Raw genomic sequence first — 63,526 nt, forward strand, 5'->3', positions numbered from 1 at the left:
TAATGCACTTTTGGAGTCGTGTATACATCAATATTTCATTACCATTTTTATTATCTGGTATAAGTTATTTCTGTGGTAAAAATACAGAAAGGTTAGTTTACTCTTGCCTGTGAGTTTTTTCGAGATATTTTCGGAAACACGAGTCAGTTAATTTTGTTCGTAATTGATAAATAAATGGTTTATTAATAACCGGACAATATGACATAACTAATTTTTCTTGAAAAGATCCGCAACGGGTAGTTTACTCTTGAGGGAGAATTTTTTTTTCAAATTTCTGAAAAACGCCTTAGGTGATAATTCATATTTCATAAATGAATGTTTAATTAATAGCCTGCAACGTGGAAACATCCACACGAAGCAGTCTTGAAGATGAGTTTCTAGTATGTTCAATATGTAATGTCTATGAAAAATATACACTATTAAGTAGCAGATTGCGTCAATTTTGTCAATTCTTTTAATAATGATGCATATACTACTTACACACATAGTAAAACGATTGAGTTGTTCGTGAAATAAATTATTTAAATGACAAGTATTGAGTGTTACGTAATATTTTATGGCAATATACCTTAAGTTGACATGTATCTAGGAAGGTTTGATAGTACTCCCAACACTGAGATTGAGAAATGCTTTAATAAGTTAATATAAATTTATGAGTGTATTTCCTGTAAATGGGTGTAATTTTCAATTCTGGTCTTAGTTATGATCTCTTTTGGGCTTACATCTATTGTACTTTTCAGGTAAGTGTTCGTAAACATATCCCCATCATAATGAGATATAATACAATGTTGAAAAATATTCAACATGGCCGGTACCTCGAATTGAACCAGAACTTTTACGGCTGGGAAGCAACCACACACACACACACAAAAAAAAAAGCTGTACAACGATTTGCTATTTGACTTAGTATGTAAGCATTAATGGTGAAATAGGATTATTATTAGATTTAAATATTTGGTACTGAGGTTTGGAATAATATACGAAGAAAGAAACATTATATCTTGTTCAAGGTCAGGATTACTACTATTTAAACTTACTTCGTAGGTAGCTATAGCTTTAATGCTGGTGATGCTTTCTTTGAATAATTTTTTCAGGGAAGCGTCGGATAAAAAAATATTTGCATTAGTTGGTGAAGGAGTGTCCTGCACAAAAGTGAAATGTAATTTATCTTTGTTATTGGGATCAGGTTTATTTGTGTTCGGCCGGAGGGAACCAAGTTCCCGCAAGTATGCCTGGAAGAAACATTGTTGCTGGTTGCGGCAACCTTATCTTTCATTTTCTTTTCTTTTCTTTTCTTTTCTTTTCTTTTCTTTCTTTTTCTTTTTTCGTTTTTGTAAATAGCGTGGCATCATTTATTTATTTATTTACTAGCAGCGTTCACCCCGCTTCGCTGGGGTCACCCCGGAACGCAATAAACTTTGTTACTTAGATAATTTTTACTTTTTCGCTTTCAAGTGATATGATAAAAACCATAGAAGATTGCAGTAAATGTTAACATTATATCGCCTGTCATTTATGTTAACCCGCCGAGTGACAAGGTCATGTGGGTTGCATATAAATACGGTTAGATTTAGCTATGATGAGCTAACAAAGGATTTCTACGTTATGGACACTTGAATGGTCAATTATCTCAAGACACTGGTAATTGAAAATTAAAGTGATATGATAAAAACCATCTAGGGTCCAAATCTTAATAACCCCCCAAAAATGAAAGAAATTGGTTCAGCCGTATTAGCGTGATGAGCTAACAAAGGATTTGTACGTTCTCTTTTATATATATAGATTTATTTATTTATTTATAACAGGTTTCAGATACAGCACTAGGCCATTTTACTCTGAAACATTTTAACAATTTGATAACAATTTAATAACAATTTGAGGTCAAGATGGTACAAGACAACAGCGACATTACAAAAAAACGTCTACAGTTTCTGGTAACTGATTATAGATACTGATAATTTTGTTTAGAAAGGACCTTTGGACAATATTAACTCTCACCGCTCGAGTGTAAAAGAGATCACTAGACCGTGTTGTTCTAGCGGGTACGCGAAAATTGATCTGACTTAACAACTGTTCATATGATATGTGGCCATTTGCAATTTTTTGCAAAAATATTAGGTCAGAAATTTTGTTTCTCACTAGGGGAGGTTTGATATTGAGGGATTTTAAAACGTTATTTTTTGGAAGTGTTGTAGGTGAGGTACTCGGTAGGATACAATGGCTAAAAAGAAATTAATTACGGAATTTAATTTTTAAATGAGTAGGGCAGGTCATAGACCAGATAGGAGAACAATACTCAAAAGTGGGAGCAACATATGATTTATAGATAATTTTCAATTCGGCAAGAATTGGTCAAATGCTATTGACAGTCATACTTTTTTTAAAAAAATATTACAACAGAGGGCCACAGCGGCTCAGTGCTAAAGCACTTATCTCTGGTGCGTGGGGTCCCTGGTTCAATCCCCGTGCAAATAAGTTTGTGTGGGCAACATCATGTCCATGGGTTTTCTCAAGATACTCTCGTTACCTTTCACATTTCATTCCACCAATTCTTTCATCATCATTCACTTGCCTTAATTATTGTATCTTTTAGTTTAAAGGGCATAATCGTGGGAAGTTAAACTCAAAGATTTCATTTCAGTATCACAACATGGGTAACTCTGAAGGTGTGACTTCATCTTTATATGCGTCTTTACCTGTGTGAAAAAAAAAACTAATGTCCAAATATTAAATTAAATCTTAAATTCCTAGTCGAAATGCATCAGGTTCGATAAGTTTAGCGAGCCTATATGAGAAGAAGAACACGAACCGCATGAGTTCCCGCCTAGAATCGAACAGGGCGCCCCGCACCGAGGACGTGTACGCTGACTATATAGCCATGAAGGAGCTCTCATAATTTGCAAATTCAGATTAGGAAGTATTAGATTTAAATACCTTTTTCTCTGTGCACTCAAAATTAATTATGGAAACAATAAGACCAGACCAGGGAGAAGGCCGTGGAAAGGGCAAGAAACCACCTACTGCTCGAAAACCCTTTCATCTGAGCCGTTTTTACGCGCCGTATTTACGCTCGAAGTTAAAAGCAACTAGACTTTTCCAGCGTATAAAAATTCGGTACGTAAACGTACGCCAGGTCCCATATACTAACGTATTGACAGCTGCTAACAAGACTAGCGCATGAAATTTTATGGCTACGTCGGAAAAATACGTCAATGTATGGCCGGTATTACACACAACAAAAACACCAACTTCACTGATGGCGCTGTCAAAAATAAAGTGTTAGTTATACGGAGTTGTAACTCGGACTGAGGAAGTAGAAGGGATATACAAACCGGTCTAGCACAGGCCGATAGCCGCAACGTTGCCAGATCGCCCGCAGTGTTGCCAGTCACATTACTTTTCTCGCACATCTTGTATAATGGCAGTTTTTTTTAGTAATGTAAAACGGAGTGACTGTGGTTGGTAACACTAGCACTAAAGTAATGGCTACATTTTTCCTCGCACGAGGTAAGAAGCTTTAGGGATTCATAAATCTATCTGATTGACTTTCTAAATTTGAGGCCTCTAATAAAATGATCGGATTGTATCAAAAGCAATTTGCAACAACATCATCACGCAAATCGTAACCAACCATAATTGTTTTTACGTATACAATAACGATGATTATCTATCAATACACTTTACGTATTGTTTCCTACTTGGAAAACAATCTAATAAATCTCGCGTCAATGTTGTATATATTATTTTAAAAGAGAAGAAAATAACTTGGCCCCGACGGGATTTGAACACGCAACCTTCTGATCTGGAGTCAGACGCGCTACTGTTGCGCCACGAGGTCCACTTGCCGAAATTCCTCTTAGTCGTTAGTACTGTACCTATATAAATAATATTTGTACATACTGTATGAACAGCAAAATTTACTTGGTAAAAGTTGTCACTTTTAAGGTGAGTACAGACATACACCATTGAACTTTCAATGGTTGTTTGAAACTGATCTTTGATGATCGGTTAACTGTACTACTGAACTCAAAGGAAAATTTAGTAGTGTAGACCTGACAGAATGTTACTCTAAATGTGTGAAAGTAATCTAATTCCCTGTTCTATAAATCATGCCCTATGCATTACATTATCATGCAGTACAATTTATGTGTGTATGCAGCTCTGTTCAATAATGAAGAATGTGAAATCAAAGTTAAAGAATCGACTGATCGACAGCGGCGCAAATCTGTCTTCAACACTGCGGGAGGGGAACAGAACGGGTAACACCGTTCCCATAATCTTTTCTTTTAAGCGATGTTCAAAACAATTATGAAGTTGAAAAACAATGTTGTGGAAGATCAGGAGAGCAGAGTTGTCTTCAACATTGGGAGACGGGCAGATTTGAGACACATTCTAGGGAGACATGAATTTCATCTCACTTTCCTTTGTGGCAATCGGAGACAGATCATCACATTTCTCCCCAAAATGACACATTTCAAATCGGATTATTGAAGAGAACAGTCCCTCCAGTTCCAAGATTGGAGGGGGCATGTCCCCCTCATTTTCCCGAGATTTGCGCCAGTGTTGCTAAGATGGAAGTATTTGTGGATGTTCACGATTTAGGTGCATGTAAGAGTGAGATAAATACATGCTAAAGCTACACCTCAAAATTGTGAGTTTAGACAGTGTTCGAAGTGGGAAAAAAAGCAGAGGCGGTATGCTTTTTTTATGATTTTGACTCAACATTCCGGCTATTTAAACATTGTCTTTATCACTCAAAAACCAGAGACGGTATGTCCTCATTACTGAAAAACCAGAGGCGGTATGGCATACCACCGCATAAAGTCTCACTTCGACCACTGAGTTTAGACCACTAACCCATTTAGGAAATCCGTCTACTGACACATGGCGGCGCGATGACCACATACCGATACGCTTTCGCAGAATTATTCCTATAAGGCCACCACGTCGCCGGGAAGAAGGACCCCATCCAGATGGTAGCACGCCTTTCTGGAACCGCCATTGCGGCTGAAAAGTAATTTTATTACGGCAACATGTCGGCAGGAAGGTGGACAGCCAAGTACATGGTGGTAGGTAGTAATGTGGCCCCGACATGGTGGTTCAAAGGGTGGTATCATTATAACTGACCAGCATGCCGACGGCGGGCGTTGCTGCTAGGCCCATTATTACAGCTAGGAGTCGGATGCTGAGACGACAACTAATCCCGTAAGGGGATAGCTCCCAACTTCAATATTGGTTCCTAGATAGTAATAATTGTAAGAGATAGCGGGAAACTTTCTCATATGCATCAGCCTTTAATTTCTGATGCAACAATAACTTCTAGATCTACTTCTTAAGGTTTCAACATTGAATTCAAACAGTTTAGAGATCTACAGTAGCTACACAATGTGAAACGAAAATCATTTGAATACAACTGAAAATCATTTTGTATAATTTAAAATTGTTATACAGCAATAACCTTTATTTAAATTGAAAATTTGTGTTAGAAAATTTTCATACCTCGAAATTTTTAACAATTTATTTTTTTATTCTTTTTTTTTATAAAAGGAGTTTATAAATTAAAATGACAATTCTTTTTTTTAAAAAAAACACCAACAATCAAATTATTGCTAAGAGTTAAGTTTTTCTTATCTGTGTGGCAAAAATCAGTTAAGTGTAGTATTTTATTCCCTTATTTCCCCATTTCTTTCTAATGGCGTTGAGGTTAAAAACATTTCTAGGAATAAGGGAACAGCATATATACAAGAACTAGCATGAATGTTAAATCAATATGTTAGTTTGTAACTTGACTGTTAAGTTTACTTAGGGGTAACAGAGGAAAGGGGAGTAGCGCCCTGGAAGAAAACCCTCTATGAAAAGGAAGCTTCGATGGTTGTTTACCTTAATGGTATCTTCCTCAGGTTCCTTTCCCCTTTGTAATTTGCAGGCCATGGGCGCTGAGGGCCTTTATACAATCAACTGGCACCTTTTCAGGCCCGGCAAATTCACGAAAGATGCCTGGGTGTTTATGTAAATGTAACAGTTATCTTCATATTTCGGAAACATTAGTATTTTAAAACATGTAGATAATATTTAAGAGCACTGAATTATTTATTTATTTTATTTATTTATTTTAGAAACCCAAAGTTGGAGCAAAGCAGCCATTTTTTTTTGTTTGTTTGTTTGTTTTAAGCAATTTATTCTTTCAGCAACTTCTGTTCATAGATTCATGCAATCCATAAGGTAGTAAAACGAAAGTATACATTTCTGAGTTTTAAAAGAAATTCTGTTTTGTTTGAAACTTTGTTTCCTTTTGTCACAGCCAGCGGCGCAAATCTGTCTTCAACAGGAAGGGGGGGGCGGTAAGATCGTTTCCATGTTTTTTTTTTTTTTTTTTTTTTAAGCGATGTTCGAAATATCTATGAAGTTGAAAAACAATGTTGTGAAGGATCAGGGGAGCAGAGTTGTCTTCAACATTGGAATGCTGGCAGATTTGAAGCTTATTCTGGGGGGACATCTATTTCATCTCACTTTCCTTTGTGGCAATCGAATACAAATCATCAGATTTCTCTCCAAAAAACATATTTCAAATCGGATTATTGGGGGGACAGTCCCCCAGTTCCAAGATTGGAGGGGACATGTCCCCCGGGATTTGTGTCAGTGCTGATCGACACACATTTTGAAAACTGTCTACAAGTAGTTTCATCCAATTTCAAAGCAAATATTGACTGCTACTGAAACATATTCAGTGTCCTCATTGATACTGCAAATGGAATTTGTGTGTACATATGTGTCTGTAAAGGTAATTTTTAATTTTAAGAGAGTAGAACATGGAAAAGTTTTATTATGCATTTTTCTTATGTTACATTTCTCACATACATGTTATAACAAAAATAACTAATTCAGATTTTGATATACAGTAGAGCGTCGATTATCCGAAGTAATTGGGGGACATGGGTGTTCGGAAAACTGGTTTGTTCGGATAATCGAACTGTACATGTTTATATGCCATGCGCGGAGCGGCACGCCTCAACTCTAAGCTGGCGCAGCTGTTGCTGTGAACAGCTTTGATACTGCCGCTACTTCTACAGCCAGTGCCAAACCGACAGAAGTGTGCTGATTGTTGAAACACAGCGACTGGCGGCTTGGCCGGTCAGCAGCGCCTTATGAAGGCCCCATTAGAAGCAATGTTCCGCCAGCGGTGGCTCAGTGCGGCGACTACTGTGGGAAACTTGGTTTGGGAATGAGGGGGATGATGGACGGTAGGGTGGGAGAGTAACAGGTGCGAGCCAGTACACAGTTCGGTTAAGCGGTCGTTCGGTTGACCGACGTTCGGATAATCGACGCTCTACTGTAGTTCTTTCCAATAGTTAGGAATATCTTTACGATGACCAAAGTATCCATTACTCTACAAAATATTATAATTTTCTTCTTAATATCTTTATTTGTGTTTAATTTGGATAGCGATCAATAAGTTTATGTGTACTGAATCCTATTGGATTTTAATATGCTATGCCGTACTGCAAATTTCTATACGCCACTGACCGGATCCGTGCGATTCCCCAGTCCCTTATTGAATGTGACAGTGACCCACTAAAGGAAAAAGGTTGAAGATCACTGCTTTAAGTTAAACAGCTTTAGATACATAAGTAGCTTTAAAAAAATTTAGAAAGACTGAACACTCGTAGTTTGGCCAATCGTAATTTTTTTTATTTGTTTCTTACTTGGCCCAACCTCCCTATAATTGACGAGTCCGCATCTGAATTCACTGACGTCAGTTAATAAGCAAAGCCAAGCAACAAATAAGTGCAAAAATGTAAATACTATAGACGAACTTGAAAGACCTATAGGAACAAGCACTAACAATAACGTTGATCATCTATCAATACATTTTAGGTATTGTTTCCTAGCTGGAAAACAATCTAATAAATCTCGCGTCAATGTTGTATACATTATTTTAAAATAGAAGAAAATGGCTTGACCCCGACGTGATTTGAACACGCAACCTTCTGATCTGGAGTCAGACGCGCTACCGTTGCGCCACGAGGTCAACTTGTTTAGGTTTCTCTTAGTACTGACCTATATACACAATCTAATTGTTTAGAAATGGGAGACCAGAATTAGTGAAAAACAGGATGATTTACAGGAGAAATGAGTTGGTAGTATTAAGAAAATATCATACACATTTTTAAAAGGCAGTAGCTAAAGGTAAGTGGAAGTGATTGCCCATTTTATGTCGAGAACAGAACCCAACGAACCCCTGCGGGGCTTCTAACCCGTTCCTACTACTACTGCTACTACATCTACTCCTTCTCCTCCTCCTCCTCCTCCTACTACTACTACTACTATTACTTATACTATGAATCCTAATTTAACGTATGAAACCATAAAACGATCGATCGGAATAGAATATCGCAAAGATGTAGGTGAAAAAGCTTCCCCCCCCCCGCCAAAAGCTAAAGAATAGCCAAACAATATTTGTATACTGTATGAACAGCAAAATTTACTTAATAAAAGTTGTCACTTTTAAGATGAGTACAGATATAATAAACATTTTATTGAACTTTCAATGATCGTTTGAAAGTGATCTTTGATCGGGTTATCGTAATTATTTTATTTATTTAAAAAAATGGAGCATTCATTTCATTTCTTATTATTTCCACTTCTTTTTCATTAACTCTATTATAACGTATTTAATGGAACTTTTCTCCCTTTTCTCTTAACATCGTAATTTCAAAACACCCTATTTCTTCAGTCATAATTTCCTAACGGAGACAAATAATTTCACTGGTGACGTTCCTATTAAGCTTTATCCAATCAAATCAAATGCAGTTATAATTTAATTAAAAGGATAATGGATAAATTATATGATGTATCATCCGATAGAAAAAAATACACAAGGCTTACAATACTCGTTTCATTTCTCCTAAGCAAATATTTGAAGAAAAATTGTACGTACTACTACACACGATCAAATTGAAGTGGGATTGAAATAAAACCACTATTACAATATATACAGAGACTCACTTTAATATTCGGCCACCACATTGTATTGGAGTTTTATCTTATATTATGAACTACAGTAAAGTAGAGTGATAATATTGTTTATGCTATGTTATACCTCTATATTTCTGCAACTTTTTACAAAAATTAAACCATAACATTATAACTCTAACGTACAAAAATCAGAATATTTCTTCTCAAACACAAAAATTATAATCACTTTAATATTCGGCCACCACATAATGTGGAACTTTCTTGTCGCCTTTTTCAATGCAAGAAAAATGTTTTAATACCTAGTTGGATACCCTTTATTGCGTATCACCCTCTTCATGTGATTTCGCATATTTCCAGTTATTTTTGCGGTATATTCAGGAGCAATATTGGCTCATTCTTCTGTTAACCTTCTCTGAAGTTCCTCCTTTGATGTTACCGCTACTTTCCGAACTCTAGCGTCGAGTTCATCCCACAAATTTTCAATGGGATTGAGGTCCGGACTTTGTGGTGGAGTTTCGATACCTTTAGGCCAGTTATACAGAAGCCATTCACGTACAACATACGCCTTATTTTTGGGTTGTTGTCGTGATAAAATTTAAAAGTCTCGCGGATTCCAAATTTGTCCTCACTCTTGTGTAAAATCTCTTTAAGAATGCTCAGGTATGGTTCTTTTGTCATTTTAGCATTTATAAACTTGAGTTCATCCACACCGACAGCAGATATGCACCCCGAAACCATTATGTTACCACGACCATATTTGACTGTTGCTAGTACATTCAGTTTCCTTAGTTCTTCATTAGCCTTTCGCCACACTAGAACCCTGCTATCTGACTTTAAAATGTTGAATTTGCTTTCCTCAGCAAAAATAACATCTTCCAATCATCCTGGTTCCTTTTGCACGTAGATTTTAGCGAACTGAAGCCGTTTCTTTTTGCTCACTTTGTTGACAATGGTTTCTTCCTAGCTATCTTTCCGTGGTATCCTTCGTTTCTCAGTACTTTCCGAACAATCTCTGGGTGTACATCCTTTCTACATCCCTGCAACAATTCCGCTACAATCTTCGGTGCATTTAATTTTGAGTTCTTCTTAACTTCTCACACTCACACGTTTTTCTCGTTCATTTAGCTTGCTAGGGCAACCCTTCTGCTTCACGGATTCTATCCTGTCTTCGTTCTTATAACGTCGCAAGATATCACCGACTGTACTTCGTGGTATATTCAAGATTACGAGCAATATACATATTGGAATCCCCTTTTATGATGAAAAATAACTAGCTGATGCTGCTCAAACGTTGCGTTACAACTTTTTCGCCCCATTGGAAGTGTTATTCTGGAAAGCCAATACCCACTCACACTTTCTAACACGAAGACGAGACATGAGTTATACATACGATCCCTTCCCCCAGTCATATTGTTCTGTAAACTGGAGATACAGCAGTAAGATCATCAAGCCACTTTAGTGGCCGAATATTAAAGTGGCATGATATAAAGGCAGTTTGTAGAAATATAGCAGTTAGTTAGGCATAGTTTGCATTTACAACTTCTACACATTACAAAATAGTACACGAGACATAATAGTTGTTCCCTGTCATCGCTTACAAATTCCTATGTATGCGTTCTTTGACATTAATGCGTTCTTTGACATAAATGACAACAATATGGGGTGGCCGAATATTAAAGTGAGTCTCTGTAGCTTATAATACGGGTAGACAGGAATTACCTCCTATTGAAAACTGTTTATAACTCTTTTAATAATTAAGCAATTTTCATGATATAGAAAGCTTTATGTCCCTTGCAATAATAGAAATGTTATGCATTGCTAATTCTGCATAACCACCATCATTATCCATCAGTTTTCGTAAGCGTTTGGGGATGCTTCCGACGTAATTCTGCAGATACTCCAGCGGTACGTTTGCAAGAATTTGGTGAATTCGCACCTCCAATGCATTAGAAATTTTGGTTTTGTGCGAAAACTTCCTCTTTTGCCTACCTCCAGGTTGAGAAGTAGTAGGATGTTAGAACTCCTTGCTGGCCATTCAAGTGGACCAGAATGTCCCAACCAGCGTCCTGGAAAATGGATGTCAAGCCACGCACAAACAGGAAAAGCGAAATTTCACGGAGCCCCATCTTGAATAAAGATTGGGTCATTGTGAGTGTCCGCGTAAATATAATATCGTGAACATAATTTTCAAGCATAATACAGTACCATTCTTCTGCATTTATTGTGTTCCGAATGACGTAGTGGCCTTTGGGTAATGTCAGCTTTTTCAATAACCATCCTCGTATTTCTCCTGCCCAATAATAACAATTATGTCGGTTAACAAACTCCTCAACATGAAACACCACTTCATCTGATCACAGGATATTATTGCAAAGATTAGATCAGTCTACATCAGGGCCGTGCTGGGATACTAATGAGGGCGGTGGACAAGTCTACTAAAAGGGCGCCCATACAAACGGGAATATATATATATATATATATATATATATATATATATATATATATAGAGAGAGAGAGAGAGAGAGAGAGAGAGAGAGAGAGCGAGAGAGACTTTGAAAGAAAGTATGGGTGCCATTTTAACCTCGAATCGAAATCCTCTTTACTACAGAAAAACATTTTAGTTCCTGTAATAACATTTCTGCCAAATAAAAAGAAGCTAAATGTATCAACAACTTAATATAGCACACCTATGGACGCAGGAGGCTCATTGCCGCGTTTACAAAAGCTCTCCATTGATTTATGTCCTTAGAAAACTGAACCCAGTTTCTACTTTGTATTTCAATCTCTTCGAGAACCATTTTAATATTGTCCTCTCATCTGCGCCTCGGTCTTCCTAACGGTCATTTTTCTATTTGGATTTCCAGTTACAACTTTGAAAGCGTTTCTACTTTCTTCCATTCTGGCTACATAAACTGACCATTTGAGCCTCCTAGACTTGATGACCCTAATAATGTTTGGTAAACGGTATAAAATTATGCAGTTCCTCGTTATGAAGTTTCCGCCTTTCCCCATTCCCGTTCCTTTTAGAGTTCGAATATTGGTTTAAGAATCTTGTTTTCAAATACTTTCAGTCTGCGATTTTCCCTCAGAGCCAGGGACCATGTTTCGCAACCATACAGCACAACAGGCATGATTATCGTTTTATATTTTGAGCTACAAATTCATCAACAGACTTAGTGACAACAAAAGATTTTTAACTGAATAATAGCACGAAATCCCTGCTTTCAGTTGACATCAAATTTTTTAGTGATTATGGTTTTGGTCTGTTAATAATGATCCTAGGTTTTTGAAAGTATCCACCTTGTCGAAAGAAAATATTATTTGGAATTTTAACGTATCCATAAAATGCAGTATTACGATCCCGACAAACTTCCATTTATTTAGTTTTCTCTGCATTTACTTTTAAGCCTATATCCCTGCAAGAGTTAAGCAAGATTTCTGCATTCATTTCTATTATTCTATCATTACCTATTAAATTTACATCATCAGCATACGCCATAACCTGGCAAATGCAATTCTGCTCTAGGACCTGATTGCTGTCTTTGATTTTCCTTATCGTGTTCTCCAGAACAAAATAATAATGACAACGCATCTCCTTGTTTTAGGCCATTCTCAACGTGAAAGCTGGCGAACAAGAATTTTTCTACTCGAACCTTACTTTAGGATTCATTTAAACATATCTTAATCTACCTTTTTCGGTATTGCAAATTCTGTAAGCATGTTGTACAATATTTCCCTCCTACCAGAGTCTAAAGTCAATAATTGGTATGCTAGGATGTTGTATTTTCTCATTTCTTTTCAAGTATTAGTCGAATGGTAAATATCTGGTCGATAGTTGATCGATTTTACTTAAATCCGTTCTGATAATCTCCAATAATTTCATCTGCGTATGGAATCAATCTTGCTAATACAATGTTTAAGAGGATTTATTGGATGTTGACAGAAGAGAAATGCCTCGATAATTATTAAATCTGTTTTGTTGCTTATCTTCTGAACTGGAACAATGATTGATTCTCTTCACTCTTGTGGTAATTCCTCCCTGTTCCAGATAATGAGAATGAGTTTGTGTATCTTGCTCTACAATTTTTCCCCTCCAGCCAAAATTAAGTCAACCAGAATTTCGTCTACACCCGGAGATGTGTGTTTAACTTTTTTAAATAGCGATTTCTATTTCTGTCTGGTTAGATCCTGGAATATACGGTTATGCTGCATGCATTTCACTTTCTCCACGCGCATTAGTTTTTGGCTATGTGTTAAGCAAATCGTCAAAGAAATCTTTCCATCTATTTAAGATGCTATCTGTATCAGTGAGAATTGTTCCTTTAGGTTTCTTTAATATATAAGCACGAAGTTGATAGCCTTTCTTAAATTCGTTCATGCATTTATACATGTCCCGAATGTTTTTGTTTTCACTATTATCTTCAAGTTAATTAATTTTAACTTTCAAAAGTCGCGTTTCTTTGTTCTAAAAGTTTTAGAAGTTTTCTGGCAGATGACAATGAAATTTTATGTAGTAATTTCGTTCGGATTTTGTAGTCAACGCAGTTTCTTCTGTTTTCTCTTCTCTGCTACTTTAGTACATGGTTGAACCATGGTTTGTTCCTACGTATTTCTGCGTGCTCCAATATTTCTTCTGCTGAAATTTTAATGTTATCTCTAATTTCAACCAAGTATCTTGAACACTAGTGCACTCCGAACCTTCTAAAACCGAGAATCTATTCAACACTTCAACCTGGCTCCCCTCTCACCTGACTCTCCTCTATTAAAAAAAAAAAAAAAAAAAAACTGCTCCGTTTTCAGATATTGAATATTTCCTTTATTCAACGATAGTCTCTCTCTTACTATCACAATCAACTCCTCTGAACGGGCGAACATCAGTTGTGCTTGACTCTCCTCTATTAAAAAAAAAAACTGCTCCGTTTTCAGATATTGAATATTTCCTTTATTCAACGATAGTCTCTCTCTTACTATCACAATCAACTCCTCTGAACGGGCGAACATCAGTTGTGCTAGACTGTTCTTTTCTGTCTACTAAAACATGATCAGTTTGAATATGTGTTTTTCATCTGATGAAGTCCAAGTATATTTATGAATGTCGCGATGTTGGAATTTTGTAATCTTCACGATAAGGTTTCTGGATATTGCACAGTTCATGAGTCTAACGCCGTTGTCACAACCTTCCTTATGCAAACATTTATTCCCTATAATCGGTTTGAAAATACCCTCTGGTCCTACCTTCGCATTGAAACTGCCTAACTGAATTTTCGTATGGTATTGCAGAAGATGATCAAATACCCGTTCTATTCTTTCATAAAAACAGTATTTTATAAATCGCCATCCTTATTTTCTGTTGGGGCATGTGCATTTAAAACAATAATATTACACAACCGACCCTTAAGAGAAGTAAAACAAAATTTATCATTTACAAATTCAACCTATATAATTGCTGATATTACGTATTCGTTTGTGAACGGAAAGCCCTGTTTCTAGTTGGTAGTTTTTAATTTGTTCCCCGTAAAACGTAAAATTTCCCGAATTGACTCCTCCGTTTCCTTTTTATCTAACTTCCTGATATCCCAATAGGTCCAACCTCTATTTCTAAACTCATTTTTTTACAAATTTTAACGTGCCTGCCCTATAGAGACCTTATATTTCATGTTCCAAATCTCATGTCGATTTACTTTGCGGAGTTTGTGCCAAGTTATAAGTTCTGATCCGAGGATTTTACGAACTTATCTGAACAATCTTCTTTTATTTTTTATTTTTTATTTATTATTATTATTATTATTATTATTATTATTATTATTATTATTATTATTATTATTATTATTATTATTATTATTATTATTATTTACAGGATGAGGTTGTTAGCCTCAAACCAAATTATCAAGCTGGAGGGTCACCCCTTGTCTTTCCGCGACTGCTTATTCAGTATATTCTCAACTAACCTCTATATCCCAGAGGCCTTCTCCTCGATCCACAACCTGAGGACGCGCCGTGCCGTGATGACAGGAAGACCACATTTTACGGAAATTAATACAGCTATATTTCAGAAATACAACAGGTACTGATTATCCGAACACTGCTTTAAAATACACAAAAACAATGAATATGCTCGGATATATGGATGCATATTAAGACTGTGAAAGCTTCGATGTCGTAAAAATCGTAAATTAGAGACTAGTGTCAGTGTAGTATTACATAAATGCATCGTACGTTTGACTATCCGAACTATTCTTGATGTATCACATTGTTTCGTTTTATAGCTAGGCCTATATAACTTTATAATATTTTTGTAAGTGATTATAGTGTTTATTTGTTCTCTGCCAATAGCAACTGTATGAATTTATAGTACAAAACCGAAATACAGAAGAATGAAATTTAAAAAAAGTGATATTTTGCAGGGCATCTTATGTAAAGGGCCCATAGCTGCTTGCATATTTCATGAATTTAAGTGCATAAAAATCTGATGTCTAATAATGACAAATTCACACTTGTATCTTATGCTTCGAAGGAAATCTCTTCAGTGTACTTTTATCCAGTATGTATCACGACAATAAATTTAATCCACGCCTTGTATTCTTCACAGGTTCTGTACTACCAGTCAGTATTTGAATTTATTAAACAAAGCTGGTATACAGGATAACTAAAACCACTTATCTACAATGTGATGTTTCGTAGGGCGCCTTATGTAAAGGGCGCACTGTGCCTTTCACGGGTTCTTTGCCAACAGTAACTGTGTGTATTTATTATACAGAACTGCTCTACCAGAAGAGTAAATAAAATCGTTCATCTTTGATGTGGTCTCGGAAGGGCGCCTAATGTAAAGGGCGCACTGCACCTTTCACGGATTCTTTACCAATAAAACTGTAAGAATTTATTACTTAAAACTTGTACCTTTATTTATACTGTGATATTTCGGAGGGCGCACCGGGACAGGTCCCGGTGTCCCGGTGGGCCAGCACGGGCCTGGTCTACATAACAACCATTATCTCCCCAGACTTCAACCGATGACCGCGACATAATTTCTGACAGTAGTGTGATTGCCATGAACGAAAATTGAACTCTTTCTTCAGAACTATTCGGATTGTGTTAAATTAAATAACTTTCGCGAGATGCATGTCCTTGGGATTTTTGTGGACTTCGAGTGAACATTTCCTGAACCACTTACATATTTTCCTGTGGTGGACAAACACCGTGTGCGTGGGTTTCCCCGGGGTTCTCCCGTTTCCTCCCACTTTCTTCATTCCACCATTTCGTTCATTACTCATCATCACCGTCTCCTTTAGCCTAACCAGCATAATCGTGGGACGTAAAACTCAAAGATTTCATTTAATTTCATTTTCATTTTCAATCCTACATGTTGAGGGGCGACTGCGTCTCCTAATACATGTTACATAACCTATGTCCTTTAACTTCGACTGGCAATTCCTTATGGTCTTTGAATATTCTGTGACACGAGGTCCTTTCACACTTCTCTAACATCTCTGTACTTGTACCACGGATTGCCATATTTCGTACCAAAATGCCAGCTGAGCCCCTTCACGCAAGGTTAGATGTTTCCCCATGGTCCACCATTGATACCTGCAATGACATAAATTAAATACTATCATGTAATAAATTTTCTATTGTAAGGAATAAATTCCGCATTAAACTTCACAAAATTTGCAGACCGCAGGTCAACATAAATTCTGCGGATAAGAACTTTTGGTCATGAGTAAGTTTGCGGAGGAAAGCTGATTCCAAAACTCAAATTTGCGTCCCTGACGTCACATCTTAAATCAAATATAGGAATTTTAACGCAAATTTTACATTGGATTGACTCAAACCAATTCGAAATGAGAACTCAGGCAAATATTAAAAATTGTATTCCTATATATTTATATTTGTACTGTATACAGGTTTATTCAAAGAAAATGGTGCGAATCTAAACAATATTTATCTTGTACTGAAACAATATTCAAAAGCAAAGTTGGTCGGAAAGAAGACAGGAATCTTGCAAGCTTTTGTAAAGTTTTGGATATATGTACCCTCGGGAACATGCAGCTATCAAACAGGTAATCCACTTTTTGCATGTAAGTTATAACGTATCCTGAATTATCTGCTCCACTAAATTAGAGATGCGTTGCCAACATGAAATGTATTTTCTATGAGGTGTTTGTTTCTTGAATTTTGTACTGTTTCTGACCTGTTAGGACAGACTCTGTTCGAGGCTACTTTCGACTTAAGGTTGCAATTACTTCACGGACACACATTTTGATCTATAAAAAAATCCTTAAAATAAAAATGGTACCTGATTGAATGAAATTTTATATATATTAAATTATATACTTTCAAGACTATTTACCCAATGATCATGGTTGTTCGAAATAAAGCAGTTTTTCGTAACATTTGCATGTCCGTGTCGTACCAGAGGGGAGAAATTCACGGGAAATGGGGACTACTTTTAAAAATATCATTTTCCCCATTTCGGGTGGGAATGTTATTTCCTTAGGTACTGTACATACAGAGATATGTTTTTCTAAACTACAGTTTCATTTTTCTACCTAGTACCTACACTCCTTCTTGATTGAACTACGACACTTTCAGCAGCTCCTCGTAAATTCTCTCTCTAGAGAGAGAGGGAGAGATACGTAGCATATAGTTACTAGACGAATGGGTTACTTGGAGCATACGCGAAACTAATTCAATTTATGTTTAGGCTTCAAAAGTTTCATTGAAAAATATTTCATGCACAGACGTTACTTATTTGTTAGTTACAAATTTTACTCGAAATAACTTTAATTTATAAGCATATAGGTCTAATATCCATAACGTGGGTTCCTGTCACCACGGCATGGCGCGTCCTCAGGTTGCGGATCGAGGAGAAGGCCTCTAGATATAGAGGTTAGCTGCGAATATACTGAATAAGCAGTCGCGGACAGACGACTAGGAGTGGTCCTCCAGCTTGGGGGTTTGGGTAAGGCTAACACCCTCATCCTGTAAAAAAAGGTACTTGTTCAGAAACATTCACAAAAGCCTCGGACAAGGACTGATAACTTGGCACGAAATCAGCAAAAGAAAATGGACATGAGATTTGGAACATGGAATATTAGAAGTCTTTATAGGGCAGGCGCGTTAAAATCTGTAACGAGTGAGTTAGAGAAATACAGGATGGACTTAGTAGGAGTTCAGGAAGTTAGGTGGGAAGGAAATGGATCTGAGAATTCCGGAAATTTTACGTTCTTTTACGGGGAAGGAAATAAAAATCACCAGTTAGGAACAGGGTTTTTCGTTCACAAACGAATATTACCAGCAATTAAACGGGTTGAATTTGTTACTGACAGACTTTCTTTTATTACTCTTAAGGGACGGTGGTGTGATATTATTGTTTTAAATGTACATGCTCCAACTGAAGATAAGGATGACGATATAAAAGACAGTTTTTACGAAGAAGTGGAACGGATATTTGACCAACTCCCGCGATACCATATGAAGATTCTATTAGGGGATTTCAATGCGAAGGTAGGACGAGAGGATATTTTCAAACCGATTATAGGGAACGAAAGTTTGCATAAGGAAAGTAATGACAACGGTGTTAGACTCGTGAACTTTGCAACATCCAAAAACCTAATCGTGAAGAGTACAAAATTCCCACATCGCGACGTTCATAAATACACTTGGACATCACCAGACGGAAAAACACATAATCAGATTGATCACGTTTTAGTAGATAGAAGAAGACAATCTAGCATAATTGACGTCCGGTCGTTTAGAGGGGCTGATTGTGACACTGATCACTACCTGGTAGCAGCGATAATACGGGAGAGATTATCGTTGAATAAAGGTAATACTCAATGTCCGAAAACGGAGAGATTTAATTTAAAGAAATTAGAAGAGAGCCAGGTAAGAGAGGAATACCAGATTGAAGTTTCGAATAGATTCTCGGTTTTAGAAGACTCGGAGTGCACTAGTGTTGAGGATACTTGGATTGAAATTAGAGATAGCATTAAAAGTTCAGCAATAGAAAAATTAGGACACGCGGAAATACGTAGGAACAAACCATGGTTCGACCAAGAATGCATTAAACTAGCAGAGAAGAGAAAACAGGCAAAATTACGGTGGCTACAAAATCCGAATGAAATAACTACACAAAATTTCGCAGATATCAGGCGGGAAACTTCCAAAACTTTTAGAACAAAGAAACGGGATTTTTTGAAAGCTAAAATTAAGGAACTTGAAGAGAATAGTAAAAATAAAAATATTCGGGACATGTATAAGGGGATCAGCGAATTTAAGAAAGGCTATCAACCTCGTGCTTATATATTAAAGAAATCTGACGGAACAGTTCTCACTGACACGGATAGCCTCTTAAATAGATGGAAAGATTTCTTTAACGATTTGCTGAACACGCAGCCAAAAACTAATGTGCGTGGAGAAAAGGAGATACACACCGCAGAACCGTATATTCCAGAACCCAATCGAATAGAAGTGGAAGCCGCTATAAAGAAATTAAAGAAACACAAATCTCCGGGTGTTGATGAAATTCCGGCTGAGTTAATTTTAGCTGGAGGTGAAAAATTGTGGAACAAGATACACAAACTCATTCTCCTTATCTGGAACAAGGAAGAATTGCCACAAGAGTGGAAAGAGTCAATCATTGTTCCAATTCACAAGAAAGGCGACAAAACTGACTGTAACAATTATCGAGGCATTTCTCTTCTGTCAACATCCTATAAAATCCTTTCAAATATTCTGTTAGCAAGATTGACCCCATACGCAGATGAAATTATTGGAGATTATCAGTGCGGATTTAGACGAAATCGATCAACTATCGACCAAATATTTACCATTCGCCAAATACTCGAAAAGAAGTGGGAATACAATACCCCGGTACATCAACTATTTATTGATTTCAGAAAGGCTTACGACTCAGTTAGGAGAGAAACATTATACAACGTTCTTACAGAGCTTGGAATACCGAGAAAGCTAATTAGAATAATTAAGATATGTTTAATTGAATTCCAAAGTAAAGTCCGGGTAGGAAAATTTTTGTCCACGAGCTTCCACGTCGAAAATGGCCTGAAACAAGGAGATGCGTTGTCGCCATTATTATTTAACTTTGTGCTGGAATACGCCATAAGGAAAATCAAAGATAGCAACCAGGGCCTAGAGTTGAACGGCATTCACCAGGTTATGGCATATGCTGATGATGTAAATTTAATAGGGGATGATAGGAGAACAGTAGAAATAAATGCAGAGATATTATTAAACGCTTGCAGGGACATGGGTTTAGAAGTAAATGCAGAGAAAACTAAATACATGGAAGTACGTCGGGACCGTAATACGGCAAATTGTGGAGGCGTTAAAATATTAAATAATACTTTTGATAAAGTGGATACTTTCAAATATTTAGGATCAATATTAACAGACGAAAATCATATTCACGAAGAAATTAAATGTCGACTAAAAGCAGGGAATTCGTGTTACTATTCGGTTCAAAATCTCTTGTCGTCGCGAACTCTGTCGAGGAATTTGAAGCTTAAAATATATAAAACGATAATCATGCCTGTTGTTCTGTATGGTTGCGAAACATGGTCGCTTACTCTCAGGGAAGAACATAGACTGAAAGTATTTGAGAACAGGATCCTGAGAAGAATATTCGGACCCAAGAGGAACGAGAATGGGGAATGGCGGAAGCTTCATAACGAGGAACTACATAGTTTATACGGTTTACCCAACATTGTTAGGGTCGTCAAGTCTAGGAGGCTTAGGTGGGCAGGTCATGTAGCCAGAATGGAAGAAAGTAGAAACGCTTTCAAAGTCTTGACTGGTAGACCCATAGGAAAACGACCATTAGGAAGACCTAGGCGCAGATGGGAGGATAATATTAAGATGGATCTCGCAGAGATAGGAATACAAAGTAGAAACTGGATGCAATTAGCTAAGGATAGAAGTCAGTGGAGAGCTTTTGTGAACGCGGCACTGAACCTCCGGGTTCCATAGGCCATAGAGTTAGTTAGTTAGTTAGTTATAGGTCTAATATAAAAACAGCAACGAAATAGACAATGTAATGTAAAATAAGTCAAACGTAATAAATATGTCATTTTTGGTATGGCAAATAGCCGCCGCCCCCGAAAATGTATCAGCTCCTCCTTTGCCCCCCCTAAGAACTTAAAGCTGGCGTCGTCACTACTTTGGAGAAACGTATCAAATACAATGCTTGTCCTTAAAATCACCGCATAGTACAACTATATTATATTTATTGAAAAATTCACCTAAAAGTAACTTGGTTGTAGTTTTTTTTGAAGAATAGAAGAATGGAGCCTGGAGTGCGATATACTACAATCCACTATACTACGATATTATACAATTTGTGTAATGCATTTACATGTACGTAATACTTTTCGCACTTTCACACCGTTCAGTTTTACTATACGGATCCATTGTATAAGCAGTAATAGGATTAGGAGTAGGAATGGTTAGAAGCCCCGCAGGGATTCGTTGGGTGTGGTTCTCGAAATAAAATGGGCAAATTAAAGACTTCTTCAAACTTTTCGGTACATTTTACAATATGTGGATCCGTATAGTAAAACTGCACCTTTCACACTTTCATTTTTACGTAATTTTCCACTCTATGCTACTTTTTGACTGAATTGCCCAAAACGATTGGGTAGCAGTTAATTAAATGTAAAGAAGAAGAAGAAAGACTAATGTCTGTGAAGCTTGTGTAGTGATGCAACCTGTGGAAAATTCCCATATTGTGGGAGTTTTTGATTATTTTCTCGGAAAGTGATAATAAGCTGCATATATGAGATTTTTCGAGAAGTTCGAAATTACATTTAGATATTGCAGAAAGTGACTAACACAAAGAAATTTAATTTTTAATATTACAGCATACTTTTAATTAGTATAACGTGGGAAATTCACACGTAAAATGGGATTTTTTGCTTCTCGACATGGGATTTCATATTGTTTCTGGTTGGCATCACTGAGCTTGAGGTGATGATTTCATGAGAACTGCGCAATCTTATTATTTTATCGTGTTGCAGATATACGTATGGCGTTATGGGGATATTAATAATAGTGTAACCAATTACAACCAGTTTATATTACATATAAAAAGTTACGTACCCCAGTTCGGTTTGCTTAGCAAGTGAATATGCCAAATAACGAAATAACGCGTAACACCCAACAACAGCATTTACTTAAGGAACTAACATATTTAACACGTAAGTTAGAATTTGAAGTGATTGTAGGTTATATTTAACACCACCATAGTTTGGAGAATTTATAAGTAATATACTATGCATATAAAAAATAAATAAAAAAAAGTAGCATCAATAACCCGGGTGAATGTTTAGCAACATATACGTCAGTACTTTTTGCGTCCTTTAAACCTACACTTGTAAGCCTAGAATACAGCTGTATTACTTTGTATTTAATTCTGTCGCCTGAAGAAATTTGTTCGTTATAAACGTCTTCCCGTAAATCGTCCAAAATGGGTTTCCTGGTACTTGACGTTACGTGTCAAGTTCTTTATTAATTATACTCCGTGCAAGGTAAGCATACTTACCTGTATGATACATTGACTTCCTGCATCAGGAATGTCTTACCTTAAAAAACTTAAGCAAGGAGTTGCATTACAATGTTCAGAGTCACTTTAGAAGGGCTTATCCGTTACGGATATAAATGCAACGTAGTGATACATGCCATAAAGGGTGCAGGTATAGTGTTTGCGTCATTACAAGTGCTCTATGACGGATAAAATAAGTGAATGCGTATGAAAGATGCTATTTTCCACCAGCGTCATATGTGGCACAGCGTAAAGAACCTATGTTTTACGTTTACAAGTGGAGTGTACTAGTATGAAACCATGACGATTGCAGTTGAACTCGTGTCATTGCCTAAATCCAATTCTTTCCGCTACCGCACGGGCCCACCGCCTCACCCTGCCCTGACTCGGGTTAGGTAGCATTCGTGCTTTTTAGTGGTCACCTAGCACAGACTGGTTTCTGTTTGTTGCTCTGTAGTTTTCATGCTACACATCTCGAAGCTCTTATTTATACGCGAATCATGAAAGAATTGTAATTTTATCTATGCCGAGTGAGATACTTTCATGTCGCCTAGTTGAAATTTTCAGGGGACGATAAGAAGGAAATTAATGAAAGAATTATAATTTTTTTTAACAATTCTTTCTAGTGTTGCACCAAAAGTAAATATGTACGCCATAAAGATACAATGCAAAAAAAAAAAAAAAAACTAATCAACGTTGGGTGGCCACTAAATGCCGATAATTGTACCTAAGCAAATCAAAGGGGGATGCGTTTGTGCAGAGTAGATGCATCGGGCATACTGGGTATGCATATCGACGAGAAACTAGTGGACTATCGACTAGTGGAAAAACACTTCATATAGTATGAAAACACATGGTTTGCTTAGGTTGGCTGGTTTAAACCAGCTTTTTTTTTTAAAAAAAAAAAAAAAAAAACTTTTAAACCAAAATACGAAAAATAGTTGGAAAAGTGTAAGTGTTCGTAAAATCTGGATGAACACACATTTGTGGGTTATCGCGTGTCACTCCCGCATATTATTCGTATTATATTCAAACCTAAATTCCCCATTCATTACTAAAAGAGATTATACTACAAAAGCAACTTTTTTTTTTTTTATAAGTTTACGAATGTTTCTTTTGTGATTTTGGCCTATGTTTAGCAGAAGGGGTCCAGCTCTTTTCTCTAAAAAATGTTACAATTTTGGTAATTTCTGCTCACATTCGGTTAGTTTGTGGTAGGGTTGGTTAGTTTGTTAGGTTAGGTTAGTTTAGGTTACGTTAGGTTAGTTTAGTTTATGTTATATTAGTGTAGGAGTCTCGCATAATTTTCCAAAAAATGATAGAATTTCGCTTATTTCTACTAATATTACGTTAGTTTAGGTTAGTTCATGTTAGCTTACGTTAGTTTATGTTAGGTTAGGTTAGATTTGGTTGCGTTATGTTACGTCTAAGTACTTGTATCACTCATTTCTCCTGTAAATTTTGCGTTTTTACGTGCTTCTGGACCCCTTGTACTAAACATACCCCGTGATTTTTTATAGTTTGTTATTATTGTTATGCAATTGCAATCAAAGAAAAATTCTAAATATTGTTTCGTTTTAATGTTTACTATTGATAAAATACATCGAAAGAGCGTATTTTCTTTTGGGGGGGAGGGGGATACAAACCGAAATCAGAAGTATCTTTGGTGTCTATTTATGTATAAATGGGTCAGAGCCAGAGTGGATTCAAATAATTCTTATCTGTATTCACTTTTCTTACTGATATACAAATTAAGTCGTTCTATTTCTTTAACTTGAACTAACAAATGTAGTGAACTAACTTCGTCTTAATTTGTTCTTCTGTACTCTTCAGTGTTTTGAAATTGTCCATATGTAATTCTGTACAATAGTTTCACTTGTGAAACTTGTTTATCTTTTTGTCCTCAAATGATTCTTCACAATTAGACAATTATATTAAAAGTATGTAAAGATCAGTACAAACTATCAGGAGTCCTTCGTGAGTGAGTCGGCAGACGTATCGCATTTGGGGCCAATTAGTCCCGGTTTCAATTTCAAATGGACGACAATTTGTTTCGGATTTAAGTCGAGAAACTGTTTGGACTCCGCTTTAAGCTTATGCGACCTCTTCCAGCATAACCCGGTTGTTGCATAATAACACCAAGGTGAAACAAACTTATTTCTGTTCATATGTGATATAAATACATAGAGCGAATTATTTAAACAAAACAACAAAAAAAAAAAAAAAAAAAGTTTAAACCCAAAACCCACTAAAACGTACGAAGGTTTTGTTCCTCAGATGTGAGCTCGAATTCCTCAAATGCTGAAAATTTTACGAGAGAGAGAGCATAGTGAAAAATTTTCGGATATTACATCGTTCTCTTCACTGTGGAACGATAAAATGCAACATTGCTGTTTATGCGCATACCACCTTGCTAAGCGCCTGCTACCTACGGACGGACTATCCCGCATGCTCGCGTGCTACACCTCTGCTCGAGTCCTAAAGTGAAACTTTCTGACCCACATCTGCGTAATAGGCTGTATTCCAAGGAGCGATACTTATTATACGATGTTAGAATACTTTGATTTCCGAATTTGTTTGTTAGTTTTTTTTATATATATTTATCGACTAAGTCATACAGATTTAGCATGTTCCTCATTAACAGTACGCATTTTGAAAAGTTACATATTACTGATTGAATAGCGTCATCATCAGAACTTATCAATTAGATGTTTTGACACAGTTTCGGGTACATTTTCTTTCGTGCATTGTGCGATCAAACATAGCGTTCGCCCTTATATATTGATGAATGTGGGTACTTTCTTGAGTAACCATTTCATAGTTGTCTACAGTACGGTACTATAAAAACACCCCGACTGCGGAAAATAATACCTCTGACAGTGCTGTTTGGTATGGAAGAATTTAGTTTAACCGTAGAGCTACGATTTTTATGACAGATTATTCTTAACCAGTTCCTTACATTTTGGGAGTTATTTTCTTGACACATGGCCAAATAATTGTATACAGAGTTTGCCAGCATGTGTAGCATAAACACTATTATTCATTGGGAAATTGTGTATCAACTTCTTTTTACAAGTGACAGGTGCTTTGGAAGGTGACGTCAGAATTACAGAGAACGTTGATAGTATGCATTATGAACAGGGTTGAGTGTATATATATATATATTTGAGTAGTGGTTTTTTTTATTAGGTTTTATTAAATTTTGTACTTAACATTTATAGTTGTAATCTTGCTGAAAATATCATTTAAGCATCCATGCTGTGTTGTAGACATGAAACTATGAAATAGCTTTGTCGCCCATTTCGTGAAACACCTTTGTCGCCATCCACGTTTCGTGGGACACCCTTTGCGCCATTGACTCTTGCATATATTTCGATTTCTAGAATCAATGAAGTACAAAGGACGTTTTGGAGGAACAAAGAGTTGGATAATTCTATACAGTGCAGAATAGTACCTCTTTCACACATTGGATTCAAATCCCTGGGAATGAAGGTTCCTTTAGGATCCTCAAAGCACGCTAGGCCAGGAGATAGTACCCCAGGGTCAGGAGCCAGAGATAAAAAACGATTTTATTTAACGACTTTTCTTTTAATATAAAAAATCTACTTCTTTTGGAAGAACTAAAATGTTGGAAACCATTATTATTATTTAAATTTCATTTCCAGTTATCAATTTGGTTTCTTACAATAGATTTTAAGATTAAAGGATCTTCATGACATATATAATCTTACTACTATACGTCTCATACTCCACCAGGTACGAAAGAAAAATTCGTGAGTTTTCCAATCTTTGTAATATAACTATTTCTCGTTTTGTATATGTAATTATTCCCTAGATCTTTAGTAATTTCCTTTCAGAAGAAAGTGGGATAATAATAAGAATCGAGATTTCAACTTATTTACATATTTCATGGCCCCTACATGTTGAAAAAATGTCATACTTTGTAATGTATCGACACGAAATTTTAAACTTTCAGTTTTTATAAGATTCTCCAGGGGAAATTTCGCGAGGTCTTCTTCATACCCCCAAAGTTAAGGGAAGTTTACTGGAGGGTAAAATTCAAAATTTGCCATTTTCTCGAAAACAGCACTAATGATTTTCTTCGTATTTCATTAAAACCAATGTTTCAATAACCCTGTAATATTGTATAAGTCGTTTTTCTCGGAAAAATCCGCAAGGAGTAGTTTACTTTTCGGGATGAGTTTTCTCAAACTATCTTATCAAAAACGGCTCTCGCGCTGTTCTTCATATTTTATAAATTAATGTTTTAGTAGTACCTTTACAGTAATTCATTTGACTTAAAAAAAAATCGTGGGGTAGTTTATTCTTAATAGTGAGTTCTTTCGTAGTTTTTTCAGTCCACACAGGGTACTTTATTCTTTGAAATGATTTTCTGGGGGGAAAAAAATTAAAAACACATAGGCTATTCTGTTCGTACTTCTCAAATAGTTGTTTCATTAATAACTTTACAAAACGCGTTAAGACATTTCTCATAAACAAATCCGCAAGGGATGGTTCAGTGTTGGAAGCGAGTTTATTTTTTGGATGATTTTTTCGAACGACCCAGATGATTTTGATTATATTTAGTCAATAACCGTATACTGTTGCATAAAACACCTCACGAATCACGCAATGCCATTTATAGAAACAAATATTTTATTAATAACCCTGATACAGGCACAAGTAATTTCTCGGGATAAAGTCCACAAACGGTAGTTTGTTTCAGGACTGAGTTTTCTTCGAATGAAGTTTTCCGGAAACAGAATTTTGTTCGTATTTCATACATAAAGAAATGTTTCAGTAGTAACTGCAGCATAATATGATTTAGTTTAAAAATGGAGCTACAAAGTTTAATGCTTACCTTTTATGTAACTGAACCGTTCGTAGTGTCTTTGATTCAAATTATGGTATTATAAAGAAAATTGGCTGATTTGTGCATTTGCAATTATCATAAGAGGAGATTTCCTTTCCTTTTTAATGCAACTTTTTTTCCGAAGTGAAGATTTTATTTATAGCTAACTGGAACATGGAGAAAAGCTTTTTATTATTTGTTTACTGATATGCGAGTATGTACTACAAAAACAAAGGGAATGTAGTCGTATTCCTTTTTGTTTCAAATTACAGTCCAACACCATTGCAGCGAATTTGATCGAGCGCGAACAAAATTCGTTATACATAAATTCCAAACACGCTTATTAGTGTTTGTTTCGGAGACCTCTTGATAAATACACGTTTAGAGCAAATTCTGCAACTATAGAGCGTCCCACTCTTAGATTGCAGTACAGAGTAAATGGAGCGCGCTGTTGACACATTTCTTCCGCCGTATGTTTTCTTTCGAAGAAAGAACAAGAAAGAAAGAGTGATGAGTCTGTAAATAAATCCTTCTTAAATTCATATATTTTCAACTCTTTTGTCATTCCAATCGCGCAATTTCATTTAGAACGGCGAATTGGAGGGTACGAAATAACAGTCTAACAATTGTGTGTTAGAAGTTTTTTTTTTTTTTTAATGATGGTTTATAAATCGTTGCAATAAAATTTTGATGGAAGCAATACGAAATCGAGAGAACATATGAAACGAATAGAAAACATATGATTGAAATAAATGGCAGACTAAACAGCTCTAAACAGAAATTTCCTGCACCGATTGTGCGGAAAACTAAGGAATAACAATGGGTAAGATACTGCTACTGAAGTTGGATAACAGTGAAAACTGGAGTAGGGTGATAGTGATAAGTGACGAGAAAATGTGACGTACGAGAACGCTCAATCGTCTGTGTACGTAAAATATCCGCTAATCCAATTCCGTTTGTCAAACAAGTTACATAATAAAGTATATTGTGAAGGCGGCTTCTCCCCACTTCCGATGTTTAAGACTGTATCATGAAGGACGTGCTAGAGGGTATGGTGGCAGGAAAAAGAGGGAGGGGACGAAAAGAGACTACAATTACTGGACGATATCAAAATAAAAAAATCATGCGTGAAGACGAAGAAGTTAACCGAAGACCGTGGATCATGGAAGCTTCTGAGTTGCAGCAAGTGGTCTGCCAATAAAATATGATGATGATAATGATGACATATGCAATGGTGAATAGGAACTGAACCTCCTAGTTTCTATACTCACTTCTGACACCTCAGACACACAATATCAGTCTGGAAACAGAAGAAGAATGAAAATAAACCCCATTATATCCGTTCTAAACAAACGCGCAAGTTGTGACTTTAAATCACGTATAGTGACAGCCAACAAGATAAAAATCATTGGGCGAGGAAACAAAACCAAATAGAATTATCAAACTCTACTTCCTAAAGAAGCATGGGGGGGGGGGGGGAAGAATAAAGAGGCATTTCATTCTGCTTTGTGAGATCATAAAGTTATTTGTTATGAATGCTTTTGTCATTTTCATCTGTATATTCAAAGTAAATAAGAGGAGTGGAATTGCAAACAAAACCAACTTTTATTGTCAAAATTGTCAGCATCTGAAACAGCATTAAGGACTACATGCGAACCATAATGAATCAATTATAAAACTAATAGCTTTTTATCACCAGGAATGAGATTTATTATTAATAGATATTTGTCATATTATATATATATATATATATATATATATATATATATATATATATATATATATATATATATGTGTGTGTCTGTGTGTGTACGTGCTTGCGTGCGTGCAACTCAAGGAAAACAAGCGAAGTAAGTAGTGGAACTTAAGATTGAGTGGAGTTGACGCAATGTTTATCGTAGGTGAGGTCCAGGATTCGATTTTGCGAATATGCTTCCGTTGAGCAGTAGATTCGTGCTCGCATAGCATCAACAGTAAACACTCATCGGTATAGCACAATACTCTACATCAGTAACTTTAAAACAAACATTATAAGGAAAATAACATTGGCAAGATTTGTCACTGCCTTTCTTCTGATCAGATGCGCGCGCTTTGGAAAGTTGACTCTTAACACTAAAAGTCATAAAACCTAAATAAAGAAAGATATCGACCTGCAATTTGTTTTAAAAATAACTTCAATCCTTTCTCAATATTTTTCTCGCTTTGCAGCCCCATCTAACCTGAAAAATAAAAAAGTTTCTCACTAGCCAACTTTTTAGATATTGCATTGCAATAGTATACGCACTTTCTCTTACATTTTATTTTTTATTTTAAAATTCAAAAAGTTTTTTTGAATGCAAACTTTTCCAACATTGGCACCGAATATGGTGTTAATAACTGTATAAGTTTCAACGTTGTATCTCTTAGAGTTCCGAACTTATGACGTGATATATTTAACGCGACGTTAGAATTTGCCATTAGCAAGATTTCACTCTTTCAATGTATTTCAATACTTGAAAATTCTTCTCGATGTGAGAAAAACAGATTTTTTGGTAGAGAATACAATGTTCTACAATAATTTATTCATACCTAGTAAAAGAAACTATTTCTAAAATTCAGGCTAAGTTTGGCAACAATGGGCATAAGGAAAAGCATTGCCATTTACTGCTGTACTGCAATCTAAGGGTGGGACGCTCTATAGGCATGTGCTGGGAGACACGATTGCAGAAAGTATATTATAATCAAATTAAGTTTATCATTTCAATCCACATTTGAAATGTATTTTTGAAGGTAGAGTTTACTTTTTTTTTTTTTTAACGGTTTTATTGCGGGTTTTACCCAATATAACTCACTGGTTATTTTTGGGCTAGAGAAAATTCGAACAACCTGATTGTGGAACATTTATAATCATGACGTTCAACGTAAATTTACTTGCAACTGGATCTTGGTTATAATGTATTTTTCGAACATGTATGACATACAAATTTATATTTAACCGGTGTACTTGACAACTTGTTTTCCAGCACAGCTCTTTCCTTGGTAAGTCCGTAATGTTGTTATTTTTCTTCCTGTTTTTATTCTTCGTAACCACGAGTTCGGGGAAAAGACGAAAGCTCGAAACTGCAAGTAATATTCAGAACCGAATTGCAGAAATCTGTAAGTAAAATGATAATATCTGTCAACTTCCATCATTTTATATGCCCTCTTCTGCTTCCCCTTTCCTTTCCGTAGGAGTGCTATGGAAGTCTTACTCCAACTGACAAAGATTACGAATATAATTTATTTCTGTTAGTAGCTTGCGCAGCCTCTTATCGTTCTTCACACTCCTCGGGTTGGGAACCATTGGTTTATTCCCATTTGTATGATAGCTTCCTCGTATCTTGATGTGTATTTAGTACAAATGTTGAGTAACTAATTGGATATGCATTGTAAGGCATACGATTTATTTATCCTTCCTTTTATATATGTATCAGCTTTGTGAGGTTTTGCTTTTTGCGTAGCAATTTATAAGTGTTGTACTTCATTTCAGGTTTGATCGGCAGTCATAAGGTGAAGTTAGGAAGCAAATGCCTTGGAGGAGTCCAAGCTACAGAACAGATAAGCCAATCAAGACTTGATTCCTTGAGTGTGAAAGTGCCCTCAAAACCAGTGTGTCCATTTACTTGGAAACGGACGAAAAAGCTAGGGGAAGGGTCTCCTGCTGTTCCTAAATCTCTTTCTGTGGTTAGCTTCAAAGCTAGCAACAAGATCAAAATTCCTAGTAGTTCTAGTGAACAGTTAAGGAAATTAAATACTTTATCCAGTAATGTTCACATTAATCCAAAATCATTAAGACGCGACTCTTCACTAAAAGAAAGATGTAAACTTCCCACAATTCATATTAATCCTCGTTTCAACAATGGGATTAACTCCGGAAATTTAACTGTGAAAGTTCGTGAAAAACTGTCCAATAAGGAATCTTCCAATGTTGTTCACGTGAACCCGCGACTATTATTAAAGCAGAAACTTCCTGGCACTAGTAATGAGAATGAGTTAATTAGAAAAAGAAGTAATGAAGGCGCTAAAACAAGTGTCGGCTTACCATCTATAGATAAAGTTGCTAAAGAGTTGATTAACAGTAGTCAAAAGATGCTTGTTAATCCTTTGCAGCGGAAAATCAGTGTAGCAATAGATGTACCAAAACAAAATGCGACGAGCACAGACTGTGAGACTAGGTCTTCCAAGTCTGATTTCATATCCATAAGCAAATCGAAACTGGTAAGAATTCGTGTGCCAAATAAACCCGTACTCACATCACAACAAGCATTGTCATCACAACTCAGTTCACTGAGTCCAGTTGCGTCTAATAGAGTACTTCCGGTAACAAAGAAACTTGTATCTTCCAAAGTTTCACCTTTGTCAATTGCTAAATATGTCACTTCGAAATACAAGCTAGTGAGGAAGACAGGGTTGCAAAAAACAAACACTAACTTGAAACCTTTCGGTTCAGCAAGAAAAGTAGTTTCTTGTGTGAAGTCAAAATATAAAATAGACAGAACACTTGCAACGAGGACTACGAAGAAACGTGTGAAAATTGTGAAGAAGTTTAAAGTGAAGTACAAATCTGCTAAGACTACAAAAGTCAACAACAAAAGCAGCTACAGTCTCTTCCAGCCTTCCAAAAGCTCATGTGCCATTGCTTCCAGAAAAGGAGTTGTGTTTTACAACAGAGTATGGCGTAGAAACACACAAGCAATTCTTCCAAAACCTATTGTCATACCCAAGCAAAGGTTAATGAAAATGTAAGTGTTATGTATTATTTTATTGTGTTATTTTAGGTAAAAAGTTTTTCTAATAAGTTAATTTATTAATATTGAATTTATTATTATGTTTTTGTCTTGTTTGTGTGTAATTTGATGTATGTAATAACGTTGATTTGTTCAGTTATTGTCGTATGTTTTTAATTCTGTAATGTTTACTTATTTATTTATTTAATCCTGTAATGTAAAAGAGAAAACAGTCAAACTAGAATTATATTTCTCACGATTCTTCTTCATTCAGTATTCCAATAATATTATATTTTCTCAGATGCTCTTCAACATGGCGAGATGAATACCTTCTAGAACATTATGACAACGCCATAAAATCTGGACTAGAGTCTATACTCAATTTTGCTCTGAAAGATAACAGCTGGCTCTAGGCCTCTCTTCCTGCTAGTAATGGAGGTTTGGGCATTCGTCGAACCTTAGATATAGCTATTCCAGCCTTTGTGGCCTCGCTTTACGGTTCCCGAAGCCTCATAGGATCTTTACTACAACAGGACCTTCACCTATACATAGACTCAGAAATCACAGAATGTTCTTCTACATGGGCTGTACTAGTCACCTGTGAACTTCCTGCACTAAGCGCAAGGACAAAGCAATCATCATGGGATGATCCCATCATCAAATTGCACTTCTGTTACCTAATGTACTCAACCAATAATCTAGAGGACAAAGCCAGACTACTCGCTGTCACATCTATTGGAGTAGTCGGTTCACTTAAGGCCTTACCATCTCCTTCGCTAGAACTCCATCTACCCAATGAAAGTTTCCGAATTGCTATAGCATTACATTTAGGTGCAGAGATTTGCGTACGGTACCTCATAAATGTTTCGCTTGCAGGAGCCCAGTAGATGAAAGAGGACTACACGGACTTTCCTGTATAAAAAGTGCTCGCAGACACCCATGACATTCTATGGTTAACGAGTTAATAATGAGAGCTCTTATCTCAGCAGGGATACCATCAATACGAGAACCAACTGGATGCAATCGATCAGACGGCAAGAGACCTGATGGATTAACATTGATACCTTGGAAAAGAGGTAAAGCCTTGGTCTGGGACTTTACATGCGCCGACACGTTCCCTCCTTCCAATATTTCTTTTTCATCGGTTCAAGCTGGTACCATAACTAGTAGAAAAGAAACAGAAAAGAGAAACAAATATAATAACCTAATTGACAAATACCAATTCGTAACTATAGCTATGGAAACCAGTGGAGCTTGGGGTAAAGAAGGTCTCAATTTTATCAAGGAAGTTGGTCAACGAATTACTCTTCTAACTGGAGATAAGAGCCAGTTCCTTTTTAACATAACGTATAAGCATGGCCGTACAAAGACGCAATGTTGCCTCAATTCGGGGAACTATACCACCAGGAAAAAAATTAGACGAAATCTTACTCCTATGAAAAATGCCTCAGTGAACAAAACTTCACAAATTCTTGTGAATGGGGCCGCATTTGTTCATAGGTAGGGCACTCACTGGTGCGTGGAGTCCTTGGTTCGGTTCCAGCTCGCTCTAAGTGTGCGTAGCAGTGGATAAACACAACAATTGAGTTATATTCTCTTACAAGCGACACCAATCTCAGGTTCCCACATAATTCATTATACCGAATTACATCTAGGAGTTTCATGTCTTAATATTTCTTGACGTGCGATCCTCGAGTAGGAAGGAAACTTGTTTCTTTCTAACTTGACATCATGATTCTTATTAGTTACTCTAACAAGGAATATAAAATTATCAGACTATTGCTGATGTCAGTACTGTGATAGAAACAGAGTTCACCTTATTGATGGTTCACAAAAGTTTTCTCTTACAAATTGAAATTATTCCAGTAACGTTCTGAATATTGTTTCACATGTTGATGCATTTTTTTTTCAAATAATAATTGATTTTATATATATATATATATATATATATATATATATATATATATATATATATATATATAGTGAAACCTGTCTTTAGCGGAATCGAGCGGGACTTGCAAAAATTTCCGTTAAAGTCAGGTTTCCGCTTAGTGGAGGTAGACCTTTCCTTTTTTTTTAAAAAAAAAAAAAAAGATACATGCTTATAAAGGAGCATACTTAGAATATATATTGCTGTACGTACATTGTTCGATTACAGTACTTCTTTCTTCTACGAATAAATATACAAATAAATAAAAATAAAAATAAAATGAATACAAAATATACTAATCACACTTTACTTTATTTTTCTAATAGCCTTGGCTTCTTGACTTTCCGCGTACACTTTAGCCTGAGAAATTATACAAAGTGAATCAGAATCATTTTTCCGTAAGGCAAATTTTTGCAGTAAAACTTCTGAGGGCCTCTTGATATGTATTTATTCTTCACTCTTCTTCGAACTCGGTATCGTATTCCTCTTCTTCCTCTATCTCGTTTTCTTCTTTCCGACATTCCGTATGATTCTTGATTAAGTTGCGGGGATTAAAGACAATTTGTGGGGGGTGAATATGAATAGTGGTTGGGGAAGGGAAACACTGTCCAGAAATATTTAACAAAAGAACGAACATTTTATCGCAGACAGTGTAATGTATATGTCTCACAAAATGTCTAAACATCTTCTAAACGCTGTAGTCCGGAACTCAGAATTTTCCGTTAAATGTTTATTTTTTTTTTTTTTCCCGTTGTCCGCGTAACACAGTTTCCGCTTAGTGAAGGGACTTTTACGAGTTTTGTTCTCCAAAATTCATGGGACCGTGAAATATTTCCGTTCAAGACAGTTTTCCGTTTAATAAAGGGTCCGTTGAAGACAGGTTTTACTGTATATATATATATATAAATTAGAAATATTGATGTTCATATCTATGTCTTATTTGTTAAGATATCCTTGAGAACTCTGCTTGTAGAATACAGTTAATATTTTTACTTGTAGTTATTACTGTACATTCATGCTGAAAATGATATAAATTACTGCTAAAAACTGCGGGTTTGTAAACCGGACTAGTAAATAATTACCGGGTCTCAAAATGTAAATTTCTGTATAAGGTTTTTAAAATAAAAATCACCAACATTATATATATTCTAGATTTCAGAAACGTAAGTATTTTTCAATATAGTTCCTTTTATTTCTAGTGGAATGAATCCTGTAGTAAGGAAGAACGTGGCAGAAAAGTCAAACATGCAACGAAAGGCATCATGTACTTCGTTAGTCAGAATAGGTGGCATTTTGTATAGAACATCACCGAGGCAGCTTACTAAGAGTGTCAGTGGGAGCGGCAAAACAGTGAAGGAAGAACAGAATACGTTAAAGAGTAAAAACAACATAACTGTTAAAAGTAAGTACTTATTCCATTCATTTCTTTGTGATAAAAATCAGTTACGTTACTTTTCAGCTGTTCGTTTACTGTGTCTGTGAAACTGAGGTATAGAATATCATACTAGTGTAATTTAAGTGAAAATATGTGAATAATTAAATAATAATAAAAATTGATATTTATTTACTGACATGAGAATATTTCTTTTGCAAAGTATTAAAACAATAATCTAAAAAGTTAATATTCGTAAGTGATACAGCACACGATGTGCAGGGTATAATCTTCAATACTAAATAGAAACTCTGTACCAGATTTCTCTTGCAGCTAAACCATTAGCGTTATTTAATTTGGGAGATACGACATTTGGATTCACATTAAATTGTAATCAGTCTCGCATAGCTTCCGTTGTGGCCCCGCGTAACTTAGTCGCTAATGATCTTGCATTTGGTGCGAGTGATCCCGGGTTCGATTCCCGGTGGGGACACTCGGTCGAAAAAGACGTAAGAGCTTTTTCTGGCCAACTATCCTGAGTGAGGTTTCCGTGCATTTTCCTCATTCACACCAGGCAGATGCCGGGATTGTCCTCTCAGGCTGCTTCCTTCTTCCCTATTCTTTTCATCCACTCCGATTACCCGAACAGTGTGTTCACCGAGGGACATCAAACGTGAGGGCTAACACGACCGTAGCTGCCGAAATTCCAGAAATCTAATTCCTAATCCTAATCATAGTCTCCGTTCTGAAAAGAAATCTGAAATTCCAAATAAATAAGCAGAAATAATACATTTACCACACGTTTATTTATCTAGTGTGCAAATAAATATTTGTCAAATATATGGCTAGTATAAAGATTTAACTTAAAACGTATTCATTCATTTCTTACTTTAGAGGATACAAGAGCGTAGATGGGACGCAACCAGGGATTTCGTCAAGCGTGAGGATGCCTATATCATTCTCAAATCGAAAGATTAACTGTCACTCGTCTAGGGAAATGTACATGGAATGAGAATAATAGCCATCTGTATTACTGAAATTGCTTTCTAAATTTCCATTAAATAATCTATTGTAAATTTTCATGTGTTGGTCGTTCGTCCGATATCTAGATCTTGGATCACAAAGTCAATCTTACTGATAGAAATGAAAATTCAGAATGTAAAAGATACTGTAACGGGACCGCAAATCGACCCCAGGGCTTCCTTTCCCCATGCTGGTACAATAACCACCACGCCTTAGAGCTTCCTTTCCCCATGCTGGTACAATAACCACCACGCCTTCAATTCTTAGTATTAAAAATCTGTAATAGAAACCTTCCAATGTTTCTTTTAAGCACACTGTATTTTGTACGATCTCGCTAATGACACTCAATTTTCTTTCAATAGAACGAAACTCTTGTGTACATATTTTGGTTGGGATACAATGAAATCTAAGTTTGAATATCCCTTGTATGTATTATAGTAAAACATATATGTAATCAGTAATACAGGCATACGCTTATATCTCCACAGATATTCCCCAAATCCAGTGATTAATTTAGAGTGGTTACGAAATTCAATGTTAATTCAATCTTCTGTTTGCGTATAATTGCCCCTCGCCCTCTATTTACTTCTATTTACGAAAAATAAACCTGCTGGCTATGAACTTGCCCATATCAATCAATTGTTTAAATTATATTTCAAGTTAATTCCTGTAATATGCTTTGCTCTGTATGAAAGCTATTATAGCGCCTCTATTTTGCGGTCGTATCGTATTAAGCTTTAAGTTAACACATCACCAACTTAAATAGAATATTAAAAAAGAAAAGAAAGAAAGAAAAAAAGAAATGCTACATACCAGAAAGGAAGAGAAACTGGGCAAATCTGCCAGTATATATGGAATCCTTATGAACGTTATTTTTTTCCTTTGACGTTTTTTCATATACGATAATATTTATAGAACTTCTATTGAATTGCATTTATTATTATTATTAAGTATTCTGCCTTTTGGCAGGTCCTGGGACTAATCAAATCAGTTTTTTTTTCTTTTCTTAATTTTCAGTTTGGGCCTGGAAATGTTTCTTCCATGTTTCACGATTTTCAGCTTCCTCTTTTAACTGCCAATATTTTCTTCTATTTTTCAAATTATCGATCACTTGCGTTTTTCTTCTTCCCATTCCTCGCTTTCCCCCTATGGCGGTATGAAGACAATTTCTTCGCAAGAAGTGTCCAGTTCAAGTGGCGTTTCTACAAAGGTTGGTGGCTAGGAGTGTCCTCTTCTCTCCTAACCGTTTTAAAACATCTTCGTTTGTTACTCTCTCTGTCCATTTTATCTTCTCTATCTTCCATTTGTCATTTATAAATTCTACAGTAGGCCGTTCTTAAACTGAAAATTATAAATTATAAATACAATTGCAGCTGTAAAATTTGCAGTCAAAATTAAAGTGAGTTATTATAAATTATTTCTATAAACATAAGTTCAGAATCGGAGCTTCTTTCCGTGTTATACTGTTTTCTTTGGAGAATTGATTATGCTGTCTTTATCACCTTCCTTATCTTTACCTCATGGTAGCTGCTTATTTATTTCAGTCATATGATGAATCTAATTGTGCCTGTTCTAAGATTCCATATCTTGTTTGCCGATTTTTCAGATCAGTGTTCGTTTAAACTAAAAATATTTGCTTTTTTAAGTGTTGAGAACTCTGCCGGTGTGAACATGAGTGTTTCGTTATCAGTCACTGTAAACAGTGTTCTTGACATAGTACAAAGATTGATATTTTTGAATAACTTGGATACTTTTCACTTTGTGAAATCTGCGAGCATAGAAAACAAGTTAATTCATTGTTTTTATTTAACATTAAAGTTGAAATATCCTATTACAGGTATAAAAAGCTACAAACAGAAGATTGTTTCCGTCCGTGGACATAGGTTTGTTATGGACTCTTCAGGAAAAACCCTAAGAAGGCTTTCACGTGTCAACGTACATCATAAGGAAGAACAAAAGTCTCATGTGGAAGCTCTCCGGCGTGTTGACATTGGTGGAGTGACATATGTTCAGAAAGCACCTGGTGTCTTCGAGAGGACAAACATTCATCAAGCAAGGACTCTGTTGAGGTTAGCAAGATTAAATTGATATTTTGTAAATTTGTGAAAGTACGCATGTCTCACGTATTGTATGTCCCAGTGTCTACTATGGATATTTATAATGTCTAGACATTAACAAAATGATTTAGCGTTCTTTTTTCCTCGGCGTATTGAGTATATGTTATCTCTTTAATATTTCGGCTAAAAGTCAAACTTTATCACGAAAGCAGGCTTAAAGTTGTTTTAAGGCAAGCATGTGCAACAGCCGTCCCAGCCCAGTATATCTTTTCAACTGGTCTCCTGACCCGTTATTGAAAATGTCTTTCTTACGTAACCCCTTAAACTGAATTAAAAATTTTACTGGTTAACAAATTTCCACCTTGAAAACATCCTCCGCGTTTGAAGATCCAATATGCTACCGAGCGTTGAAACCAACTGGTTCAGAATATGAAGGGTCAACCTCCACTAATAGATTTTTTTTCTTTCTTTAATGAGTAAATGTTCTGGTTACTGTTATAACAGTTCTTGTGTTCATGTGGTATTAGTGTACGATGAATGAGTTTCTCCATTGGATATGGCTCTTCAGTTCTTGTGAAACTGTTGTCTCGCACGGTCCTTGACGTCAGTAAATCCTCTGTGATTGGCACGTCATCTGTTCCAACGTGCATATACCCGTTTGAAGGTTTCTAGGAAGAGATATGGACAGTAAAGATTTTGAAATGCGCTGTAGTAAATGTTGGGATCGAGGTGAACACTGTGTGATGGGATACAGTTGGCGACTACACATTTAGTCTCCAACTATTCATGCTTTTGTTGCATAAGTTATCCAACTATTGTATCCGTATTTCATTAATTAGCCATATCTTTTCCAAATTTCCTTGGTCAGATTGTTCGTATAAGACGGTCGAAGAGCTGTCTTATAACTCCTCAGAATATGCTCACCTTTCTCTTTCGTATTTTCAAGAATTTCGCCGACAGTTGTCAGCATTGTTAAGACATATGAGAAAAGGATTTAGTGGGGATAGGATGACTTTAAAGAAAAAATTGAAAAAGAGGCCACTTGTCGTGGGTTTTCGTACATGACCTCCTGTGTTGATACAACTCAAAAGAGATCGGGTGTTTCAGTATCATGGCCCAATACTATGCAGGTTGAATCCTGTCCAATAATAAACAAATGTTATGACTGATACCAAGTCCGAAGCATTATGTAGAGATTTTGTTATTGTAGAATATAAAATTAGCGTCAGAAATGACTTACTGATTTATTTATAATTATTCGATTGTGAACTTCTACGATTTGTAATCAGTAAAGGATTGAAGCCTACTTTCATAGCAATTAGATATAGTTATCGGTTTCTAGGCTCTAAAAATAGCCGAAACTAGATAATTTGCGAAGGAATCGTGCGCAAAAGAAACTCTATCGGTTCAAATAGATCGATCAGCATTAATCGACCTATTATTAACATTCATGATGAATCGATTATGAATCTAAGGTATAGTTGGGTTTATTATCTACATTTAGCGCAAGTACTCGTAATGCATACGTTTTATTTTTATTTTTTAATCGTGACAGTATTTAGCACTCTTCACTCCCATGTTAACTTGATTACCTTCCCTCCAGATGCCTGTCATTAATAGTAAAGAGAGTTTTTCACACGTTCCGTTTTAAGAAAATCCTTCATTTGGAAAGCGAAACTTTAAGGGTGGATAAAATTAGGTGCCTAGGAAATAAGTATATTACGTGTCCATGAGAATTTGTGAAAATAGAATGTGAGGAACAAACTCCTCTCCCACCCCTCCCATTTCTCCACACAGATACAGCAAACCATAACCATACAGTGACCAAAAGCATGGTGGAAATGTAAATTACGTGGGTGATCGAAATGGACTTATATGAGAGCGTAGCAATTTGTTATAAAACAGAATATTTTCAGAAGTGAGTTGATTTCCCTAACAACAGACTTGTGGTACTAATTACTTGCGACAAATACCAATCTCCTATCTTCAATACTAAGGACGGGAAAAATATTTTCCCATTTGGGAAAAGCACGCAATGCGCTCCAAATTACAGTAGTAACAAAAAGGATATTATGTAAAAAAAAAACTCTGACACGCCCCTAATTATCGTAGAATAATTCATACGTCGTTTTGTTCCGAATCGACTAGGCTTTCAGAAAATACCACTCAGATGTCCCTATCATGTACCCGAGCGGAGCAATAATCGCGAAAGTGGGTTTTTTGGTCAAGAAATATCCCTTTTTTTTACCCTTTAGCCCCTCTGAACCCCCTTCTGTGTTGACAAAGAGATCCAAAAAGATTCAGATAGAAACTAAAGGGTCTACTGATCGTTTGTGTAAAACTTCAGAAATCTAGGGTTAAAGAGAAGCTCACCAAAAAGTGTTGAACTTAGACTTTACTAAAATAAAGAATTTGTAAAGTGATGACGTCATACCCCTCTATGTTCCGACGCTCGGAAGCGTAGAGACCCTTTCAAGGCTTTCTTCCATGCCTTCTCTCTTGTAAAAAATAAATAAATAAACTGAACTATATAGCTTTCTTAGTTCCCTTTTAATCGAATCTTTAAGACACTATCATTTCGTAAAAATTACGATATATCTTAAAAGGGTTAAGGAATAAGAAAATAAGTTAAATACCTTGATGCTTATCAAAATGAGTTATTCCTAGGTAGTCACCGTATTTGTCAGCGTTTAAGACACACCTCATTTTCTGTATTCACTTTAGAGAAGAAAAGTTCATTGCATATTATGAAAACTTTCTCTCAAATGCAAAGCGAAAATTTAGCAAGAAATATATCCAGGGTTGACAGTACTTAACTAAATATAGAATCACACGTGCGTCTAGGAATATCTATATAGCTATCTTCGTCCAGGAAAAAGTGTGCGTACTGTAAATCGATAAATATAACGATTGTATCCAAACCAGGTGTGCTTAGTAACAGAACTGTACATAACTGGGATGCTATTGCACACCGTAAAGAGACAAGGAAGGCACCAAAGGACGAAGAATCGGGAATACATAATGTAATTGAAATAATCAAAATCTATATACGAGTATAATTCTCAGAAGAAGAAAAACAGGCGCTTCTTATGCACCGGCAAATACCGTAATAACTTTACTCTTAGTTTACATTTATCAGTCCTTTAAACTAAAGGAAAAAATGTTAATTCGAATGAATTGGTGAATCAATATACTCAAGGGAACAGTTGTACTCAATAAGAAAGCCTCACATATCAGTGTCCATTCAGTGCGGAACCTAAGCAACGTGCCGCGATGCATGCGAAGCTGCGCTCTAAAGGTGTGCTTTTGTCAGTTACTCAGTTAGCTTCAAGCTTGTAAATGCATGTAAGTTATGTTCAGTAGTAGAGCGCTCACTTCTGGTTCAATCCCCAGCCATATGTGAGTTTGTGGTGGACAACATCGTGTCGATGGGTTTTCTCAGGATTCTCCCGTTTGGTCCTGCATTTTCATTCCACCTGTTATTTAATAATCATTAACTTCCATGTATCATCTGTCTAAATGTAGCCTTAGCGCGTAACTGTGGTTCGTAAAATTAGAAATTTCATTTTCATCTTTCATTTAGTCCTGAAATTCACTCTTGTATGATTTCAGGCAATATCTTTAAAATTGAGATATTTAGTAAGACTTACTTTTTCATTTGTACGTTGCCTTTCATATTCAAAGTTCCCTTTGTAGAAGGATAAGTAAGATTAAGTTGAAGGCCTCGTGTCCAAATACACATTGCATTATATATATTTCCTCCACCTCTCTCTTCCTTCTCTCTCTCTCTCTTTCTTTCTTTCTTTCTTTCGGTAAAAGGAGAATCTTCGTTGGTGTGTTTCACGTAAATAAGAAATTTTAGGTTGCTGTTTGTTTCATACACTATTCTTTATTCTGCATGCTTATACTATTTCCCTTTGTCATCTATTGTATCCAGAGAAAAATTTATTTATGATATTTGTAATTTCCGTTATATATGTATGTTTCTTTTTTTTTTATGTTCTCTGAAAGTTTCATTATATTATTTCCCTCAACCAGTACTTAATATCTATTGATTGTAAAATAGTTATATTTAATAATAATAACTATTATATTGTTATTATTATTTCCAGTCAAGTCAAACAGAAGAGCTTGAATTTATTGGCTAAGAAGACAAAGAAAAATAATATGCCATGCATGATTTTTCATCATTTTGGGAAATGCTCAAGGAAAGAGAGTGGAATGTGTCCATATGTCCATAACCCGAAGCAAGTGGCGTTATGTAAAAAGTAAGTTTATTTGATTATATAAGTTTGGTCATGTGGTTTGAGTATGTTAATAGTTAGTACGCTCAGAATTTGATAAAATTTGTCTTGGGTGCGATTTTCGTTTTATATGCTGGTTCAAACGCATTTTAAAACATTCAGTAAAAATTCACGGACCTTGCCCACAATTGGTATACTTAATAAAAAAGATGATAGGTAGTAATGATCTCAACTTTTCGCCGTTAAAGCATCCCAAATATTGAACATATTGTGTTCAAAATAGGTATTCACCTTAATAGCATATTAAGGTGACTACGTACAAGCTGCTGTTCAAGCAGGTAACACTTGCAGAACGTCTGTCTAGGATAGTAATTGATAGGAAATCTACAGTTCACAGGCCAGACCTGGGCCCCTAAAAGTCCTGTCCGGCCTGCGACATGGTCCTAATCTGGCGAATCGAACTTCAGTTTTGAGTATCATTGAATCCCAATTTGAACGTTATTATGAGAAACTTTTAGATATGCATTTATAATTTCATTCATTAAATTCTCTTCAAAATTTTTCAATTACTAATAGGGCTTAGTATTATAAGAATTTTGTAAAATGTACAACTGTTGTTTTTAACAAATTTAATTGGCCTGCGTATTTTTTTTCTCTCTTTTGTTTGGCTTCTCCTAAGAAAAAGTTAGTCCATTACTGATCTATGGTATTATATCCGCGTTCGCTTGAAGATCGTAGCCGGAGCCTGGCTGGAAGTCAGGTGTCGTCCCACAGTGTTTTACATGTGCTTAATAGAATCTACATCCACAGACCTAGCTAGTGGTAGAAGGCCTTTGCTGATCAGATCATGTTGAATTGCCCTCACGGTATCGGGATTCACCTTATGCTGCTAGATGGGGTCTCGCAGAATATCAGGTAAAGTCGAAGGATAGGGTTGATGACGTCACGAATGTACAGCGTACTAACAATATACCTCTGAATAAAGACCAGAGATGAGTGAAGTATGTAGTTTGTCACCAATACAACAATGCCAGGTGCGAGTCTTGCATGGCGAATGTTACCACATGCAGAATTTTCTCATTCATCTGCACATCCACAAATACCCACACCACTGTCACTAATACCATACCGGTACAACCTACCTAATCCCATTATCGTACTTTTACCAGCCCCACTGTGTCTAACATAGAAATAATTCTCATTACACAATACTACTACCTTCGCCTCTCCAGCATCTTCCGACACTGCAAAAGACTTTCTTGGAAATGAATGATGTCGTTCGAGAGAAACGCGGGAACTTGGACTTGTCCTCATGAGTCGCTTGTTTGTGTGCTTAGATGGGAGCTACAGTAGTTCTGATTGCACAGTCTATCAGTTAGAACGGACTGAACCATTCTGTTCAGGCGCTCTCAGGTCCATCGTAAGGGGGACATGTACTATGGGAACCTTCCGGCTACTATCGTATGCGAGGGAAAATCGAAAATACTTTGCACCTAGTGATTTATTGTGAGATTAGAAACCATAAACGAAAAACTAGATATTTTAGATATACACCTTCGTCTATTTTCCACATAATCACCACATCTGTGAGGTACTTGCCCCGACGATCCATAAGTTTCTTTGTGCCCACTGCGTAAAACGCATCCTTCTGACCATGGAACTAACGACGAACAACGCTCTGCGCTTTGATGTCATTTGTGAACCTGTCGTGCCAGGAACTTCTCCAATGGACAAAAAAGATTGTAATCCCTGGCAGCAAAGCCTGGACTGTAAGGGTTATGCTCCATAATCTTCCCCCCAAAATTAAACTTTGGGGATTGTTTTGTTTGCCACGAGTGATTCTGCGTTGTCTTAGAGAAAAGCCATATTGTCAACATTCTGAATACTCTGATGTCAATTTGAGCTCCTCCGTGGCTAAGCGGTTAGCTTATGTGCCTTTGGCATGGGAGACCCGGGTTCGATTCCCGGCGGGAGCTCATGTGGTTCGGATTCCACGTTAATCAGTAGGTCCACGTCTCATATAGCCTCGCTGCTGAACGGGACGTAAAACTCAAAATAAATAAAAAATCTTATGTCAATTTTCGAACTCCTTGCACCACCATTGCAAACTTTATACAGCTGAACACTTGTCCCCTTACAGCAGCTCTGATATCTGTGGCTGTGTGTCCCTTTCATCATTGAAAACAAATAACACTTCATCTTGAGTAATCCGGACATTTTTGGCAACTGATCACAGCGCCATTCAATGGAAAAAATCGGAAGTTACACTGAGGCTGTTCCAAAAAAAAAAAAAAAAAGTCTACCACATAACTCGTGTATCTGGATCTTACATTAAAATGTATTACATGCTTGAATAAACGTAAGAGCAAAGACTTTTCAGTTGTCTCTCGTACATCACCGAACGATCCTTGTTCTGCGGAATGACCACCACTATGTGACTACGTTGTAAGTCACTTAAAGAACAATAGGCGTTCACTGGTATGGATTATTCAACTGCGAATGAAAACGAAATTGTTCTGTGTTTGACAGATTCCTTTATCTCCGTTGAAATAAACGGAAGTAAATGTTGCATCCATTATATTCTGAGTAATTTGAATTGAAATACATGTTATATTTTGGATGCCAACACGTGTGTAAAGGAGCTGTTGGTTATGTACAGATGGCATAGTTCTTGAATATCAGAAAAAAGTGGTTGTAATTTTCCCGTTGTACTTTCATAGTTCCCAGTACAAGGAAATCGTAAATAAGCATGTGTAAGCCAAGATACATAATGTGCATCGCATGAGTTCTAGAAAGTTACATAATTCACTTATATTTATCATTTGTTTCCTAATGCCTACAAAATGTAATCGTGGCACATGAGAAATTTTACTTTAATGTTTATTTATGTATACTTTATTTGAAAATTTTTCTCGTATTTTTTTAAAATTGAAATTATTATTATTATTATTATAATCATTACCTACATTATTATTATTATTATTATTATTATTATTATTATTATTATTATTATTATTATTATTATTATTATTATTATTATTATTAGGGCGTTATGTTTTTGACAGTGCATGTGTGTATGCATGTTTTTTCCACTAACATTGTACATAAAGTATACAAAGGACACCGTACAAAAAGCATTGCTTTCCTCGTCTGTCCTATTTGGTTGATTTTTGAATATGTTGTAGTTGAGGACCCCGTGGTCAATTGTTTATATGACGCCAACTCTCTATGATATACCCTGTGACCTCCAGGTCACCAAAGGTCACTCCGTACAAAACAAATCAAAAAATCACCCAAATTGGACAGACAAGGAAATGCAATGCTTTTTGTACGGCGTGACCTTTGGTGACCTGGAGGTCACAGAGTTGATCATAGGGAGTTGGCCCCATATAAACAATTGACCGGGGGGTCCTCAGCTACAATATATCCAAAAATCGCCCAAATCGGACAGACGAGGAAATGTAATGCTTTTTGTACGGCGTGACCTTTGCTGACCTGAAGGTCACAGGGTTGGTGATAGAGAGTTGGCCCCATATAAACAATTGATCGGGGGGTTCTCAGCTACAACATATCCAAAAATCACTCAAATCGGACAGACGAGGAAATGCAATGCTTTTTGTGTGGTTTTTTTTTGATAAACTGCATACGTTTTTCCTGCTTTATTTTTGTGGGGGAAGTCTTTCTTTCGATTTCATGTGCACTCTTTGAGTGTTCTTGTTATTGTTGTACATATCTCTATGTAATCACTTAATGTGAGGGCTTCTTTTACGGATTCTTGTTTAGCATAATCATTTGCAGTACTTTACCATGTAGTCCATGGATCATGGTAAATTCAGCGTGGAAAATTTCTGTGGTTTCCTCTTCCCTCGATGTCCTAAGGATATGCTTATTTTACTTAATAGTTATCGAGCTCTGTGTAAAGTTACAGTGGTCACATACTTCTCAGACCTTTTGAGTAAAATTGTGATAGTTTTTCTGGCTCCGTATATGAAGTCAAAACCTTGATGTATAACTTTTTCTGTATACATCGTAATTAATATTCATTTTCGTTATAGGTTTCTCCAGGGAAAATGTACAATCAGCGATTGCCCTCTTTCACATTCAATAGTTCCAGAAAAAATGCCTACTTGCAAATTTTTCCTTGAAGGCTGCTGTAATCGTGATAATTGCCCATACTTACATGTAAAATTAAATGAAAAAGCAGATATTTGTGTACAGTTTCTTCAGGGGTATTGTTCAGATGGAAAGCAGGTAAGAATATTTATTTTTGTTCTAAATGTATGCCAGGCCACCAAATAATTGAATCAGTTTGTAAATTATTTCTAACCAAGATCATAGTTAATATTGGATATCAGTTGGTTACTGGAAGTTATTTTTTACCATTGAAATTAATGTTAGAGTCATTTAGATGATAATGTAAATGTTCGTGCGCAGATGTTTTAATTGGTTCGTATATACGTCGGGTGCAGTAGGGATTTAGTAGTAGAGTGATTGCCTCTAGTGTGAAGTGCCACGATATATCAATTTTATGGTGCATTGCATCGTATTTTTCTGTTTTCTCGGCATTCTCCCGTTTTTTCTCAGTCCTTCAATTCTTTCATTACTAACAGTCATTCATTACCTGTTCGTTTAGTATGTAGGGCATATCTGCGGGATGTTAACCTAAATTCAGTATATCGCAAATTAATATGCACATTCTTTAAAACAGAATATTCGCACCCTTGCTACAAAACTGCTACAACTCAAAAGAAGGTTAGTTTTTAGTAAATGGCATTTGAAAGTGTTGGTTATGCATTCATTTTAATGTTATTCACTAGTGAAACTAGCGCTTTCACGCAGCTTCTAGTAAAGCTAGAGCCATGATTCTTATACTGCCGGATAAAAGGTAGGCTCACAAATCCGAATATGTACATAATTTAAGATTGACAGTTTTTGAGTTGAGGCACTTTTGTAGCAGGGGTGCGATATATCACTAATTAAAGTAGATAGGTATACAATTTGTATTACGTAACTTAAGGGCATAAATGATCAAAATTGTTACCTTTCGCCGCAATACATTGTTGACAGTTTAATAGAAGGCACGTTATGCAAGTTTCATGACAAATATAACAGCCGTCTTTCAGGAGCCAAGAACTGTTCGTATAAACAAAAAAATCCCATCAAAATATGAATAGAATTGATAGATTTACTAATAACGGACAGAATAGAGGTGCAAACGTATGTTCTTTTTTTTAATGTTTGTTGAATTTTAGTTATCCCATTTCAGCGTCGAGGCTATGTGAGGTGCTGATTCAGTTCAAAGTAGATTCCGAACCTCCACAATGGGTTCAAATTTTAATGCTCACCCACAGGGAACTGAACCCTAAACCACCAAAGGCTCATGCGCTAGCCACTAAAACAAACGGGAAGGACTTTTCCTAAAGTAGTAGATAGAGAATTTCGAGTAGAACGTCTTTAAGGTTCTGACACGAGAAGATTGTGTAAAGGTAGAATTATCTTGGACCCTGGGCTCACGTATATACAAATGGGAAATCCAGACGTTAGAAGAGAATGATGATTATTAATCATTAGTACATGACTTTGACTTTTCTGAGATAGTTTGTAATTTGGGAGATCAATAAATTTTCAGAACGAGTGTGAATTGTTGAGTCTAAAGTATTGAAAAGTCCAATTAAACTGTTTGATACGAAGCGTCGTAGGACGGGTCTTTCTTACGTGGGTCATTTCGAAAGTTCTGCACACTAAAAAATATTATTAAAATAAATAATTTCTTGTACAAAATACCTTTACAGGTCTTCAATATAATCTCCATTCTTGCGTATGACAGCTTCCCAACGTTTTGGTAAATTCTGTATTCCATATAGGGCACCCTCGTTGTAGAGCTGTCTGATCACTCTGTTCACCTCACTGCAAGCTCCGTTAATTGTATCGAAACGTTTTTCACAGAATGGAATAAATCAAAGTCTGGTAGACTCAAATCAGGACTATATGGTGGGTGGGGAAGTATTGCCCATCCATACTTGTCGAGTGTTTCCCTCACTTGTAGTGTATTATGTGATTTTGCATTATCGTGCAAAATGAGGACACCAACTGCAAGCATGTCAGGCCCTCTGACGAATTTTCGGACACAAAACATTTTGCAGAAACAACTTGTAGTATGTGCCGGTTACTGACGTCCCATGTGGCACTCTATTTGCAGCTATCACTCCATTCATGTCATACGCGAAGATCATCATGAGTTTAACCTTTGATTATTGGCGGCGAAATTTCTTCGGGCGTGGAGAGTGGGAACTTTTCCATTGTGACGACTGAGACTCTGGTTCAAATCTCTTATCCAGGTTTCATCAGTTACACCAATCCTTCGTAGAAACTTATCTCCTTCTGTTCGGTAACGTTGAAGCAATTCTTCTTCTGCGATTCTTTTGCGATATGCTTTCTGCTCTTCACTCAGATCATGTGGAATCCATCTGGCAGCGATTTTTCTCATCTTTAACTTTTTAGTAATGATTCTGTAAACTGAAGTGGCAGACATTCTGGCCTCATATGCAGTTTCCTCACATGTTTTTCATCGATCCTCTCTCAAAATGTCATTCACAATAATCTCAGATGTGTAAGCTGTTGCAGTTGATGGTCTCCTAATTCTTGGATTGTCTGCAGTGTTTACACGACCTTCATGGAAATGAACTTACCACCGTGATACAGTGCTATGGCTCACTACACTAGTTACACAAACCTCTCGCAAAGCATTATAAATTTCAGTTCAATTCTTTCCACATAGAGTTTATATTTTAATATAGAAACTCTGCTCACTATGTATAATCCGACCTGAGTCAGGTTCCCCTTCCATTTTAACACTGCATTTCTCACAACACAAGCCACGCGAACCAGCAAACACAGACACAACCGTCAAGCCCAAACTCTGATTCTCAACTGACATAAAATTGAACATTACACCACTCAAACGGTCGCACATGCGCTGTGTGCAAGACTTTTGAAATGATCCTCGTACATCTAGGTGTAATTTGTGCTAAGAAGTAGGTAGAAAATATTCTTATCACCTATCTTAGTTAAGTATTAAGTCTACTTTCGGATAAAGGTGTTGAGTATAGCGTATGCTTGATTCACATGCATTATACATTTCCAGAGTATTACCTTCTGCATTAGGATGAAAACATCAACAGCTGGTTTGTGGGTTATGATGTAAATTTTTCATGCAGGATTAATGAGTTTTGTATCACTTTACATTTGCTTAATGCGTCCTTAAATACAATTAAATTGTATTTGTATGGCATTCCAGTGTTGCTTAGCTCTAAAATAACATCAATAATTTCCAATTTATGTATGAAAGCTTACATTTGAACAGAATTAATTGATATTTGCAAGTTTTCCAGGCACAGGATATGAATGGTTTTAGAGGGACATATCAATTACTCAAGCTCCAGTGTTTCTGTGCTTAAAATTACTTTCGTTACATAACACTGTGGACCTAGTATGGAAGAACGAAAATGCTAAGTTTTTGTAATATCTATAATCAGATTACAGAGATCAAAACAACTTCGAAAGAATAAAAGGGTCAGCATCAAGTACTAAAAAATGGGTAGATATCAAAAGTGAAATCTGTGCAGAGGTTATTAATGTAACTATTCATATTTAAAGAACTTAACAGAAGTTTAGAGCACCCGCATCCCCTTTCATTTAAATGATAAAACCGATCTAGAAAAAGTTGCTCCTATCTTGCAATTCCGGGTTTTAACGGGTTAATAGAGTTGCAAATCATGTTTTATTGAGTGGGGCTGTGGTAGAAGGTGCATTGAAAAACAATCCTGGGATGTCTTGAATCCGTGTACCGTGTTGACTCTCGGTTCAGGATGCAAGCTAGAAGCAATTTTTTCTAATAATAAATATGTAACCAATAGTTTCCGTAAGCAGATAAAACCGGATGTTTTTTGATAAGAAGAAAATATTTTTGAGTGTGTTAGGTAAGTTCATTTTTTAAAAGCTTCTTGATTCTCGTATCTGCTTTGTTATTAAACTGTACTCTTTTTGTAGTTTCAAGAAATGTGACATTTTAAGGGTTATAGGGAAAAGCAGTAAACGTATACTTTCATTTGAAATTGGAATTGGATATTACACATCGTATTACAAGTCAGTACAGTGATTAATTATTGTACAGTTTTCGTTGAAAAACAAATAGTTCTTATAGTTTCTGAGGTTAATATATGAATGATAATTACTTCATAATTTTTAAGCTTTCTTTTCTCATATTGTAGAAATCAGTATTTTCTTTTGCAATATTTCTAGGAAGAAGCGCTCCCTCATCTTCAGGCGACGTTGATTTTTAATGTACATCTTCATCTCACATTGTAGACCCCAGAAATACTATGCTTGTTAAGGTCAACATTTAGATGAATATGTTCCTTAGGATGCATCGATTGGTTTTAACACAGAAAGAAATTGGGTATATTTTGTGGTTCGGTGAATTTGTTACTGAACGATCACTCTAGAAAGCTGTAATGAGTTACCTTAAAGATTTTCAGTGCTAACAAAGTACTGCGAAGGGGAAGATACTATACAACAATGAATCTCTTAGTCTTCGTATGTTTAGGTTATTCAAAATTTCAAGGAAGTATAGTGTGAAAGTATTTCAAGCCGCCAAAAATACTGAAAGATTTCTCATAAATTATAAACATGAATATCATTGATCGGATTTCATTAAGTGGAGTTTATGAAATGCCATATAATGGTGAAGGCTCTTATATTGGTGTAAGAAAATATACGTAGGTAGAAGGATAAAAGAAAATCGTAGAGACGCAGTGGACGAATATATTGCGAATCTGGACTCTGTGCATTTATACACTTCAAAACATAGTCAACATGTTAGTTTTGCTTTAATCTTGTCCACTCATTGAAAGTTCTATGTCAGAAGCATCATTTCTAAAAAGTCCAAATTGAACACGAAAAAAGAAAACTTTGGTATGGATGGAATGCTATGAGCGCAGTTTACATTATAAATAATACCGTGAAAATATATATCATGTATTCTCATTAAGATACGTGTGTTTTACAATAGCAAATCTCACATTATACCTAAAAATCGCTGGAGAATGAAAAAGTTTGCTTTTAGGTTGAGAGCTGCATTTAAAATAGTTTAATTATAAATCACATTGGCACAGTAAAGAGTTAACATCTTACATCGTTCTTGTTTACTTTGAATTGTTCAACTACACGAACGATATTTCTAAGTATTTTTCATTAGTTTTGTTTTAATTTTTTAAACACGATATAATATTGTTTTTTTTTTTTTGTTTGTTTGTTTTTTTTCAAATAACGTATAAATGTTGTAGGTCCTTGTAAGTCGGGTATCATAGAATGTGTAAATATTCCACACATTAATTTTATGCCCTCAAGTTTATGATGGGATAGGAATTTTAGTGATCTGCAATGTAAGAAGGAAATAAATGAGCAAATACAAGAATCCAACGTCACCTGAAGATGGAGAGCGCTTTGAATGCTCAATATTTTCCCTTCCTGTCATAATGTACATGCACAGACAGTACATACATTTACTTAACCAAGTTCCAAATCGCTCAATGATGATCACAAGTAATTCGATGAATAAACTATTGAATAATAAGTCCAAGCATGTGATTCGGAATTGAGATCCAGACCTCTTTAAAATTAACATGATGATAATTGAATTAGTTATTGCAGAAGCCACACATGGAACATTTCTGTTTTTTGAAGAAAACGAAAAAAAAAAAAACTTTATTTCGTTAATTGTTGTTGACAAATTCTGAGAAAAATGCATATTGTAGATGTATTGTTACTTGTCGTGACTGTTATGTCAGGGTTAGACAAAAACGCATTGTTGTTTTTTTTTAATTACAAATATGCACATGTGTTGTTTCTGCATGAAATGACTTGTCCTAAGTTCTCTCTTTATACCTTTATTTGTACATCACAAATGCCTGCAGCATGAAAGTCAAAAACAGTAATAGGGGCCGCGATGGCTCAGTGGTAGAGCATTCACCTCTGGTGCTTGGGGTCCCGGGTTCGATCCCAGCTCCCGCCAAGTGAACTTTGTGGTGGATTATGCCGGGTTCTCTCGTTTCCTCCCACTTTCTTCATTCCACCATTTCATTCATTACTCATCATCACCGTCTCCTTTAGCCTAACCGGCATAATCGTGGGACGTAAAACTCAAAGATTTCACTTTTATTTTTCAAAAACAGTAATATTGCTCTTGAAATCGGAGATAACTTGTAGTGTTCCACAACTGTTATGTCTGAAATAAACGTTCCTTTTGCTTATTGAAGAATATAGTCGATTTATCTTTGTACATGCATGAAGATAAGAAAGAAAACCTACATGGCATCGCAAATAGTTGAAAATCAGTTCCTAAACAAAGATAAAACAAAATCCAACGTCCGTTTGGTTAGTCTTCATCATCTTTAACATCGGAGGGGATGTGAGCATCAAGCTGTTCACTGTCAGTTGGCCACCTTAATAATGGCTTGTAGAACCAGTCGTAGCCATGGGTGTATAGTTCCAGTTTTCGCAGATCCTCAATCTTCTTCTTGTGACTGGGGATTTTACCTGCAGGGTAGGCTTTTCTGGTAGGAAGAGAAGGGGCTCTGGTTGTCATAGCAAAACTGAAGGTATTCGCACCCAAACCATCGATGAATGTTTTTCCCACAACCTTCCCTTTCTCACGGGTGCTGTAGATAAACTCCTTGTATGAAGAGATCCTGAAATTTTCTCTAGGGTTTCCTCTTCCATAAGATTCATCTGAGAGTACAGTCTTTTTGCAAAATGTTTGCCACCAGTCTTTGAAAGACAAAACATCACTAGTCACAACCTCTTGAACACTGAACCTGCCCGTAGCACTTGCTCGTTCGATGAGCTCACAATATTGCTCAGGAGTGTAAATCCTATCGACTCTTCGAAGAAGTCGTTTGATGTTACCAAAGTCGCGGTCACAGGGTAGGAAGAAATGTCCCCTAGTAGGAAAATAGTGCATAATTGATTCAAATTTACCGCTGTCACACAAGGATAACAACAATCGTACCACTGTGTTATTTTTGTTTTGGCCTGCTGCACCGTCACTAAAAAGCAAGAGCTTCTTCATAGTACGAGGTACGTCATTTTCAAAGTAGTTCAATAAAAACGTACAAACTTCATCTAGAGATTTACGAGCCTGTCGTTCATGGTACACAAAAAATTTCGCGTTGGTAGTTTTCAAATTGTGAATACAGAAAATGTTTACCCATAGTTGCCGGAGGTAAAATACGTCCTGTACGGGAATCAGAGGCAAAGGTTGGTTCCGCATATAGTCGAATGCTACTGACATAGTATCGTTATCTTCGTTGATAGTTGCTGCCTGCAAGGCACTATGTAACTTCTTGGCGCGCCTTCGATGTATCATCATTTCTGCAATAGCATTCCGTTTTGCAGTTTCACTTAGAGCAGGATCTAACAACTTTACTGTAAAACTTTTATATTTACTACAGACATCTACTTGAGACCTGCCGAAACTATAATCAAAATTTTCTAGGAAGTATCGACGATAAAAACTGTATTTAACCTTATTGGCAAATTCCGGGTACTCTTTCAAAAACTGCTCGTTTATATCTTCATATTGAACCTTGAATCTTAGATAGAATTTCTGTCTCCCACCGTAGTGTCTTTTTAACTTCAAACTTGGCAATATGATTATGTATCGCCATACAAATTGCACCGGACAAAGCGTTATCACTTCGGTTTTTTTTCTCTTTGATCTTTAGAAGCTTTCCCAGCCACAAGCAGATTACAAATCCTACGTACCCTATTAGCAGTTATTCCATGCAATTTCATGAACGTATTTTTGCACACAGTTTGTAGCTTTCCATTTCTCTCTATGTAGTACGTAAAAAAGTGATTCTTCACCAAATGTTTAACATTGTAGTTAGTTTCGTTCCTGCGTTTGCTTTCTTCAGAGTGTTGCAGCTGCGGTAACTTACGTCTTCGTTTGCAGTCTCTCGTTCCTATCAGACTTTGTAGGTATGTATCTTGAAAATTTATACTTTCCATCGAATAAAAATAAGCCCACAGTTCGTTTTTCGTCTCCTCGGTCACATTCGAATAACATTTGTCACCACACCTACATACGTACGTCTCTTGCACTTTTTCAGCGACATCTTTACCTTTATACGATTTGTATGCACTGCCCTTTACTCGTGCATTGCGAATGACATTTCGCTTGTATTTTTCTTGATTCACTACTCCCTTTCTTTTCTTTACTGAAACCTCGGAATCGGAGTCACTGGTGTTAGACATTTTACTTTTGCTCACGACTTCCATACAACTACCTTTCTCTCTGTATTCACAACAACACGAACAGTGTCTGCTGCAATAGCCCTAATGCACTGTCAAATCAGACTACCAACTGTAACATGTGTCTGTCAGACTACCAACTCTTGTTTCCATTCTGTACATTATTAGAGTCAATGGGGGGGGGGGGGTACTCGAAGCTGCCAATTAAATATATTGGAAGCACAACTTTGCTTGCATATTTGGAAGTACAACGGCACAAATCCCTCTTTTCTCATCAAAAGTTACTGAATATAAGCAAAGAAACCCAACTATACTGATTTGAAGTGAGAAATTCACATGAAGAAAATATTTCCCCTTTCTCCAGACAAAATTATTTTGACTAACGAAAAGTTGTCTAGTAGTTAAAGTTAGATTTATTTGCTTAAATACAGTTGCTTTTGATGCGAGAAAAGGGATTTGTGCCCTTGGACTTCCATATACTCAAGAACTTAGAACTGGTAGCTTCGAGTATTTTCCCTCATTCACGCCAATAATTTACAGAATGAAATAATATGCGTCCAGAACACAGGAGCCAACGACATCAGAGCATTTTACTTTACAGCAGAAACAACATATGTGCTGCACATGCGTTGTTTCTGCAATAATCAGATACTTCGGCGCTATTTAAAACACGTTTAGCAGTACAGTACATAGTAGTTTTCTGCACTAAACGATGCAGCTTGCTATCCTCTTTCAAAATTCATGTCTAACTCATAACCGTCAAAAATGTCACATATGTGGTTTCTGCAATAACTGATTCAATTGTCTCTCTAAGGAATCATGTGCATTCTTAGTGCTGTATTTATATATTATGTTACAATGAATCTCGCGTATAATTAGGGTTCGTTGTTTCTATTAGAGTTAAGGCTGTATATTGAAGTATAGAGATGTTCACAAGAAATGAAAATCTTATACATTGTAGCAAATTTATCGGAAGTGAATTTTTAATAGTGGGAAAATTTATTAACTTTAAAAATAATGTTAAGATACAATTCAAAATATAAGTAAAGACCCAATTCAACAAAGGTAAAGCATGTCTTTGGGAATAGATGTGTATCACCGTAGGTATAAATTTCTGTTAATATCGTTTCAGTTTGCTTAAAAGTATTGCTCTGTATGATGAAGTTTGTAATATGTAGTTGGAAGTAGTTCTTGTTGTTCATCTAACATGAAAAGATGTTTAACTTATAGGCTGAGCGTTCTGTTGAAAGGCAAGTTAGTGCATTTACTTAGCATAGCAGCGGGGAACATTGATCAAGTAAGGCAGAGATAGAGTGGGCAGTTAAATGCATATGAAATGTCGGCTCTTGTAATTTAATATAATTTTTTCAGTATTGTTTTGATTTCATTGTATATATTTTTTCCCTCAATTAGTGCAAGAAGAGACATGTAAACATTTGTCCTGGCTTCGAGAAGGGTCGCTGCATAAAAGGTAAGCATTGCCCATATCCTCACATAGCAAAGAAAGAAAAAAGAATCTGTTGTACTAGAGTACAAAAAAGTAGGAAAAAAGTTGTTAAGAGTAGTGTTCCGGATTCACTCATGAATACAGCTAAAGTGCCTGAGAGAAAGAGGTATTATGAAACTGACTCTGCAGATGCTAATGCGAATAAAGAGCTAATTCAGCCATGTGTTGATGCAGCTGATGATAGTGGCAACAATTATATTCATGACCAAATATTAAAAAATGAAGAGATGAATTCGAAGAGAAAGAGAATTATGAAGAAAATTGATCAGATGAAGAGAGCTTGGAAGTACAGTGAAGATCCTGATATACATAACACGGAAGGTAGTGAGAAGCAGATTGACGATATTCTTGAATCTGAAGCAGACGACTCAGCGACTGATGAACCTGTATTTAAAAGACCAAAATTAGGTCGCTTACCGTCTTATATACCAATATGAAATATAAACTAACTAAAGTGTAAATGAAATCAATTACAAAATCGAAATGGAAATTTGCTCAATGATATATCAATCTAGAAATGTCTGTGATAATAAAAGATACCTGGTTAATATCTGTTTTAGATTAAAAGAAGTAATGGATTATCAATCAGATATGGAGATAAAGTACGGCCTTGCCATGCTTTGCGATGAAATTGAAATTAGCATAATGGTTTCTTGATGCTTTACTTATATAAAATTATTTAAAAGCAGTTATATCAGTTTATATAAATTACGTATATTCAAGAAAATAATAAAGAATAACGTCGGAGTCTCAAGCTTTTTCTTTGTTGATTTTATTGTTTTATTCCTTTTCCTGTAAATAAAAAAGGAAAAGCATTAGTAATACGCATGATGAAATAAAGGTGTTTACTTCAGAGTTATATATAAAATTGTTCTTTGCACGTTATGAGTATGAAGATTCCAGTGTATCTAAGAATAATATTGCTTGGCAGTCGATGTTAAAAGAAACGTATATTCATGCTTTCGTATTGAGAAAACGGCCATTATGGAGTGTTATTTTTAATTTAGATTATTTCATTGTAAAATATACAGTGCCTCTAGCAAGAAAACTTCTTTAAATCTATGAGAATGGAAACACTGTTAACTAAATGTTTAGTCTAAAGTAATGTACATTCATCTTCAAAATTATTGTCGCATGTCTATAAATATGTTGTTGTACGAATATAATTTGATAACGAATTCGCCTGGTATTTCTTATAATGTTAGTATGTGTATAATCAGCAAAGACATGTATGTGGCAAATTTCATGTCAAAACAGCAGTAAATAACAACAATAAAACGAAAATAAAACTTTCTTGTTAATTTAGCAACATTTTATTTTACTCATTCTAATTTTTGCATTTATAATTCTTTTCCTATTAAATTTACCACAAATATACATTTCCCGATTATACACATAGTATCAGTATTAAAAGTACCTTGCAAAATCATTATCAAAGTATATTCTTACAAGAAGACAGTTATAGATATGCGACAATAATTTTGGACATGAGTGTACATATTTGGTACTAATAGTTTCCATTAACCATACAATTAAAGTTACAGCCTTTGTGATCATTTTAGACTTGAATGTTCCGTCATTAGTAGATAGTAGTTAATCCATTTCGACTTGATAGTGGAAACATTTAGTGGCGTTTGGCCAAGGAATCACATTGGTTGAGTTGTCAGTATTTGAAATTATAACCGATACTGTTGTATAAAATTTCATACATCTTTTCCGTAATCAACAAAAAGCATTTTTAATCATATCTGTAATCCTAAGCAAGTCGCAGGTGTCCTTCGAGCATTATTTTGTTGTAGTATATGTGGTTTTCGAGTTCGTTCACTCGTAAAGTCTTGATGGAATACCAGTTCAAAATTAGCTTCTCAGTGCGTGGTAAAATCACGAACCAGTTACCTTATTATATAAACGATATCAGTACATTTTCCGGACTTCTTGTAAAGAGATTCAAACATCATAACAAAGTCAGAAAAATATACAGGTTTGCAAAACAAAATTAATGAATGATAGCGCTTGTATGCGTGTTAGATAGGTTACATCATTCGACAAAGATGAGCTTGTTTATATATTTTTGGTTTAATTTTACTTTGTTAATCTATACATGAAGTCCAAAACTAATGGAATTCCTTGTGGCCTCAGGGCTAGAACACTTGCTTTTGGCGCGTTATTGAAAACTAAATTCTGCTTGGATCTCTCTCAGACATTAAAACAAAAAGCTCAAAAATCGCGCTTTAATAGTAGATTACTCTTTTCCATAACCTCCGTAATTAAAATAGACAAAAGTAATGTCCTTTTATTATTAGTATTCATAGATTTTTATTTAAATGTACGTCATTCCCGTGCTCCACGTATCTTGCTGTTAATTTTTCTGAACTTTAAAACAGAAAATGGCTGACCAGCAGCTGTAAATTTAGAGTGAAGTTTCATATTGATAACTTCGGTATATAAGTTACAATCATAATGTGCGACAGATTTTAAGGATACGCGAAGAATTCGTACTGTGTAGAATTGAACATTATGATTGCACAAAAATATATCGAAATTATTAAATACTATTACAGAACAGGGGCGACAGTGGCTCCGTGATAGAGCGTTCACCTTCTGGTGCATGGCGTCCCTGGTTCGATCCCAGTTTGCACCAAGTGAACTTTGTGGTGAACAAACATCTTGTGCGTGGTTTATTTTTCTTGCGGTTTTCCCGTTTCCTCCCACTTACTTCATTCCACCATTTCATTAATTTCTCATCATCATGTCTATAGCCTACAACAGCAGAAGCGTGGGTCGTAAAATTCAAAGCTTTCATTTCATTTTATTGCAATGTGTCAATGGAATCGGAATGATTGAAAATCTTTCATCTGAGAACAAGATTAAACAGTACATCTAACTTACGCAATTCGATTGTGTACTGTTGCTCTATCATCAGTTTTCTCCTCTGTTCGGGAGTCACGGTGGCTTAGTGGGTAGAGCTCTCGTCTGCCACGAAGGGCCATAGATTCATGCTTCAAATCTTAATAAGTTCACGTCTCATGTAATCCGATACTGAAAGAAACTAAGAAGGGAAAAAATATCCTATAAACGTGGTGGATATCATATTTGCAAATTTTCCTGGAGTTGTATTTCCTGCCATTTTCTTATGCATTCATTTCTTTCATTATCATTCACATGGATTTATCATAAGTCTCATTTGGCCTGCAACGAAAAACTAAAGATTTCATGTCATTTTTACCATTTATAGCAGATTTTCTTTACTTTTGTTTTCTCACTCATCTGTGTAAAGTAATGTAGTTAATTAAATGATAAGGACAATTATTAACAAGAAACGAAAGGAAATTCTATTTTTAAATGCTCTATATGTTGTGTACTTGACATCTAATCTAAAAGTTTTCTATTTTTAAAAAAATACTTTCTCAGGTATATAACTCAGGAAATAAATTCTGTATCGTTTACAAACGTTTTCACGGTTATATTTATGTATACACTGTAATTAAAAAAATGTATAGTTTTGATTAGTCAATAAAGGTTTTAATGCCCGTAAAATGTGTTTCATTTCAATGTGTAATTTTGAAATATCCCTAGTCTTTAAACTTGAAACGATTGTAGTTGGAGCTAAACAAGGGCTCAGCTGGCTAGCGTGCCTTTTCTACTCGCTATATGCGTTGTGGGGAGTTTGTATGAGTATCTTTTAGTTAGTTTTTTTTTTTCCTCCTACGTATCGCTATCTAAAAGTAATCTGATGAGCAAATACACTGAAACTTTCATGAGTGTTAATTTCATTAAAAAGGAACCAGGGTTTTAAACACTCACTTTTGAAACGAGCTTAGCTCAGCTCAAACTCAAAATGTAAATAACAGTGAGTTAACTCACACTTAAATTCAAGTCTTTAAAAAGAAGGTCGCTTATCTCACCCTGTAATTGATCTACACTCAACTTGATGCTTAACATCAGGAAATGATAAGTAAAATTGTGATAACCAAAACAAAAAGAATATGTATAATGGTGCAGATTGAGAACTGTATGGAATACAAATGGAAAATTTATTGTAAAATACACTAATGTGCAAAACTTAAAGGCGAGATAAAGTAACAAAGTATTGCGTAATGGATGGATATAAATGGAAGCCCGGTAGCCTGTTGCCAAAGGTCTCCCACACGGGCACAGAGAGCAAGACGTTGCATAGCGTGATGTCAGAGTGACTGTAGCGCCAAATGGGTCTGCTTTTTCAACACGAAACAGCTGAATGAAAGGGACGAGACAGCGTGTCAGAGAACTGTGTTGGTGACTATTCACAACAACAAGGTTCGGAGAACAACGTTTTGGTGACTTTCGGACGGGGATGAATCGTCGGGAAACTGCAAAAAGGACGAGATATGTGGTCCAGGAGTGTTAATATTCCCCATAACATTGTTTGATGTACACTCATGTCCAAAATGATTGTCGCGTATCTATAACTTTCTTATTGTAAGAATATAATTTGGTACTGATTTAGCAGGGTACTTTCAATACTGTTACTATATGTATAATCGAGAAATGTATGTTTGTGGTAAATTTCATAGGAAAAGAATTATAAATACGAAAATTAGAATGAGTAAAACAAAATGTAGCTAAATGGAAAAGAAAGTTCTATTTTCGTTTTATTGTTCTTATTTAGTGCTCTTTTGACATGAAATTTGCCACATATATGTCTTTGTCGATTATACACACACTAACATTATCAGAAATACCGGGCGAATTCGTTATAAAAATTATATTCCTACAACAACATATTTATAGACATGCGACAATAATTTTAGACATGGGTGTACATAAGGAGCATTCCGAGCCACAGGTAATACTGTGCGAAGAAGTGTTTGTCAGCTATGGTCAATTACAGCAGACGACAGCAGCTATATTGTGAAACAGGCTACAAGAGAACAACAACAACAAACAGAGGGTGCAATTGCAAACGGATTTAAGAATACGGCGAACCGCTCAGTCTCATGTTTCACAGTGGCATGTCGACTGCGTGAGGGGTAGTCTGCCCGATGGCTATTACATTGTATTCTGTTGATATCGGCGGCAACATTTGTGGTGTTGCCAAATAAGACGTCCTCCCGAAATATTGGTCAAGGATAAGTGGAAAGAGGGTGAAAGAAAAAGTGAAGGAACTAAAAAAGAAGAGAAATAGAATACAAAATAATAATTCTAATCAAATCTACTATTAGATTTACGATAGTAGAATGGAATTCAATAGGACAAGTTTCTCCAAAGTAGATTAAGGTGTTACCCTTGAGTAAATAGTTGTTTAATCGAGAATAAGACACATTTGTATATCTTGGCGCTATTAGTACGAATAAGTCGACTACACTAGTGCTAACATTTACTCGTCCATATTTAAGCGGGTACTTAAGTGTAAATTCCTACAAGACAGAATAATGGTGGTGAGATTGAGAAGTACTTTCCTATGCAGTCTCTCTCAAGTATTACAATATGGATCAATCCATCTGAAGTGGTCCAAAAATGGTGAAAGTGGTTGCTCAGCCATTTCCGAAAATTATAAAAATTTGAGTGTGATGAACCTTGGTATGAGAAGCTTTAATAAATATATAACTATTCGTTGTATGTACTAGTGTTCGTGAATGGCTTTTTTTTTTGGGGGGGGGGGCAACGGAGTGCCAATTCTTGCATTTGCAATCGTGTACGAAAACAACAGTTGCTCAGGACGTACAAATCAAACGAACGCCAAACAAAAACGAAAGTTTAGAGGAGAGACCGAGGTACGTGGAGAATTTATACTCTTGCGTCTAAATAAATATGCAGGGTTGCAAACCAATACATGAAATCACCAGAAAAAGTGTGTTCACAAGATTGCTTTACGTGTATCTATCCTACATAACTTTTTGAACACATTAACTTCCGTAACTGAGATTAGATTTCAATGACACTTTGCTGATACATTGAGTGCCTTAATACCGCGGTCAAGTTAGGCGATAGTTGTCGTGGTTGCAAGGGGGAGCTAACCCCCTTCCCATATAGACGTGACAATGATCATGAATCTAGAAAGCGCGTAACAAACGCCACTCACAAGGTTTTACACAACTGAACGCAAACGAAAGCGGGCCTAATTACTGAACCATGCGTAGTTTTTGAGCTCTAGTATGAAAAATATCCAAACATTTAAATTTCCGAGCTACGACCATCGTCACGCACGTAGTTTCTTCCCGTTTTTACAATGTCCTTTTTTCTCCATGTAATATCAGTCCTGATTTTCTTTCTTTTTTTGCAATCGTGGCGTAAGCAGCATTTTTAAGCACTTTGCTCTCCTGAGATATTACGCCTCGAAAATAGCATCAAAATCAGGAACTTCAACTTTCGGACCCCCATAAATCTATGGTATGGATATTTCTGCAAACTCTTTACATGCAATAGTATTCAGCACAACCCCCACTTTATGCCATTCCAACATACAGCCCCTTTAAAAGTGTAATTTTCTGTGCTTTTTCTGATGATTTCATTTATTCGTTTGCAACCCTGCGTATTTATTTAGAAGCAAAGGTATACATTCTTCACGTACCTCAGTCTCCCTATAAACATTCGTTTTTGTTTGGTGTTCGTCTGATTGGTACGTCGTGAGTTTTCGTACACGCTTACAAATGTAGGAATTGGCACTTCACAACAACAAACATTACTGCCATTCAGAAACACTTGTACATACGACAACGTAAACAGTGTTATTGACCTCCTCATAGACAAAGTTCATCATACTCAAATTTGTATAATTTTCGGAGATGGTCGAGCAACCTGCTCTGGACCACTTCGTATGGATTGACCCATATCTAATATTTGGAAGTAAATAACAGTAGCTAACAAAATCCATGATCACGAACTCACACTTAATATTGAAGGTTCAAACTTCAGTATACAATCATAAAACATTTTCAGCGGTATTCAGAAACGTTTTCGGATGACAGCATCAC

General features: G+C 36.0%; 1 protein-coding gene and 2 non-coding genes across 4 annotated transcripts; 1 reads left to right on the plus strand and 2 right to left on the minus strand.

Moving 5' to 3' along the window:
- Window positions 1-3,766: 3,766 nt before the first annotated feature.
- Window positions 3,767-3,839, minus strand: TRNAW-CCA (transfer RNA tryptophan (anticodon CCA)). The gene has a single exon. It is a non-coding gene; the product is annotated as a tRNA-Trp (tRNA).
- A 4,118-nt stretch (window positions 3,840-7,957) lies between these two features.
- TRNAW-CCA (transfer RNA tryptophan (anticodon CCA)) lies at window positions 7,958-8,029 on the minus strand. The gene has a single exon. It is a non-coding gene; the product is annotated as a tRNA-Trp (tRNA).
- A 13,900-nt stretch (window positions 8,030-21,929) lies between these two features.
- ZC3H3 (Zinc finger CCCH domain-containing protein 3) lies at window positions 21,930-60,102 on the plus strand. 2 transcript variants are annotated; one of them, XM_081765383.1, is made up of 7 exons: window positions 21,930-22,187; window positions 30,892-32,143; window positions 35,258-35,460; window positions 38,291-38,522; window positions 42,623-42,778; window positions 46,810-47,005; window positions 50,146-56,622. In XM_081765383.1, exons 1-7 carry the CDS (start codon window positions 22,118-22,120, stop codon window positions 50,209-50,211), a joined length of 2,175 nt encoding a protein of 724 aa, XP_081621509.1. In that variant the 5' UTR covers window positions 21,930-22,117; the 3' UTR covers window positions 50,212-56,622. The 2 variants fall into 2 exon arrangements, with proteins under 2 accessions (XP_081621509.1, XP_081621508.1); XM_081765382.1 differs by having other exon boundaries at window positions 21,931-22,187; window positions 56,480-60,102.
- Window positions 60,103-63,526: the final 3,424 nt, after the last annotated feature.

This window comes from Thermobia domestica, chromosome 7 (genome assembly GCF_964235325.1).
Source record: "Thermobia domestica chromosome 7, izTheDome1.hap1.1, whole genome shotgun sequence".
Taxonomy (NCBI): domain Eukaryota; kingdom Metazoa; phylum Arthropoda; class Insecta; order Zygentoma; family Lepismatidae; genus Thermobia; species Thermobia domestica.

Bases quoted from the DNA above. Each gene is read 5' to 3' on its own strand.
- ZC3H3 (XM_081765382.1), top strand. From the start codon at position 22,118: ATGCCAAATAACGAAATAACGCGTAACACCCAACAACAGCATTTACTT. The intron at 38,523-42,622 runs GTTAGCAAGATT...TATTATTTCCAG, and splicing joins CAAGCAAGGACTCTGTTGAG to TCAAGTCAAACAGAAGAGCT. The intron at 42,779-46,809 runs GTAAGTTTATTT...TTTTCGTTATAG, and splicing joins CAAGTGGCGTTATGTAAAAA to GTTTCTCCAGGGAAAATGTA.